Consider the following 72,089-nt stretch of genomic DNA (forward strand, 5'->3'; position numbering starts at 1 on the left):
GCCGCATGAATTGAAACCTATTTCTCACAGACCATTCCTTGAAACACGCTTTCATCTCACTAATCCTATTGACCCTATGCCAATTTGTTGGTGGTTCAGGTAGTAATCCAAACTCTGAAATATTTACCCTAAAGGGTGGGACTGCCTCCTGGAACAAATTCTCCAGGTAAATTTCTTGCTCCCTGATGTATCGCAATGTCTGCAGTTTGGACTCCAGCTCATTACGCCTGCGCCGAAGTTCCTCCAGCTGCAGCCACTTACTGCAGATCTGGTCACCCTGGAACACACTGGTGTCCACCAGCTCCCACATGCTACAGCTGCAACAAATCACCTGCCCTGCTATCTCTATTTTATTTTATTTCATTAATTACGTAAATATCAATCAATTGCCTATTTATAGCTTTCAAACTAGGTAAACTAGGTAATAACCTTAATATGCTTCTTACATCTCTTCCTTTTTCCTCAACCGAGGACTCCCCTCTAAAGTGGTTGACTCGGCCCTTGACTGTGTCCGCTCTAACTCCCGCACTTCAGCCCTCAACCCTGCCCATCCCTCCCAGAACCAAAACAGAGTTCCCCTTGTCCTCACCTTTCACAACACCAGCCTCCACATTCAATGGATCATCCCCCGCCATTTTAGCCACCTCTAGCGTGATCCCACCACCAATTGCATCTTCTCCTCAATGCCACTTTCAGCATTCCATTGGGATCACTCCCTCCGCGACACCCTAGTCGGCCCTTCTATCACAACCAACACCCCTTCCCCTTTGTCCTGCACCTTCCCATGCAAGTGCTGGAGATGCACCACATGCCCTCATACCTCCCCCCTTCCCACTGTCCAGGGCCCCAAACACCCCTTCCAGGTGAAACAGCGATTTACTTTTACATCTTGCAATTTAGTTTTCTATAGTCGCTGCTCAGGATGTTAACTCCTCTACATTGGGTGACCAATCGCAGATAGGGCGGCCGCTTTTTGGAACATCTCCATTCAGTCCGTAAGGGGGACCACGAGCTTCAGATCATCTGTCACTTTAATTCGCCGCTCCACTCCCATCAGACCTCACCATGCTCTCCCTCTTGCATTGTTCCATGGAAGCTTAGCGTAAGCTCGAGGAACAGCACCTCATCTTTCGAGAAGGCACTTTACAGCCTTCCGTACTCAACATAAAGTTCAACAATTTCAGATCATATCCTCAGCTCCTATCATATATATATATATATTATTTCTTTTAACCTCACTCTGTCTTTATTCTACTCCCCCACATGGCAGCTGTCATTCATTATGCCAATGCAATTTACACTTCATCTTGAGGTATTCTTGGTTTCTTAACCTGTCCCATTGCAATCTCGTTTCACCTTGAATATCTCTTGAACTCAGTTAACCTCTTCCGCCATCCGTCCTATCACAAACCTTCCATTTTGATATTTCATCAACTCCCCCCTCTCCCAGCCTCTTCACTTGCTTAAAATCTGTTCCATTTCCTGCATTTTTACAGTTCTGAGGAAAGTTCATCGACCTGAAACGTTAACTCTGTTTCTCTCTTCAGAGATGCTGCCTGACCTGCTGAGTTTCTCCAGCATTTTCTGTTTTTATTTTAGGTAGTAACATGTATTACATTTTTTAAAATAAGTTTAGTTAGTTGTAAGTTTAGTTAGTTATACATTTAGTTATATGTCGTTACTGTACATTTCCCCTCAGTCCAAAGAGAAAAGAAATACTCGCCACCATTCACTTACCTGTTTACCTGTGGCGTCAGACTTTTATTTTTTTGTTGTTGAATTCGGGTCTCGGTGCTCTTCCACATCTGGCTCTGCACTCAGTCCTCCTCACACCACGCAATTTATTCTGCTGCTGTTGCCGCTCCGGGTCCAACCAGGTCCACTAAAAACTAAGGAAAACACATGCAGTAGCAGGTAGTAGCACACGGCCACTCACACTGCAAAACGCTGTCAGTTGCGAATGATTGGAGATGATCCCTTTAAATAGCGTCGCTGGAGCCGGCTTTCTGCTGCTGCTCACCAGCGCAACCTGTCTTTGCTTTCTCGTTGGTAGATCTGGCGTCAAATGGGCGTTGCTTACTCACTGGAGTCATGCTCTCTGTTATTGCCATGTCCCCGGCACTCGAATTAAGTGGCAGGGCTGCCGGCTTGATGGATATGTTGTGCGGTGCTGGAATGAGCACCAGGTGTCGTTGGAGCTCTCAGCTACGTTCTGGCGCCAACTCCTGGCGCTAAGTGTGACACTAAACAAATAAACTGTTCCCCCAATAACATTCAATAACACTGTTTAACAAAATCTGAATTCATGCAAAAATTATTTCCACAAGGTTTTTCTGATATAAACGAGAAATAGTGAAATGTATAAACAAGAATTGGATTGGTCTGTCATAACCCAATTTACCCGGCAAATAGGCCCCGTTTTATGCAGAAATCATGACCTAATTAGGAATGCGATTACCACTTTGTGCTTAAATAGATCGGCGCCTGCGCTATCTAATTCCAACTAGTTCCACCACCGATTGTACCGAAGAGGCGTGACACAAATGAACGTTGAATTATTTTGTTGGCTCCAGAGGAGCAGGAGAGTTACTCCCGGGACACAAACATATTCTAGACTGCTGCCTCCACTGGATCCACCCCCTCCCTCTGCGATTTTATTTCTCTCCAACAATTTGATTTGCTACCGGCAATTGCGGCCTGATTTTGAAGGCTGAATATGAGGAACTGCATCGCTAGGTGATATTTGATGGCAAATTTTAATGAGGATGGGGCCTAAAATACGTGGGGTCTCTTCACGGCTGGTTAGTCTGATCCACCAGTCGGCCACCAAACAGTCATTATCTATTCCAGTCCGTTCAAAACATTCCACATTTTAACCAAACCCGCCACGTTCTTGCTGGGCTGGTAAGGTTAAAACTGGGGCAATGTTGCAAAAGCAAGGCTTGAAAAAGTTTCGAGCCACATTTACATTATCAGCACATCTCAGCTCCGTAAACTCTGTCAGTGATCTGGATACCAGCAGCAATCTTACAGGAGCAGAACAGCCTCTGTGCATTTTCCCAATAAGGTGCCACATCTCACTGATTAGTTGCTCTATTTAGCTGATTTTCAGCTTCAGTTTGAGCCGTAAATGAAAATCATGCACACTTTATAAGGGGCGTTTGAACCACACCATCATTCAAGCCTCCAGCGATGGTGAAAATTTCCCTGCATGTGATTGGAACGGACACTGTTTGAGATATGGCCCAACATGTGGGCTTTTGAGATTGATACTAGGACGTAGGTCCATAAAGCTGTGGAGCCTCGTACAAATAGGATGGTAGCAAATTGAAAATTATGTCACCGCACTGTATTCCTGGCACTCCGGCTGTTGTCATCTAGGGTAGGGTCTGAGAAGTGGGCCAAAGCCACGTCCACCTGTTTCCTGTCAGTCGACAAGGAATGAGCAAATCGGAGTATTATGACCTATGGTCGGCACAGAGTGGTCTTAAACGGATTGCACTGAAACACAGTTTAAAAGTGGGGAATTTGGAGAGAGTTTATGTCTCTGGTAAGGATTGGGTGAGTACTAGCTGCGAAACGTGATATTTTGAATTTAACCTAGAACTTTAAGCACTGTAGTTAACAGAAGCTGCCTGTTAGTGGCAGTGAGCTTTCAGTCAGCTGTAAATATTTGTTTTGAATAGGGGCTAATTACTGTGAGCAGGGAGCTGAGTATTTGGAGTTGAAGGGGGAAATGGTAAATTGGGTGCGGCTCAAAGGCGTATAAAACTAAACAGTATCTGCTGGCGCACAGAGTGGTCTGCACAGCATGGTCGTAAATGGAGAGCACTTAAACAGTGTTAAAGTTGGGAATTTGGAGATAATAGGAATTCAGAGCAAATGGTGAACCAGGCCTCCAATACTGGTCGTGGTTTGTGTTACAGCTAAATATTTAATTGTATATACCTACAACTTAAACTTTAACTTCCCACACAATTCTTTGAGGCACAGATTTAACTCTCTGATCTGCTTGTCCCTATTCCAATTTGCGTGTGGCTCTGGTAACAATCCAGAGATTATTATCTTTGAGGGTCTGTGTTTAATTTGCGCCCTTGCTCCTCAAATACTGACAGCAGAAACTAATTCCGAGATCTGCCTATGTTGTTGGTTTCTACGTGGCCCACGACAACTGGATCTTTCCCTTCCCACTGCAAATCCTTCTGCAACCTCGGATAGATATCCTTAACCCTGGCACCGTGCAGGCAAAATAGCCTCTTAGCTGTGGCTGCACAGAAAGGAATCTATCATAGCATCATTGAGTCATAACAGCACGAAAGAAGGCTATTCGGGCCATCGTGTCGTCGCCGTTTCTCTTTAGAGCAATCCGGTGAGTTGCATTCCCCCGCTCTAACCCCATAGCCCTGCTGGTTTAATTCTCTCAAGTCTCTATCCAGTTGCCCTTCAAAAAAATGATTGTCTCCGCTTCCACCACTTCCGTCGGCAGCGAATTCCAGGATACTTTCACCCTGACTATACAGTCCCCTCGCAGTGCCAGGCAATGAATATCTCCAACAAACTTCAGCCTAACCATCTCCCGTGACAGTCAACGCTATTACCATCGCTGAATCACCCACCATCTGCATCCTGCGGGTCACCATTGACCAGAAAATTAAGTGGACCAGTCAGATAATGACTGTGGCAATAAGAGCAGGTTAGGGGCTGGGTATTCTGCGGCGAGTGACTCACCTCCTGACACCCCAAAGCCATTTCAGCATCTACAAGGCAGAAGTAAAGAGTGTGATGGCATTCTCTCCACTTGCCTGGATGAGTGCAGCTCCAACAACACTCAAGAAGCTCGACACCATCCAGGACAATGCAGCCTGCTGGATTGGCACCCCATCCAACACCTGAAACATTCACTCCCTCCACCACCGGCTTACCACAACTGCAGTTTGTACCATCTACAAGATGAACTGTAACAACTCGCCAAGGCTTCTTCAGCAGCACCTCCCAAACCCGTGACCACCTCCACCTAGAAGGACAAGGGCGTCAGGTGCATGGAAAAACTAGCAACTCCAAGTTCCCCTCCAAGTCACACACCATCCTGGCTTCATCGTCGCTGGGGCAAAATCCTGAAACTCCATCCCTAACAGCACTGTTGAAGTACCTTCACCAAACGCACTGCACTGTTTCAAGAAGGCAGCTCACCAGCACCTTTTCCATGCTATTAGTGAAGGGCAATAAATTCTGGCCTTGCCAGCGATGCACAAATCCCAAATACCAATAACAAATATACAACAATCCTTTTCAGCTTGTATGGCCTACTGTACCACAGTACCGTGATCATTGTTCATCCACCCTGCAGGATTTGCCCTTCTCTACACAGGCAGCAAGAGTCTCGTAAATGTTGGATAAGGGCAAAGGTGGAAGCTCCTCCAGCACTATATCCGGGGTCCCCTTAACTCTCTGAGTCGCAGTCACACCATCTATCCCTGACAACTAACCAGACCTGTACCACTCCCTACACTAAGGAGTGTGACTGCCAACTGGATAAAACTGTCCAGGTAAAACTTCCCCTCCCTGATTCCCCAATCTCTGCACCTCGGACTCCAACTCAACAACTGTGAGATTAAGTTCCTCGAGATGCATACACTGACTGGAGACGTGGCCGTCTCGGTTCACGATCCTCTCCACAAAATGCCACATGCTGCTGTTGCAGCACACCAACTGCACTGCGACTTCTTTACAACCTTGTCTTAGTTTTGTAATTAATTAAAGTTTATATATTAAATTAACTTAGCTCATAGTAAATTTCCTTAAGTTATGATAACCCAACGGGAACAATGGCCTAACAGTGGCAAACCAAAACTTAAAGATCGTATTAGATAAAAAGAAGAGGCTTCAAATGTTGCCAAAAAGAGGAGAAAGCCTGAGGATTTTGCGGATTTAGAATTCAGGAAAGGAGGTCCAATTATTTGATGAAGGCATAGAAAGTTGATTATAGCAGAAAACCAGCAAAAGACATAATAGAGTTTGTGAACGCTTCTAATAGTATTTAAAAAGGGGGGAAATAGCGGAAGTTAACGTTGGCCCTTTACAGGCAGCGGCAGGAGAAATTATAATGGGTAATAAGGAACTGGCAGAGTCATTAAAAATATATTTGATATCTGTCTTCACGGAAGATGACACAAAAAACATTCCGGAAATAATGGGGAACCAAAGGTCTAGTAAGAATGAGGAACTTAAAGATATAAATATTAGTAAAGCAATAGAACCTTGAGAAATAAATGGGATTACAAGCTGACAAAGCCCCTGGACCTGATGGCCTACATCCTCGGGATTTCAAGTGTTGGCAAATCAGACATAGTGGATGTATTGGTTTTATTCTTCCAATATTCCCTTGATTATGGAATGGTGCCCGTGGATTGGAAGGTAGAAAAGTTAACCTTGATTTTCAAAAAAACGGGAAGGAGAAAACATGTTACTTTGGGCCAGTTAGCTTGACAACTGTAATAGGGACAATGGTAGAATCTATTATTAGTGTCTTGTAACAGGGCATTTAAAAATAGTAATATGGTTCAGCAGAGTCGACATGGATATATGAAAGGGAAATCGTGTTTGAAAAATCTAACAGAGTTCTTTGAGGTGATAACTGGCAGGGTAGATAAGGGGACCAGTATATGTAGTGTATTTGAATTTTCAAAAAAACTTTCGTATAAGGGGCCACACAATATATTTTTACACAAAATTAGTGCTCCTGGGTTGAGCGTTAGATTTTAGCATTAATTCACGATTGCTTATCGGAGAGAAAATAGAGACTGGAATGGAGGGTTTAAAAGGGTAATTTTCGGGTTGGCATGCTATAATTAGTGGAGTGCTGCAAGGATCAGTGCTGGGGCCTCAGCTATTCACAATCTATATCAATTACTTAGATGAGGGGACCGAGTGTAATGTACCCAAGATGCTGACAATACAAAGCTAGGTTGGAAAGTAAGTTGTGAGGAGGATGCAATGAGGCTGAAAAGGCGCATAGACAGTGTAAATGAATGGGCAAGTGTATGGCAGTAGGAATATAATGTGGAGTAATGTGAAGTTGTCCACTTTGGTAGGAAAACTAGAAATGCAGCATATTTTTAAATGGGCAGTTTTTAACAAATATTGCTATTCAGAGAACTGTGTTTCCTTATGCACGAATTACAAAAAATTAACATGCAGGTACAACAAGCAATTAGGAAAGAAATGTTCTGTTAGCATTTATTGCAAAATGTCACGTCTATTTGCAACAACAGTTTTTTGACTGGTCCCCTGGAAGGACAAGACAAACAATGCTGTTTATTTGGAATGTGTAATTAGATCCTGCCTGCATAAGTAATCATGTAGTTGCAAATTGTAATACGACCCATTCATTCTGACAGCCAGGCTCCAGACAGAGCTCAGAGAGAAAAGACAGGGCTCACGCTCACGTGTTAGGACCTTCTAACACAACCCAAAAATATTCCTACCCTCCGCAACAAGTTCCTGAACTTCTACCTCTGCCCAACCTCTTAACCTTTCCCTTCGAGGTCCTAACCCCGCCCCCTGATATCCTGACCTCCCCACCATGCCCAAATTCCCCCTGATATCCTGACCTCCCCATCATGCCCAAATTCCGGACAATTCCCGCGGCTTCCTGACCTTCTCCCACAACAAGTACCTGACCGTCCACACTGAGATAAATGCTGCATTGAGTGTGGCTCAAATATTGTGAATAATTTATTGGTTATAAAGTGAATAGTGACAGTGTCCTGACTTCCGGATTTCTACCAGTCCATTAAGTTTAATTGTTGCACATTGCCGGGCTTTCCGAGATATCAGCCAGGTCTGGCGGGGGAGAGGGAAAAAGTGTTGCAGGTGCAAAGGTGTTGGGATTGGAGGAATGTGCTCCGTCTTACAATCTGGATGACGTTCTCACTCTCAGCCCCCTTTAGACCTGGTTCACGTTCTTTCCCCATCCGCACTGTGTTCTCTGTGCTCCTAAATCCCCCCCGATTTCCTGACATTCTCTCCTCCCGATTTGCTGACCTCCTCTCCCAACGCCGAGCTCCATTCCTCTGCCCTCCGATCCGCTGTCTTTCGTTTTGATCGTCTCTCTCCCCCAAAAGATCGCCTCTCATCCACCTCCCTTCGATCTCCTCTCTTTTCCCCTCGGATCTTCTCTCTCTCTAAACGGTTCTTGCTCTCTCTAATCTCCTATCGCACGCTCTAATCTCCTCTCCCTCTCTGCAATCTTTCACCTCTCTGCTCTCTCCTCTGTCTCTCTAATCTCTTTCTCTCGAACTTCGTTTCTAGCTCCATCGCCTGTCTTTCGCCCTGCTCTCTCTCTGATCTCATCTCTCTCCGATGTCCACTCTCATCCCCTTCTCCCTATCGCTGATGTCGTCTCCCTGCCCACTCTAATTTCCTCTCTCTCTCCAATCTCCAGTCTCTCCCCATCCTCTCTCCACTCTCACCGATCTCCTCTCTCTCCTATCCCCTCTCTCTCCGATCTGATTTTCCTACTCCTCTCACTTCGATCTTGTCTCCATCCCCCCTCTGATCTCCGCTCTTGCTCCCATCTCCTCTCTCTCTCCCCCTCCGATCTCCTCTCTCCCATTGCTCTCTCGCCGATCTCTCCACCCCACCTCTGATCTCTTCTCTCTCTGATCATCTCTCTCTCCCCTCCGATCTCCTTTCTCTCTATGATCTCAAATCCATCACCCCTACGTTCTCCGCGTTCGCTCCTATTTCCTTCGTTCCTCTCCAATCTCCTCTCTCTGTCTGTCCTATCTAGTCTCTCTCACCGATCTTTGCTCTCTCCGATCTTCTCTCTCTCCCTTCCGATCTTGTCTCTATATATGATCTCAAAGCCATCACCCCTATGATCTCCACGTTGTCTCCAATCTCCTTTCTCTCTCCTGCAATCTCCTCTCTCGTCTCTCTCTCCGAACTTTTCTCCCTCGGATCTCCTATCCCTCCGATCTCTCTCCCATGACCCCTCTGATCTCCCGTCTTTCTGATCCTTTTACCCCCCGATCACCTCGCTCTCTCCAATTTCCTCTCTCCTCTCCGATCTCATTTCCCCATCCTCTCTTTTTCCCCCCTCCGATTCCCTCTCTTACTCTCCTTCGATCCTCTCCCTCACATTTCGATCTTCGTACTTCCGCCCCCCCAAACCTTGCCGCCAATGGATCCACTGACCTTCTACGCACAGAGCCGAGGAAAGCGTGGCCTATGTGCAGGCAACAACTGGGCACTGCTCATGCACGGCTCAGGTATACAGTGAGCATGCGCGGATAGTCACAAAGGTTTTCATGCATAAAATCACAGCGATTACAAAAACCATTGTAGTATAAGATAAAGAAGACTTGCTGCATTTATATAGGGGCCTGGTGAAACAATGCCGAAGTATTGTGTACAGGTTTGGTCTCCTTACCTAAGGAAGGATTGTTTGCCTTAGAGGGGGCGCAAAGAAGATTCACCAGAATTATTCATGGGATGGGGGATTGTCTTTTGAGGAGATGCTGAGGAGCCTAGGCATGTAATCGCTAGAATTTAGAAGAATGAGAGGTGATCTCATTGAAATATAGAAAATTCATTTAGGGCTTGACAGCGTAGCTGCTCACTGGAAGATTCCTCTGGCTGTGGACTCTAGAAGTGGGGCATCAGATTCACAGAATACGGGTCGTCCATTTAGAACTGAGATGATGAGAAATTTCTTCACTCAAAGGATGGTGAATTATTGCAATTCTCTAACCCAACGATCCTTTACGTGCCCATAGTCAGAGCTCAGTCTTTGCGTAAATTCACAACAGAGATTCATAAGATTTTTGGATCTTCAGGGATTCAAGGGATATGGGGTTAATGCGGGAAGGTGGAATTGAGTTGGAATTTCAGCTATGATCTTATTGATTGGTGGAGCAGGCTGGAAATTCCTAATGGCCTACTGTTGCTCTAATTTATTTTGTTCTTATGTTCTTAAATGAGACTCTTCATCCACTTCAACATCCGCACTGTTCACACAGACCAACACCAGGGTCACAGCAAAAGGATTTGCAATTTATCTTTGGATGACGTTTCAATGAAATCTAAAATTATTTTATTTTGCCTATCCTAAAATAAAAATATCTTATTAGACACAAATCCTTGGAGTAAAAGTGCTTCATTAAATCTGTTTGTTCGGTGGAATGTACCTAATGTCACTGATCACGCTCCCTAGATGCCTTTCTCTGTGGAGGTTGCTTTATGGTATATCAAAGGGCTCCTCTGTTCTTGGCAGTTCCCACATTGCAACATTGGCAGAAAAGCGCTTTGGGACGCCCTGAGGTTGTGAAAGGCGCTCTAGAAATGCAAGTCTTTCTTTCCTATAATTTATTTCATTCTTTCTACCATAGAAATCGATATAAGTTAAAACACATAACCAGGGCATTGGGCCCAATCAATCGGTGCTGGCGTTCATGCCCACAAGAGCAACTGGTTGCGATCACATTTACTCACACTGTTCCGCTAACCCGTCAACCACCTGTCCATCATCCACCTATTGGTTTAATTTTGATTGTTGACGTGGTTCTGGCCTCAAGCACTAACCAGGAAGTGAATTTCACTGCCCCACAACTATCTGTTTAATGAAGTTTCTGCAGCTCTCTGTTCAGAATCGCTGACATTATATTATTGCATCCATAAACTCCCGCTCCTGTCCCCTGAACTACTGAACCAGTCTGCTTCTTTCTATCCGTCCCTTCATTTAATACTTTAAAATCTTCTGATCAGAACTGCCCTAATATGTTGTTTTAATGAAAACAGACCCATGTTATCCGTGCCTTCTGGTGTTCAAGAGAAGGAAGCACTGCCGGCGATCCACTTTCACCTTAAAGGGCCTTGGGCAGACAAACTAATCTTTAGAACTTGAACTTGCATCTCCCCAGGAGCCAGTAAAAGAACAGTTAGTGAATCAGTTAGTCTTTGCTGTGACATGCGGCTTCCCATCAGACAAACCAATGTGGAAGCTGGGTAGAAAAGTATTGCACTGTACATAAAACCAGCTGATTAAACGGTCATCAGTTCATTTTTAGGCCTAGAATTTTGTCTCGGACGCTGGACATAAACGGGCGGTATCGGATCGCCCTTTATGTGCAGTCCAGCCTATCCAATCTTTCCCCATAGCTAACATTCTCTAGTCCTGGCAACATCCTCGTAAATCTCATAGTCCTGAAAATGATTCCCTTCCAGCATTTATCCAATATCCTTTAAAGTATGCTATTGAACCTGCTTCCAATGCCCTTTCAGTCAATGCATTCAAGATCTAAACAACTCCCTGTGTAAAAAATGTCCTTACCTCCCCTTCTGGTGCTTTAGTAAATTATCTTACATCTCTGTAATCTGGTTACAGAACCTTCTGGAAAGAGTTTCTCCATATCGCCTTCATGATTTTGAGCACCTCTAATAAATCTCTCCTTAACCCTCACTGCCTTAAGGAGAACAACCCCAGCTTATGCAGTCTCTCCATATAACTGAAGTCCCCCATCCCTGGTACCATTCCAGTAAATCTCCTCTTCACCCTCTCCCAGCTCTTGGCCTCCTTCCTAAAGTGTGATACCCAGAATTGGACACAATACGCCTGCTGCTGCCTAACCAGTGGTTACTTCCTCACTTTTGTACTCTATGTCTGTGTTGATGACGCCGAGGATCCCGTATGATTTTAAAAAGCTTTATCAACTTGTCCTGTTAACTTCAATGACTTGTGTTGGAGAACCCCACGTCTCTCTGTTCCTTCAGGTCCTCGGAAATTGCCCCGTTTCCTTTATTTTGAGGCGGAAATTTACAGAGCATAGGGCCCACGCAGCTGAATGCACACTGGCCAAAGGTGGGGGGATGGAAATCAGGGATGTGCGAAAAGTCAGAATCATAAGAGCATTAGAAGAGAAGATATAGGAGCAGGAGTAGGCCAATCGGCCCCTCGAGCCTGCTCCGCCATTCAATAAGATCATGGCTGATCTGATCCTAACCGCCAATCTACTATCACTGAACCAGCTCCTGAATCTAACAGAATTAGACACACGAAATAGGAGCAGGATCAGGCTACATGGCCCCTGGGCCGGCTGCGCTACCCACAGGGCCATCACCGATCCGAACCAAGACTCATGTCCAAATTCCTGCCCGTTCCCCATAAACCTTTATTCCCTTTACTTCTAGGAAACTGTCTATTTCTGTTTTAAATTTATGTAATGATGTAGCTTCTACAGCTTTTTGGGGCAGCATATTCCATGGACCTACCACCCTCTGAGTGAAGTAGTTCCTCCTCATCTCAGTTTTGAAAAAGCAACCCCTTATTCTAAGACTATGCCCTCTAGTTCTAGTTTCACCCATCATCGGGAACATCCTCCCCGCATCCACCCGATCCAACTCCTTCACAATCTTATATGTTTCAATCTCATTCTTCTGAACTCCAATGAGTAGAGTCCCAATCTTCTCAACCTCTCCTCATATGTCCATCCCCTCATCCCCGGGATTAACCGAGTGTACCTTCTTTGTACTGACTCGAGATCAAGTATGTCTTTTCTTAAGCATGGACACCAAAACTGTATGCAGTATTCCAGGTGCGGTCTCACCAATACCTTGTACAACTGAAGCAATACATCCCTATTTTTATATTCTATCCCCCTAGCAATGAAAGCCAACATTCCATTGGCCTTCTAAATCACTTGCTGCACCTGCATACTAACCTTTTGAGTTTCGTGCACCAGGATCCCCAGATCCCTTTATACTTCAGTACTTTCCAGTTTCTTGCCATTAAGATAATAACTTGCTCTGCGATTTTTCCTGCCAAAGTGCATAACCTCACACTTTCCAGTATTGTATTCCATCTGCCAAATCTCTGCCCACTTACTTAGCCTGTCTATGTCCCCTTGCAGGTTTTTTATGTCATCCTCACTCACTACTTTCCCTCCCATCTTAGTATCATCTGCAAATTTTGAAATGTTACACTGGGTCCCCTCCTACAAATCGTTAATATAGATTGTAACGTGTCGGGGACCCAGCACTGGCCCCTGTGGAACACCACTAGTTACTGATTGCCAGTCCGAGAATGAACCATTTATCCCAACTCTCTGCTTTCTGGTAGATAGCCAATCCTCTATCCATGCCAGCATATTACCCCCAATCCCATGATTTTTTATCTTAAGCAATAATGTTTTGTGTGGCACCTTGTCAAATGCCTTTTGGAAGTCTAAATACAGTACGTCCACTGGTTCCCCTTTATCCACCCTATATGTTACCTCCTCAAAGAACTCCAGCAAATTTGTCAAACATGACTTCCCCATCATAAAACCATGCTGATTTTGTCCTATTAAATTATGATTATCCAAATGTCCTGTTACTGTCTCCTTAATAATGGACTCCAATATTTTACCTACCACAGATGTTAGGTTAACCAGTCTATAGCTTCCAGCCTTCTGTCTACTGCCCTTTTTAAATAAGGGCATTACATTAGCAGTTTTCCAGTCTGCCAGGACATTTGCTGATTCCAGGGAGTTTTGGAAAATTATTACCAATGCATCCACAATCCCTAACGCCACTTCCCTCAAGACCTTAGGATGTAAGCCATCAGGTCCAGGTGATTTATCCACCTTGAGTCCCATTATTTTACCGAGTACCACTTCCTTAGTGATTTTGATCGTGTTTAGCTCCTCGCCCCCTATACCCCCCTGTTTGTCCAGTATTGGGATATTCTTAGTGTCTTCTACTGTAATGACTGATACTAAATATTCATTCAGTGTCTTTGCCATCTCCATATTTCCCACCATTAATTTCCCGGTCTCATCCTCTAAGGGATCAACATTTACTTCAGTCACCCTTTTTCCTTTTTATATAACGATAAAAACTCTTACTATCTGTTTTTATATTTTTTGCTAATTTACTTTCAGAACCTATCTCCCCTTTCTTAATCAATCGATTTGTTACTTTTTGCTGTCTTTTAAAGTTTTCCCAATCCTCTATCCTCCCACTAGATTTGGCTACCTTATATGCCCTTGTTTTTAGTCGAATACTATCCTCATTTTCTTCACTTTGCCACGGATGGCTGTCTTTTCTTTTACACCCTTTTCTTCTCAGTGGAATATACATTTTTTGGATGTTGTAAAATAACTCCTTAAATGTACACCACTGATCATGTATCGTCTTACCCGTTAATCTATTTTCCCAATCCAATCTACTCAAGTCCGCTCTCATACCTTCATAGTCTCCTTTATTCAAGCTTAGCACGCTTGTTTGAGATCCAAACTTCTCACCCTCTAATTGAATATGGAATTCAACCATGTTATGGTCACTCATTCCAAGGGGATCCGTTACTAGTACATTTTTAATTAATCCTGTCTCATTATACAGGACCAGATCTAAGGTTGCTTGCCCCCTGGTCGGTTCTGTAACATGCTGCTCAAGAAACCCATCCCTAATACACTCAATGAACTCGTCCTCAAGGCAGCCCTGCCCAATTTGATTTGTCCAATTAATATGATAGTTATTTTCCCCCATAATTATAGATGTTCCCTTATTACAAGCCTGAACTATTTACTAATTGATACTCCGTCCAACAGAGTTGCAACTGTTCGGAGGCCTACAGGCTATGCCCAGTAGTGTTTTTTTCCCCTTATCATTCCTTACCTCCACCCAAACTGTTTCATTATCCTGATCCTTTGACCCAATATCATATCTCTGTATTACAGTGATTCCTTCCTTTATTAACTTAGCCACCCCACCTCCCCTTCCTTCCTGTCTGTCCTTCCTGGTCGTTAAATAGCCTGGTATGTTTAATTCCCAGGCATTGTCAGCCTGCAGCCATGTTTCTGTAATGGCCACAATAACATACCCATATGTAGTTATTTGTGCCATTAACTCGTCTATTTTGTTACGAATGCTATGTGCATTCAGATCGAGAACTTTAACATATGTTTTGTGACACTTAGTTCCTGCTTTTGCCCTTTTAATTACTTTACCTTTTACTCCATGCCTTCTGCCCCTTCCTGACACACTCTGGCTTTTAATTTCCCCACTGCTACCTAAGTCTATGACATTCTCTGTTATTATTTTTATTATTTGCTCTCTAGGAACCTCCCCCCCACTAGTTAGTTTAAAGCCCTCTCTACAGCCCTTGTTATATGATCCAGCAGGACTCTAGTCCCAGCACTGGCCAAGTGAAGCCCATCCCAACGGAACAGCTCCCTCCTGCCCCAGTACTGGTGCCATTGTCCCAGGAAGCAAAACCCATTTCTCCCACACCAGTCTTTGAGCCTCGCATTTAACTCTCTCATTTTATTTGTCCTAGCCAAATTCGCTCGTGGCTCAGGTAATAATACAGAGATTATTACCCTTGACGTTCTGTTTTTTAATTTGACCCCTAGCTGCTCGTACTCCTTTAACAGAACCGGCTTCCTAGTCCTATTTACGTCGTTTGTACCAACATGGACCACGACAGCTGGATCCTTCCCCTCCCACTGCAAATTTCTTTCCAGCCCAGAAGAGATGTCCTTAACCCTGGCACCGGGTAGGCAACACAGCCTTCGGCACTCTCGCTCTCGGCTGCAGAGAACTCTATCTATCCCACTAATAATACTATCCCCTACCACTACAACATTTCTATTTACTCACCCCTCTTGAATGGCCCCCCATTCCACGGTGCTGTGGCCAGGTTGCTCATCCTCCCTGCAGTCCCTGCTCCTGTCCCCACAGGGAGTAAGAACCTCGAACTTGTTGGTCAAGAGCAAGGGCTGCGGCTCCTCCAGCTCTACCTCCTGGATCCCCGTACCTGCCTCACTCATAGTCACACCGTCCTGTCCCTGACCATGGGCTACATCTGAATTACTTAACTTCATATGTGTGAACACCTCCTGATACACAGGGTCCAGGTACTTCTCCCCCTCCCTGATGTGTCGCAGTGTCTGAAGCTCAGACTCCAGCTCGTCAACACGAAGCTGGAGTTCCTGTAGCAGCCTATACTTGTCACAGACGTAATCACCGTGAGCCTCAATGGGGTTCAGTGGCTCCCACATCTCATAACAGTAAAACATCAACTGCTCCATTCTATCTAATTAATTAAATTTTTTATTGTTAGTTATGGACACCCTCTGCCCGATTTTAGATGCTAGTATCCCCTTTAATTAATTGGATTTAAATTAAATCAAACCCTCTAGTTACACCAGTTAAATGGTTTACCAACAGTCACTCTGCACCCGAAAGACCTTGGTACACCACAGCAACCTTAAAAACTATAAACCACAGACTTAAAGTTTTAAAATGAGAGAAATACTCCAACCAATCACCTACCTGTTTTGTGGTGACGTCACACCTTGAATATTTTTACCTCTCTCCTTGCCTGAGATTGGAGATTGGTGAGGCCTACGTGAGCCTCTGGGGCCTCTTGTAGTCGCTGTGCCACGCTCCTCCGTCTCCAACTGCTGCCAATGCCGCACTGAGGCCTACGTGAGCCTCTGGGGCCTCTTGTAGTCGCTCTGCCGCGCTGCTCTGCCTCCACCCGCTGCCGATGCCGCACTGAGGCCTACCTGAGCCTCTGGGGCCTCTTGTAGTCGCTCTGCCGCGCTGCTCCGCCTCCACCCGCTGCCGATGCCGCACTGAGGCCTACCTGAGCCTCTGGGGCCTCTTGTAGTCGCTCTGCCGCGCTGCTCCGCCTCCACCCGCTGCCGATGCCGCACTGAGGCCTCCCTGAGCCTCTGGGGCCTCTTGTAGTCGCTCTGCCGCGCTGCTCCGCCTCCACCCGCTGCCGAACCCGCACTGAGGCCTATCTGAGCCTCTGGGGCCTCTTGCAGTCGCTCTGCCGCGCTGCTCCGCCTCCACCCGCTGCCGATGCTGTGTAGTGCAGAGATCTCGGAAGGTAGAAGAACTACAGAACGTTATAGCAATAGGGAGGGGCGATGCCCTGGCGGGCTTTGAACATGAGGATGATAATATTAAACTCCACTGTTTAACGGACCGTGAGCCAGTGTAGGTCAGTGAGCACAGGGGGTGAAGGATGAACATAAGAACATAGGAAATAGGAGCAGTAGTAGGACAATTATCCCCTCGAGGCTGCTCCACCATTCAATAAGCTCGTGGCTGAACTTCCACATCAACTCCACTTTCCTGCTCTATCCCCATATCCATTGATTCTCTTAATATCCACAAATCTAACAACATATGCGTTGAATATATTCAACGAATGAGCATCCATAGACCTCTGTGGCAGAGAATTCCAAAGATTCGCCGCCATCTGGGTGAAGACATTTCTCCTCATCTGATTCCTACGTGGCCCACGCCTTATTCTGTGTCTGTGACCCCTGGTTCTGGACTCGCCAACTAAGGGAAACATAGAAAAACATAGAAGAAACATAGAATATAGGAGCATGAATAGGCCATTCGGCCCCTCGAGCCTGCTCCAACATTTATTGGATTAGGAAAAAAAGGGGGGCTTTTGGTAGATGCAAAGGACTAATGACAGAGGAAGCCCTAGAGGAGTATCAAAAGTGCAGGGGGATACTTAGAAAAGAAATTAGGAGAGCGAGGATAGGCCATGGATTAACACTGGCGAGCAAAAAAAAGGAAAATCCTAATTTGTTTTATAAGTATATTAAGGGCAAGAGGATAAATAGGGAAAGAGTAGGGCCCAGTAGGGACCAAAGTGGCAATCTGTGTGTGGAGCCAAAAGATATAGGTGGGGCTTTAAATGAATTCTTTGCATCTGTCTTCACCATGGAGAAGGACGATGTAGACATAGAAATTGGGCAGGGGGACTGTGATATTCTTGAAAGTATTAGCATCGAAACGGAGGAGGTACTAGCGGTTTTAATAGGCTTAAAAGTGGATAAATCCCCAGGTCCGGACGAAATGTATCCCAGGCTGTGTGAGGCAAAGGAGGAGATTGCAGGGGCTCTGACACAAATTTTCAAAACCTCTCTGGCCACAGGGGATGTGCCAGAGGACTGGAGAACAGCTAACGTAGCACCATTATTCAAGAAGGGTAGTAGGGATAAACCAGGGAATTACAGGCCATTGAGCCTAACATCAGTGGTAGGGAAGTTGTTGAAAAAATTTCTGAGGGACAGAATTAGTCTCCACTTGGAGAGGCAAGGATTAATCGGGGATAGTCAGCATGGCTTTGTCAAGGGAAGATCATGTCTGACCAATTTGATTGAATTTTTCGAGGGGGTGACTAGGTGTGTGAATGAGGGTAATGCAGTGGATGTGGTATACATGGATTTCAGGAAGGTTTTTGATAAAGTCCCGCACAGGAGACTGGTCAAGAAGGTAAGAGCCCATGGGATCCAGGGTGCCTTGGCACATTGGATCCAAAACTGGCTTAGTGGCGGAAGGCAGAGGGTGATGGTCGAAGGTTGTTTTGTGACTGGAAACTTGTGTCCAGTGGGGTAACGCAGGGATCGGTGCTGGGTCCCTTGCTGTTTGTGGTCTACATTAATGATTTGGATGTGAATGTAAAAGGTATGATCATTAAGTTCGCAGGTGACAGGATAATTGTTGGGGTGGTAAATAGCGAGGAGGGTAGCCTCAGTCTGCAGGACGACATAGACGGGTTGGTCAGATGTGCGGAACAGTTGCAAATGGAATGTAACCCTGAGAGAGTGAGGTGATGCATTTTGGAGGGACTAACAAGGCAAGGAAATAAACAAGGAATGGTAAGAGGGACCTTGGTGTGCATGTGCATAGATCCCTGAAGGCTGCAGAACAGGTGGATAAGATGGTTATAAAGGCATATGGGATACTTGCCTTCATTAGACGAGGCATAGGATATAAGAGCAGGGAGGTTATGATGGAGCTGCACAAAACGCTGATTAGGCCAGAGCTGGAATACTGTGTGCAGTTCTGGTCGCCTCACTATAGGAAGGATGTGGTTGCTTTGGAGAGGGTGCAGAGGAGATTCACCAGGATGTTACCTGGGCAGGAGCGCTTCAGCTATGAAGAAAGACTGGACAGGCTGGGGTTGTTTTCCTTGGAGCAGAGAAGGCTGAGAGGTGACCTGATTGAGGTGTACAAAATTATGAGCGGCAAAGATAGGGTAGATAGTAAGTAACCTTCACCTTAGTAGAGGGTCAATAACAAGGGGGCATAGATTCAAGGTAAGGGGCAGGAGGGTTAGAGGGGATTTGAGGAAGAACTTTTTCACCCAGAGGGTGGTTGGAGTCTGGAACTCACTTGAAGAAAGGCTGATAGAGGCAGGAACCCGCACAACATTCAAGAAGCATTTGGAAGAGCACTTGAAATGCCATAGCATACAGGGCTACGGACCAAATGCTGGAGAATGGGATAAGATTAGACAGGGCTTGATGGCCAGCGTGGACGTGATGGGCCAAACGGCCTCTATCTGTGCTTCATAACTCTATGTCTCTATGACTCTATTAATGAGATCACGTCTGATCATCCAAATTCAGTAACCTGACCCTGCCTTCTCCCCATATCTCTTGATCCATTTAGCATTAAGAAATATATCTACCTCCTTCTTGAATATATTTAATAAATAGGTCTCAACTGCCTTGTGTGGTAGAGAATTCCACAGTTTCACCAATCTCTGGGTGAAGAAATTTCTCCACATTTCTTTTCTAAATGGCTTACCCATTATCTTTAGACTGTGACCCCTGGTTCTGGAATCTCTCGCCATAGGGAACATCCTTCCTGCATCTAGCCTGTCGTGTCCTCTTAGACTTTTATATGTTTCAATGAGAGCCCCGCTCATTCTTCTAAACTCCAACGAGTTTAAGCGCAATAGAGCCAATCTCTTCTCATACGTCATTCCTGCCATCCCAGGTATCAATCTGGTGAATCTGCGCTGCACTCCCTCCATGGCAAGAACATCCATCCTCAGATAAGGCGACCAAAACTGCACACAATGCTCAAGGTGTCGTCTCACCAAGGCCCTGTACAACTGCAGCAAGCCATCATTGTTCCGGTACTCGAATCGTCTCACTATGAAGGCCAACATACCATTAGCCTTCTTAAAGGCCTTCTGCACCTGCATGCTTACCTTCAGCCATTGGTGCACAAGGACACCCAGGTCTCGTTGCTCTTCCCCTTCTCCCAATCTATTGCCGTTCAGATAATAATCTGCCTTCCTGTTTTTGCCACCAATGTGGATTACCTCGCATTTATCCACATTATACTGCATCTGCCATGCATCTGCCCAATCACCCAACCTGTCCAAATCATACTGGAGTTTCTTGGCATCCTCCTCACAGCACACACGCCCACCCAGCTTTGTGTCGTCTGCAAACTTGGAGATATTACATCTAGTTCCCTCGTGTAGCTCATGAATATATATTGTGAATAGCTGGGGCATTAGCACCGATCCCTGTGGTACCCCACAAGTCAATGCATGCACTCTGAAACAGACCCGTTTATTCCAACTCTTTGCTTCCTGTCTGCCAACCAATTCTCTATCCAGCTTACCCCCAATCCCATGTTCTTTAATTTAACACGCTAATCTCTTATGCGGGACCATATCAAAAGACTTCTGAAAGTCCAAATACACCACATCCGCTGGTTTTCCATTATCTATTCTACCAGTTACATCCTCCAAAAATTCCAGTAGATTAGTCAAGCACGATTTACCTTTTGTAAATCCATGTTGACTTTGTCTGAACCTGTCACTGCTTTTCAAGTGCTCTGCTATTACATCTTTTATAATGGACTCTAGCATTTTCCCACTACTGATGTCAGGCTTACCGATCTATTATTCCCCGTTTTCTCTCCACCACCTTTTTTGAATAGTGGGGTAACATTAGCTACCTTCCAGTCCATGGGAACATTTCCAGAATCTATAGAATTTTTGAAGATGACCAGCAATGCATCTACTATTTCTAGGGCCACTTCCTTAAGTACCCTAGGATGTAGATGATCAGGCCCTGGGTGTTTATCGGCCTTCAATCCCGTCAATTTTCCTAACACAATTTCCATACAAATACTGATTTCATTCAGTTCCTGCCTCTCATTAGACCCTATGTTCCCCGACATCTCTGGGAGGTTATTTTTGCCCTCCTTTGTGAAGACAGAACCAAAGTATGCATTTAATTGGTCTGCCATTTGTTGTTGCCCATTACAAATTCCCCTGAGTCTGACTGAAAGGGACCTACACTTGTCTGTATACAACGCCCATTAATGCTTTCTGCCCCTTGGTATCATCCTCCCTGCATCTACCCGTTCAGGCCCGGTAAGAATTTTGTATGTTTCAATGAGATCACCTCTCATTCTTCTAAACTCCAGAGAATATAAACAGAATCAACCCCATCACTCCTTAAAGGACAATCCCCTCATCCCAGGAATCATTCTGTTGAACGTTCGTTGCACTCCCTCTTGGGCAATTTTTGTTCTGCTTAGATAAGTAGAACGAAACAGTAGACAATACTCCAGGTTTGGTCTTAACAGGGCACTATATAATTGCAGTAAGACTTCTTTACTCTTATACTCAAATCATCTTTTAATTAAGTCCAACATACCATTTGCTTTGCTAATTGCTTGCTGTACCTGCATGTGAACTTTCAGTGATTCATGCAGAAGAACACCGAGGTCCTTCTGAGCGACAACATTTCCCAATCTCTCACAATTTAAAAAATATTCTGCTTTCCTATTTTTCCTACCAAAGTTAAAAACTTCTCATTTCTCCACATTATATTCCGTTTGCCATGTTCTTGCACAGTCAATTTGCCTGTGTTTAGCCACTTGAATCCACGTTTCAGGATCAATCTCCACAAATAATCTGTGACATGCTCGGGGTTTCCTGCTACTTTCTGTTTCCTTTTCAGTTTTACAACATTTGACTTTTGTGTTTTGTAATTAGGACAGTAAAGTACCCGATTTACTCGCCAAACTCAGCGATTCAGTTTGTTGTTTTGTACTATGAACAACACTTACCTTTGCATAATATGTCGATACAGAGAGGGATCGAAAGTCCAGGTAATGAGTGCGAAGAGTAGCTGATGGAATCAACTCAGCTCGACACGTAGATTAAAGCGGGAGTGTCTGAGAGGCGCCCGTGGAATTGGGGAGCGTGGCTTGTGGAGTGACATCAGGCAAACCCGTGATTCCACTCAGAAAATCAAAGTCTGAAAAGTCCTCATTCCCGCCCACACTGAGAGTATCTGAGGAAATCAGCAAGAGTGGCGCAGGGAGCAGCGCAATCTCACATTCAAGGGCTGGAAACTGGGCAGAAACGGCAGCTGTGGAAGCAGCACTGGGCTGAATGGAAGGGGATACAGTAATTGCACGGGGCATGTTAGCACTTCTGATGGATCAGTAATGGCGAGTGAGCGCTGCCAGGTGGTAAATGTGCATGGTGCATCTCAGCAGCTCCTTTTATTTTTATTTATTCATCCCCGGGATTTCGGCGTTACTGGCAAGGCACGCTTTTGTGGCAAAAGCTTACTTTCCTTTATTCATTTTATAGATGGTACACACTGCAGCCACGGCGGGCTGGGAATGAAGGGACTGAATGAGTAATATAGTAGATGGGTTGCCGATCAAACATTTTTGCATGTCAGCAATATAAGTAATTGCGAATGAGCGCCCCCTGGTAGTTTACTGCACACGGTGCCTGTCACAGGTTCTGCAGTTTAAGTGACGGCTAGTATGCAGCCTCTGGTGGCATAATGTTTACGGTGCATGTCAGCAGTTCTTTAGTGATTAACTTGTACTTCATTCAATTCAGTATCCAGTATTCGCTGCTCAGGATGTGGTCTACTCAACATTGGGGGAACAAACATTAATTGGGTAATCGCTTTGCAGAACTCCTCCATTCCGTTCGCAAGCATGACCCTGAGCTTCTGGTCGCCTGTCATTTTATTTTGCTCAGCCACTCCCATACTGACCTCTCTCTCGTTGGCCAGCTACACTGTTCAAATGGAGCTCAGCGGAAGCTCGAAGAACAGCACGTCATCTTTCGATAAGGCACTGTACAGCCTTCCAGACTCAACGTTGAGTTCAACAATTTCTGATCATATACACTGCTCCAGTTTTTTAGACTGCAGATGTTGTTAATGTTTCTGCTTTTACCATTTACAAATCCGCTAGACATTATTGGTTTATTGTCCCATTCCCCTGGCTCTACTTGCTTAAAACATGTTGCCTCTCAAACTTTTTTCCTAATTTGGTGAAAGGTCATCGACCTGAAATGTTAAATTTGCTTCTCTCGTGACATTCCAGCATTTTCAGTTTTTATTTCAGATTTCCAACATCCGAAAAATTTTGCTTTCGTATTTGCAGAAGTATCAGAAATGTCTAATGTGCACCCCTGGAGGTTGCATGTGCACGGTGCATTTTAGCAGGTCTGCAGTTTAAGTAATGCAAATTTGCACCATCTGCTGATCTAATGTGCGCGGTGCAGGTAACAGGTCTGCAGTGAAGGTAATGGTGAGTGTGCGCCCTCTGCTGGTCCAACGTGCATGGTGCACGTTATCGGTTCTGCAGTTTTATAAACGCGAGTTTGCGACATCTGCTGGTCAAATGTGCAAAGTGCAGTTAACAGTTCTGCAATGTACACACATGTTGAATGTGCGCCCCCGGCTGGTCTAATGTACACGGTACCTGTTAGCAGGTCTGCAGTACAAGTAACGGCGAGTTTGCGCACCCTGCTGGTGGAGGTTAACCGTTCTGGTTGTTTAATGCAGAAAGTGCAATGCATTCAACCGTTAAAGTGCTTGTTCGATATTTAGTTATTTTTTTAATAAAATGTTTATGAAAACATTAAGTTCCTGACACTGAAATAATTCAACTCAGCTGGAAATATTACCAACTGTTCCAGCCAATAACGTATTCTACTGGTGAAAGGAATTCCTAATGGGCTTACCAAGTGTTGCTGAAAACGTTATTAACCTTTCCTTCATTGAACCAAAGGTTAGTGAACTTTTATCTTTTCTCACTTGATAGACTGCATTTTAAGGTTTTATGTTGAAATGTTCAGTGTTTCTGACCCAGAGGTTTGTGTGAGGAGCTGGTGAGTGTAACAGTGTCAGCGCTGAATGCTGGAGTTTATCTGACAGTCTCTCGCTCTCTGATGGGTGGAGTGGTGTGGGCGCGGGAGGGTTGATTGACAGATGAAGTCTGTTTGTGTTCATTAAATGCAGACATTTCCTTGCAGACTTGTTTATGATCGACAGCTGTAAACGACTGCTTTGTCTTAAAGCACATTAAGTTAATTAATCCCGGATCATTCCGTGTCTATTTGAAGGGATTTGTTGTCAGTCCAGGATCATTCTGTACCTGTTTGAATTAGGTTACTGTCGGTCCCGATCGAACTGTCTGTGTTAAAGTGGTTGTATCAGTCCTGGATCATTCTGCATCTGCTTAAAATACGTTTCCTCTCAGTCCTCGATCGTTCAGTCCCGGAATATAAGAACAGAAGAATTATGAGTAGGAATAGTTAATATGGCCCATTTTATAACTTTCCATGAGATCACTTCTAATTATTCTAAACTCCGCAAGTATAGGCCCTTTCTACTCAATCTCTCCTCCTAAGACAGTCGTCTCATCTCTGGAATCAATCTAGCGAAGCTTCTATGCACCCCATCCAATGCAATTATGTCCTTCCTTAGGAAAACAAGCCAAATTGCACACAGTACTCCAGGTGTGATTTTACCAAAGCATAATATATTTGGAGCAAGTCGTCCTTACTCTTGTACTCCAAACCCCTTGTAATAAAGCGTAACATACAATTTACGTTCCAAATTGCTTGCTTTTCCTGCATGTTAACTTTCTGTGATTTGTGTACAACGACTCCAAATCCCTCTGAATAGCAAAACTCACTAGTCCCACATCTTTTTAAGAAATCGACTTTTCCATTCATCATACCAAAGTGCATAATTTCACACTCACGCATTATACTCCATCTGACAACTTTTGCCCAATCACTTTACTGATCTGTATCCGTTTGTAGCCACTTTACGTTCGCCTCACACCTTATTTTCCTACCGAGCTTTGTATCATCAGGAAACTTGGATATATTACACTCGGCCCCTCATCTAAGTAATTGATATAGATTTTAAATAGCTGAGGGTCAAGCACTCATCTTTCAGCACTCCACTCCTTACAACCTGCCATTCCAAATTGACCCGTTTATTCCAGCCCTGTGCTTTCTGTCCGTTAGCCAATCCTCAATACATGCTAATATATTACACCCAAACCCATGAGCACGAATCTTGTGTAACAAACTCTTTTGTGGCACCTTATCGAATGGTTTATGAAAATCCAAATATACTAATCCACTGGATCCCCCCTATCTCTGCTGCTAGTTGCACCAGCAAAAGACGGATTGGTTAAACACGATTTCCCAATTCATAAAACCGTGTTGACTCTGCCTAATCATATTCTGATTTTCCAACTGCCTTGTTACCACGTCCTTAGTAATAGATTCTAGCATTTTCCCAATGCCTGATGTCAGGATAACTGGCTTCTAGTTCCCTATTTTCTCTGTCCATCCTTTCTTGAACAGCGGGGTAACATTTCCTGCCTTCCAATGCATGGGGAACATTCTAGACTCTGGGGCATTCTGGAAGATGCAATCCATCCTCTGCTAACAGTTGCTTTATGCGTCAGCTGTGGCTCAGTTCGCAGCATCCTCGCATCTGAAAGTTATGGATTCATAGTCCCAATCCAGAGACTTGAGGTCAAAAATCTAGGATGACCCTTCGGTGCAATACTGAGGGAGAGCTGCACTGTCGGAAGTGCCGCCTTTCAAATGAGATGTTTAACTGTTGGCCTCGTCTTTTTCTCTCACTTGGATGTAAAATATCCCATCCCACTATTTCGAAGAACGGGTATTATCCCCAGTTTCCTCACCCAACATCACTACAACAGACGATCCAGTCATTGTCACATGGTAGTTTTTGGAAGCTTGCTGTGCGCAAATTGGCTGTTAAGTTTCTTACACGACAAGTGACTACACTTGAAAAGGTATTTCATTGGCTGTAAAGTGCTATTGCATTATATTTGCAGCCACTTCCTTTAAAACCAAAGGATGTAGGCCATCAGGTCCAGGGGATTTATCCTCGTTATGTCCCATTACTTTCTCCATTACGTTTTCTATAATAATATTAATCCCTTTAAGTTCCTCATGCTCATTAGACCTTTGGTTCCCCACAATTTCTGGCGTGTTACTTGTGCCTTCTACTGTGAAGACAGATGCTGAATATTTGTTTAACGTCTCTGCAATTATTTTCCCCACATTATAACTTCTGCTATCTCTGCCTCTCAGGATCCAACGTTTACTTGCGCTAACCGCTTCATTTTTAGATACTTTAATAGCTAAAAATTTATTTTTATTTTTATTTCTAATTGACTCTCATATTCTATTTTCTGCCTCTTTATGAATCTCTTCATCATCCTTTGCTGAATTTTAAATCCCTCCCAATCCATTGGATAACTAGCCTTTTTGGCAACATTTTAAGACTCTTACTTTACTCTATTACTATCCTTAACTTCTCTCGTTAGCCATGTTTGGGCAACGTTTCCAGTGGTGTGTTTTCGGTCCTCTAGGGATTTGACATTAATTGAAAATTTTGAATTGGTCATTTCAATGTTTGCCATTTTTTTACCAGCATATCGTTTAATATAATTTCTCAATCTACGTTAATCAAGTCATCCTTCATATCCCCGTAACTGAACTTGTTTAAATTTTGAACCTACTTTCTGGCTTAACCACTTCACTTTCAAACATAATATGACATTTTATCATATCATGAACAGTCTTGCCCAGATGATCTTTTACTATCAGATTACTAATTAACTCGGTTTCACTACACAATACTAGATCTAACATAGCTTCTTCCCCAGTTGGCTCGACATATTGTTCCAGACAACTATCTCGAAGCATTCCATGAACTCGTCCTCCAAAACCTTTTTCAATTTTTATTGCAGTCTTTATGAAGATTAAAGACCAACTTCATTATTGCATTACGCTTGATATATGATGCACTAATTTCCTGATTTATACACCCTCCAACACAATGACTACAATTAGCGTTCCTATAAACAAGCATTATCTGCTATTTGTTATTTCTTAGTTCCACCCGTACTGGTTCTACATTCTGATTTTCTGGTCTAAGATCTTTTATCACAACTGCCTTCATCACATCCTATTTAATCAGGGCGACCCGCCTCCTTTTCTCTTTTTCCTATCGTTTTTAAGCTTTAAGCACCTGGGAATATTTTGTTCCCAACCTTGGTCACCATGAAGCCACGTCACAGTACTGGCTACTGGATCAAACGTATTTATCTCTATTTGTAACATTAATGTATCTCTCTTGTTATGAAATTTTCGTGCATTCAGATAGAGCGCCTTTAATATTAACTGCTCTACATCCTTGACTTTTCTCTTTGGATTATACAGTTTCCCTTACCTGAACTCACCCTCCCACTTATTAAAGATTGTTTTCCTTGGATGAGAGAAGGTCAAGAGGTGTTCAAAATCATGAAGGTTTTGACAGAGCAAATGAGGAGAAATTGTTTTCAGTGACAGAAGGTTTAGTAAACAGAGGACACAGATTTAAGATGATTGGTAAAACCACCAGAGCCGACATGGGGAAATATGTTTTTAGGATGGCTGTCGGTGTAGGGACCGGGTGCTAGGGTTTGGATGATCAGCCATGATCTCGTTGAATGGCGGAGCAGGCTCGAAGGGAAATGTCCTACTCCTGCTCCTAGTTTCTATGTTTCTATGTTATGTTAATGCGTCGTGGAATCAGAATCAATAGTAACTTTCAAAACAGAATTGGACACTGATGAAGGAAAAATGTAAAGGACTATGTGGTAAGAGCAGAGGAGTTGTACTATCTGGATAGCTCCAACAAAGAGCCGTCACAGGCACTCTCACTCTCTGTCTCAGTGTCCCTCTCTCTTTCTATCTTTCTCTTTCTCTCTCCCTCTTTCTCTCTCTCTCTATCTCTGTCTCCCTCTTTCTCAGTTTCTCATTCTCTCTTTCTCTTTCTGTCGTTCTGTCTCCCTCACTTTATATATTTATCTCTTTCTTTCGCTCTCTTTATCTCTTTGTCTCTCTGTCTCTGTCGCTCGCTATCTCTCCCTCTCTCTCTCTCTCGCTCCCTCTCTCTCTCTTTCTCTCAATCAAACACGGTTTGTGGACCCCGAGTGTCTACAGCGGGTGAACTGCAGTTTAAACAACTAAAGTTCTGCAGCAACTAGCGTAGCGCACGGGTAATCTTGCCCATTCCTTGTCAGGACATGTCACCCCTCCCCATTCGGGAACAAACATGCAGGTTTACCGGGAGTATGGTGGGAAACAGTCGGCAGCTGGATCACCGGTCACTGAGATATACCTCCCTGGAAAATCAGAGTCTAAATTGGATAGAGGCGGAAAGGTATCGAGGGGCACATGGTCACAAATCATTGAAAGTAGCAGCGCAGGTTAACAAGGCTATAAAAAGTGCAAACCAAGCATTGGGGTTCATCTCTCTCCAGGAATGGAATTCAAAAGCAGAAAAAGTTATGTAAACTTTCTATAGAACCACGGGAGAATGCACTTAAGAATACTCCGCAGAGTTCTGGTCTCTACATTATTAAAGAAATAGAGAGAAGAACTGGGGTGAGTAAAGAATGTTGGTGGACCATTATGCTACTAACGGGAGGAGGAGGCTCCATGAATATCTCCATCCTCGATGATGACGGAGCACAGCACGTGAATGCAAATGACAAGGCTGAGGCAGTTGCAATAATCTTCAGCCAGAGGTGATGAGTGGATGATCCATATCGGCCTATACCTGAGGTCCCCACCATAACAGAAGCCAGTATTCAGCCAATTCGATTCACTACACGTGATATCAAGAAACGGCTGAGCTCAATGGGTTCCGAAAATTATATGGGTCCCGACAACATCCAGGCTATCGTGCTGAAGACTTGTGCTCCAGAACCAGGTGTGCCTCTAGCCAAGCTGTTCCAGTACTGGTACAACACGGGTATCTATCCGACAATGTGGAAAACTGCCCAGGTTGCTAGCAAAAGGCACTAACTCACCGAAAAAACTGCCGATCCACGCCCAGTTTAGGATCCGCCAAGACCACTCGGTTGTCGACCTCATTACAGCCTTAGGCCACAAATGGTCAAAGGAACTGAATTCCAGAGGTGAGGTTACGAGTTACTGCCCTTGACATCAAGGCAGCATTTCACCGAGTGTGGCAAACTGAAGTCAATTGGAATTGGGGGGGAATATGCTCCACTGGCTGGAGTCATACCTAACACAATGGAAGATGATTGTGGTGGTTGAAGGTCAATCATCACAGCCCCAGGACATCGCTGCAGCAGTTTCTCAGAGCAGTGTCCTAGCCGCAACCATCTTCAGCTGCTTCATCTATGACCTTCTCTCCAACATAAGATCATAAATGGGGATGTTCGCTGATAACTGCACAGTGATCATCACCATTCACAACTCCTCAGATAATGAAGCAGCAATGCCCGCATGCAACAAGACCTGGACGACGTTGAGGCTTGTGCTGATAAGTGGCAGGTAAAATTCATGACACAGATGTGCCAGGCAATGACTATCTCCAACACGCGAGAGTCTAACCACCGCCCCTTGACATTCAATGGCATTACCATCGCCGAAACCACCACCATCAGCATCCTGGGGTGGTCACCATTGACCAGAAACTTAACTGTAACAGCGATATAAATGCTGTGGCAAAAGGTGCGGGTCAGAGGCTGGGTAATCTGCTGCGAGTGTCTCACCTCCAGACTCCCCAAAACCTTTCCACGATCTCTTGTTCTTAGGTAGTCCCTCGGAACCGAGGATGACTTGTTTCCACATTAAAAATGAACTTGCAGGTGACTGATTAGTCCAATGCGGGACCTACAGTCTCTGTCACAGGTGGGGCAGACGGTGGTTGAAGGGACGGGTGGGTGGGGTGCTTGCTCCCGGCGAAGAGACTCGAGGTGTTCGGCGCCATCCCAGATGCCTCTCCTCCAGTTTGTGCGGTCTTGGGCCAGGGATTCGCAGGTGTCGGTGGGGATGTTACACTTTTTCATGGAGGCTTTGAGGGTGTCCTTGAAGCGTTTCCTCTGTCTACCTGGGGCTCTCTTGCCGTGCCGGACCTCCGAGTAGAGCGCTTGTTTTTGGAGTCTCGTATCAGGCATGCGGACAATGTGAGCTGTCCAGCGGAGCTGATTGAGCGTTGTCAGAGCTTCGATGCTGGGGATGTTGGCCTGAGAAAGTCGCTGACGTTGGTGCGCCTATCCTGCCAATGGATTTGCAGGATCTTGCGGAGGCAGCTTTGCTGGTACCTCTCCAGTGCTTTGAGGTGCCTGCTGTACATGGTCCATGTCTCTGAGGCATACAGCAGGGCAGGGATCACTGCTGCCCTGTAGACCATGAGCTTAGTGCCTTGTTTGAGGTCCTGGTCTTCAAACACTCTCTTCCTCAGGCGACCGAAGGCTGCACTGGCACACTGAAGGCGGGGTTGGACTTTGTCGTCGACGTCTGCCCTTGTTGACATTAGGCTCCCGAGGTATGAAAAGTGGTCCACGTTGTCCAAGGCCTTTTCATGGATTTTGATAATTGGGGGCCAGCACTGTTTGGCGGGGCAGCTTGGTAGAGGACCTTTGCCTTACGGATGTTTAGTGTAACGCCCGTGCTCTCATATGCTTCGGTGAAGGTGTTTACGAAGGTTTGGAGTTCGACCTCGGAGTGAGTGCAGAAGCAAGCATCGTCTGCATATTGTAATTCGACGACAGAGGATGGGACGACCTTGCATCTGGACTGGAGTCGACGGAGTTGGAACAGTTTCCCGTTTGTTCTGTAAATTAGCTCCACTCCAGTGGGGAGCTTACTGAGGGTGTGATTGAGCATTGCAGCAAGGAAGATTGAGAAGAGCGTTGGTGCGATGTCACAGCCTTGCTTGACCCCGGTTCATACGTGAATTGGGTCTGTGGTGGAACCGTTGGTCAGGATCATGATTTGCATGTCGTCGTGAAGCAGGCGGAGGATAGTGACAAACTTTTGAGGGCAGCCGAATTTGAAGAGGACACTCCATAATTCCTCACGGTTGACAGTGTCGAAGGCCTTTGTGAGATCAAAGAAGGCCATGTACAGTGGTTGGTGCTGTTCCCTGCATTTCTCTTGTAATTGACGTGCGGTGAAGATCATGTCGATTTTGCCCCTTAGTGGGCAGAATCTGCATTGCGAGTCTGGGAGGAGCTCTTTGGCTACTGGGAGAAGGCGATTGAGGAGTATTCTTGCGATGACTTTCCCTGTGGAGGATAGCAGGGAAACTCCTCTGTAATTATCGCAACCGGACCGCAATTCCACCATCAACAAGGCACAAGTAAGGAGTATGATGGAAAACCCTCCACTTGCCTGGATGAGTGCAGCTACAACAACACTGAAGAAGCTCTACACCATCCAGGACCAAGCAGCCCGCTTGACTGGCACCCCATCCACCACGTTAAACATTCACTCCCTCCTCCACCGGTTTAGCTTGGCTGCAGTGTGTTCCATTGACAAGATACACTTCAGCAAGTCACCAAGGCTTCTTCGGCACACCTCCCAAACCCGCGACGTCTTGCACCTAGAAGGAGAAGTGCAGCAGGTGTATGGGAATATCACCATCTCCAAAGTCGCCTGCAAGTCACACACCATCCTGACTTAGAAGTATATCACCGATTCTTCATCGTTGCTGGGTCAACATCCTGGAACTCCCCACCTAACAGCTCTGTGGGAGTACTTTCACCTTAGGGGCTGCAGCAGTTCAAGATGGCGCTCACCACAACCTTCTCAAGGGCAATTCGGGATAGGCAATAAATGCTAGCCTTGCCAGCGACGCCCTCATCCCAGAAACGAACTTTAATAAAAAAAGATTGAGAAGGATGAAAGCATAACTGAGATGATATAAATTGTAGGAAAGACTGAATATGCTGGCGTTCTTCTCTTTGGTAAATTGAAGGCTGAGGGATGATTGGAGAGTGATCTCTAAAATTATGAAGGTATTTGATATTTCAAATTAATGAACAGATCCACGTCGAGCAGGGTTCAATCCATCGAGCCTCAATCCCACTGTACTTCGAGACAAACGCAACAATCAATCAGATATCGTAGCTGAAAATATATCTCTTTTAAACAGGCACAGATACAGAATGATCAATCATAGAATCAAAGAGTGGTTAGAGCACAGCCCGCCGAGGACATGTCAGCTCTCTGCAAGAGCACTTCAGCTAGTCCCACTCTCCCGCCCTTTCCCCGTAGCCCTGCAAGTTTTGTTCCTTCAGGTACTTATCCAAATCCCTTTTGAATGCCACGATTGAATCTGCCTCCACCACACAGTCAGGCAGTGCTTTCTAATGCCTGTGTAAAAAAGATTTTTCTCATGTCGCCTTTGGCTCTTCTGCCAATCACCATAAATCCCTGTCCTCTGGTTTTTGAATGTTCCGCCAATGGGAACAGTTTCCCTCGATCTATTCTATCCAGATGCCTTTTGGTTTTGAAAAGGTCCAGGAATGACATGATCCGTATTTAAAACACAGCCATTTTAAACAGGCACAGAGTGATCCGGGACGGACAACGCATCCCTTTTAAACAAACACAGAATGATCCGGGTCTGAGAGCATATACCTTTTAAACAGACATAGAAATATCCGGGACTGACAGCACCTCCCCCATAATCAGACACAGAATTACCCTGGAGGAGCAACACATCCCTTTTACGCAAACACAGAATGATCCTGGACGGACAGTAAATCCCATTTAAACAGACACAGAATGATCCGAGACAGACAGCACATCCCTATTAAACAGACACAGAATGACCCGGGACTGAGAGCACACCCCTTTTAAACAAACGCAGAATGATTCAAATTTGCACCGGGACAAGCAAGTCGTTTGCATTTTTCAATCGAAAAAAACTGTTGTCTGTGAGCTCCAGGTTTTTGATGAACCACAATCAGCCTTCAGTTGTCAATCAAGAGACAGACTTGCTGACATGCAACGTGCACATTCACCCACCGGGACGCACACTCGCCATTACTTACATTGCAGTCCTGTTAACATGCACCGTGCACATTCAACCTCCAGGTGGGGCACTTTCGTCATCACCATTAAATTATAATTAGATTATTGGAGATTTTTTATTAAACAATTGTATTATATTCCCCTAATAACCTTGTCTAGCAACATTCTTTCGATCTCAGATATACAAATATTAATTGATCTAACGTCACCTGCCTTTTGTGGGAGTGAGTTCCACACTCGACCTCTCTTTCTACGAAGACATGTTTTCTAGTTTCTCTCCTGAACGACCTCGCTCCGATTTTAAGATTATGCCCCCTTGTCCTAGACGCCTCTACCAGCGGAAAACGTTTCACTCTGTCTACTAAAGCAATTCCTTTCAAAATCCTAAAAATCTGAATCTGCCCACAAGGCGGACTGGAAAGCCAGGTCCATGGGATCCAAGAGAATGTGCCAAGTAGGAAACAAAACTGGTTCATTGGCACGAAGCAAATCGTAATGGTCGATGGGTGTTTTTGTGACTGGAAGGCTGTTTTCCAGTGGGGATCCGCAGGGCTGAGGACGAGCTCCCTTGCTTTTTGTGGTATATAACGGTGATTTAGACTTCAGTATAGGCTGCATGATTAAGACGTTTGCAGATGTTATAAAAGTGGCCATGTGGTTGATAGTGAGGAAGAAAGTTGTAAACTGCAGCAAGATATTAATAAACTGGTCTGTTGGGCAGAAAAGTTTCACATGGAATTCAATCCGTTGAAGTGTGAGGTAATGCAATTGGAGAGGGCAAACAGGCAAATACATATCTAATAAAGGGTAGGATACTAAGAAGTGTAGAAGGACAGAGGAACATTCGATTGCATCTCCACTGATCCATGAAGGTAGCAGTACAGATAGATAAGGTGTTTAAGAAGACAATAGCAAAAGACTACAATTACTGGAATCTGATTAAAAACGGAAAATGCTGGAAATAATCATCAGGCCATTGTATCAGATTGTCTGCTGAATTTTACCAGCATTACTGTTTTATTTCAGAGGAGCCGCTCAATATTTACAGCAATTTCTGTTTTTATTATTGGTTAAGAAGTCCTGGGGTATACTTTCCTTCAATAGCCACGGCATAGAATGCAGGAACAGGAAGGTGTTGCTTCAGCTGTATAAAACAGTAGTTCGACCACAGCTACAGTACTGCGGACAGATTGGTCACCACATTACAGGAAAGATGTGATTGCATTAGAGAGGGCACAGAGGAGATTTATAAAGATTTTACCAGGACGGGAGAATTTTAGCTATGAGGAAAGATTGGATAGGGTGGTGTTGTTTTCTTTGTAACAGAAGGGGCTGAGAGGAGACAGAATTGAGACGTATAACATTATGAGGGGCCTGGATAGATTGGACAGGAAGGACCTATTTCCCTTCGCAGAGTTGTCAATGATCAGCGGGCATAGATTTAAAGTAACTGGTAAACGGATTAGAGAAGCGTTGAGGAGAACCATTTTCACACAGAGAGTGGTGGGGATCTGGAACACACTGCCCATCATATTTAAGGAAAGCACTACGGATATATGCATGAAGTGCTGTACCTACAGGGCTACGGATCCAGAGCTGGAAAGTGGGATAAGGCAAAACAGTTCTTTATCGTTTGGCAAAGACACGATGGATCGAATGCCTACTTAACTGGCGTAAATTTCTGTATTTCTATGATCCCACCCCTTAATCTTCAATATTCCAGGGAATCAAAGCTGGTTTCTGTAATCTCTCCTCATATTCTAACCCTTGGAGCCCTGGTAAAACACTCGTGAATCTGCACTGCACTCCCTGCAAGGTCAATATATACTTTCTAATGTGCAGTGCCCAGAACTGTACACAGTGATCTAACCAGGCCTCTGGACAGCTGCCACAAAACTTCCTTCCATTTATATGGGCAGGGCAATTGTCTGATATTTTGCACCAGTCCTTCCACTATTGAAGCATTCCCACTGTGTAGCTGCGGTGACTGTGTGGTTAAGGCGTTGTGTTTGTAATCCAGTGGGATTTCCTGCGCAGGGTCGAATGCTGGTCGAACGACTTCGCTGCAAATTCTTCATTTTATTTCATCGGCTCCCTGTGGAGTTCACTGGTCCCGAAACTGATCAGAATTTCCTTCACTACGCTTTATTACACTAATTACCGCAATGCTGTTGTTCCAATTGCAAACACTCATAATTTATCGGCATCAATTAGATATTGTGGATTTGTTGGAAACTATTTGCAAAGATCAGTGAGAAATATACACACAGAACAGCACGAAACAATTACATTTATTAAAGCGCCCTGCAATTTTTGCAAGAAAATGAGTGGAAACGCAGTTTGGTTTTATAAAGTTGAACAAGAATTAAAACGAGAGTAAAGCGACCATGGAAGGCCTGGATCCTGCAATTTTCCGATAACTTCAGAATCCACACCGAAGTCAGGCGCCTAATTCATTAGCCCACGTGGACACGGTCTCCGTCAGGTCTGTCACTATTTCTCAGAAGGCTCTAAAAGAAAGACTTAAATTTATGTAGAATCTTTCATAGAATCATCGAATGGTTACCGCACAGAAGGAGGCCACTCGGCCCGTCGAGCTCCTGCTTTATCTCTGCCAGATCACTTCAGCTGATCCCACCCCCGCCCTTTCCCTGCAGCCCTGCATTGTTTTCCTTCAGGAACTTGACCACTTTCATTTTGAAATCCACTATTGAATCTGCCTCCACCACCCTTTCAGGCAGTACATTCCAGGTACTAACCATAGCATTTGTATTTCTTAATACAAGCGGGGAGATTGCAGTAAAATGAAAAGCAAAATGCAGCAAATGCAGGATCCGGAGTTGTCCATTAAATGCTGGAAAGACTCCACTGGTCCAGTAACATCTGTGGACAGAGAAACACCTGGTTAACCTTTCAGGTCCAGGATCTCGCGGCAGAAATAACTCGAAAGTTTTGCAGAAAAATCTTGCAGGTTCCGTGTGAATTTCCTTCCAATCTTTTTAAGCTGCTGAAAAAGAATAAGAAGAAACTAACCTCCCCACCAAAAATGTCCAATGGCTCATAAGGGGATCGAATCCTCCACCTTGCCGGTATTAACACAGCGCTCTAACCAAGTGAATGGTGGCTACAACTCCCTTTCAAACAAACACAGAACGATTCGGGACTGACAGCACATCCCTTTTAAACAAATGTAAGAAGTCACACAACACCAGGTTATCATCCAACTGTTTTATTTGAAATCACAAGCTTTCGGAGCGCTGCTCCTTTGCCAGGTGAAGTGCAGAGATGCATAAAGATACAGCTTATATAGTCAGAGAATAATAAGAACATAAGAACATAAGAACATAAGAATAAGGAGCAGGAGTAGGCCAATCGACCCCTCGAGCCTGCTCCGCCATTCAATAAGATCATGGCTGATCTGATCCTAACCGCCAATCTACTATCACAGAACCATCTCCTGAAAGTAACAGAATTAGACACACGAAATAGCAGCAGGATCAGGCTACACGGCCCCTGGGCCCGCTCCGCTACCCACAGGGCCATGTCCGATCCGAACCAGGACTCATGTCCAAATTCCTGCCCGCTCCCCTTAACCCTTAATTCCCTTTACTTCTAGGAAACTGTCTATTTCTGTTTTAAATTTATGTAATGATGTAGCTTCTACAGCTTTTTGGGGCAGCATATTCCATGGACCTACGACCCTCTGAGTGAAGAAGTTCCTCCTCATCTCAGTTTTGAAAGAGCAGCCTAAGGGCATCTTAGACTATGCCCCCTAGTTCAATTTTCACCCATCATCGGGAACATCCTCCCCGCATCCACCCGATCCAACCCCTTCACAATCTTATATGTTTCAATAAGATCGGCTCTCGTTCTTCTGAACTCCAATGAGTAGAGTCCCAATCTATTCAACCTCTCCTCATATGTCCATGCCCTCATCCGCGGGATTAACCAAGTGAACCTTCTTTGCACAGACTCGAGAGCAAGTCTGTCTTTTCTTAAGTATGGACACCAAAATTGTACGCCGTATTATCGGTGCGGTCTCACCAATACCTTGTACAACTGAAGCAATACCTCCCTATTTTTATATTCTATCCCTCTAGCAATGAAAGCCAACATTCCATGGCCTTCTTAATCACTTGCTGCACCTGCATACTAAACTTTTGAGTTTCGTGCACCAGGAACCCCAGATCCCTTTGGACTTCAGTACTTTCCAGTTTCTTGCCATTAAGATAATAACTTGCTCTCCGATTTTACCTGCCAAAGTGCATAACCTCACACTTTCCAGTATTGTATTCCATCTGCCAAATCTCTGCCCACTTACTTAGCCTGTCTATGTCCCCTTGCATGTTTTTTATGTCCTCCTCACACACTACTTTCCCTCCCATCTTAGTATCATCTGCAAACTTTGATATGTTACACTCGGTCCCCTCCTTCAAATCGTTAATATAGATTATAAAGAGTTGGGAACCCAGCACTGACCCCTGCGGAACACCACTAGTAACTGATTGCCAGTCTGAGCATGAACCATTTATCCCAACTCTCTGCCTCCTGTTAGATAGCCAACCCTCTATCCATGCCAGAATATTACCCCCAATCCCGTGATTTTTTATCTTAAGCAATAATCTTTTGTGTGGCACCTTGTCAAATGCCTTTTGGAAGTCTAAATACACTACATCGACTGGTTCCCCTTTATCCACCCTATATGTTACTTCCTCAAAGAACTCCAGCAAATTTGTCAAACATGACTTCCCCTTCATAAAACCATGCTGACTTTTCCTATTAAATTATGATTATCCAAATGTCCTGTTACTGTCTCCTTAATAATGGACTCCAAAATTTTACCTACCACAGATGTTAGGCTAACCGATCTATCGTTTCCAGCCTTCTGTCTACTGCCCTTTTTAAATAAGGGTGTTACATTAGCAGTTTTCCAGTCTGCCGGGACCTTTGCTGAGTCCAGGGAGTTTTGGAAAATTATTACCAAGTTATCCACAATCCCTACCGCCACTTCCCTCAAGACCATAGGATGTAAGCCATCAGGTCCAGGTGATTTTTCCGCCTTGAGTCGCATTATTTTACCGAGTACCACTTCCTTAGTGATTTTGATTGTGTTTAGCTCCTCCCCCCGTATGCCCCCTGTTTGTCCAGTGTTGGGATATTCTTAGTGTCCTCTACTATAAAGACTGATACAAAATATTCATTCAGTGTTTTTGCCATCTCCATATTTGCCACCATAAATTTCCCGGTCCCTTCCTCTAAGGGACCAACATTAACTTTAGCCACCCTTTTTCTTTTTATAGAACTATAAAAACTCTTACTATCTGTTTTTATATTTTTTGCTAATTTACTGTCATAATCTATCTTCCCTTTCTTAATCAATCTTTTTGTAATTTTTTGCTTTCTTTTAAAGTTTTCCCAATCCTCTATCCTCCCACTAGATTTGGCTCCCTTATATGCCCCTGCTTTTAGTCGAATACTACCCTTCATTTCTTTACTTAACCACGGATGGCTGTCTTTTCTTTTACAACCTTTTCTTCTCAGTGGAATATATTTTTTTTGAAAGTTGTAAAATAACTCCTTAAATGTACACCACTGATCATGCATCGTCTTACCCTTTAATCTATTTTCCCAATCCACTCTACTCAATTCCGCTCTCATACCTTCATAGTCTACTTTATTCAATGCATTAAAAGAGAAATTAAAGAAGCGTGCAATAAGGGCACAGCAGTCATCATGGGTGACTTTAATCTACATATAGATTGGGCCAACCAAATGAGTAACAATACTGTGGAGGAGGAATTCCTGGATTGTTTACGGGATGGAATCCTGGACCAATATGTCGAGGAACCATCCAGAGATCAGGCCATCTTAGACTGGGTATTATGTAACGAGAAAGGATTAATTCGCAATCTTGTTGCAAGAGGCCCCTTGGGTCGGAGCGATCATAATATGATCGGATTCTTCATTAAGATGGAGAATTAAGTAGTTGACTCGGAGGCTAGCGTCCTCAATTTAAATAAAGGAAACTATGATGGTCTGAGGAGCGAGTTGGGAAGGATTGATTGGGGGATGGCACTCAAAGGGTTGACGGTGGATAGGCAATGGCAAACATTCAAAGACCGAATGGATGAACTACAGGATTTGATCATCCCAGTTTGGCATAAAAATAAAACAAAAAAGGTGACCCAACCGTGGCTAACAAGGGAAATTAGGGATAGCATAAGGTCCAAGGAGAGGGCATATAAATTGGCCAGAAAAAGCAATAATCCTGAGGATTGGGAGCAGTTTAGGATTCAACAAAGGAGGACAAAGGAATTAATTAAGAAAGGGAAAATAGAATATGAGAGTAAGCTTGCAGAGAACATAAAAACTGACTGTAAAAGCTTTTATAGATATGTGAAGAGAAAGAGATTGGTGAAGTCAAGCGTAGGTCCCTTGCAGTCAGAATCGGGGGAATTTATAATGGGGAACAAAGAAATGGCAGACCAACTAAATACATATTTTGGTTCTGTCTTCACAAAGGAGGACACAAATAGCCTCCCAGAGATGCCGGGGAACATAGGTTCTGATGAAAGGGTGGAACTGAAAGAAATCAGTATTTGTAGGGAAATGGTGTTAGAAAAATTGATGGGACTGAAGCCCGATAAATCCCCAGGGCCTGATAATCTACATCCCAGGGTACTTAAGGAAGTGGCCCTAGAAGTATTGATGCATTGCTGGTCATCTTCCAGAACTCGATAGATTCTGAAATGGTACCCATGGATTGGCGAGTAGCTAATGTTACCCCACTATTCAAAAAAGTGGTAGAGAAAAGGCGGGGAATGATAGACCGGTAAGCTTGACATCGGTAGTGGGGAAAATGCTAGAGTCCATTATAAAAGATGCAATAGCAGAGCACTTGGAAAGCAATGACTGGATCGGACAAAGTCAACATGGATTTACAAAAGGTAAATCATGCTTGACTAAACTACTGGAATTTTTTGAGGATGTAACTGGTTAAATAGTTAAGGGAGAACCAGTGGATGTGGTGTATTTGGACTTTCAGAAGGCTTTTGATAAGGTCTGCATAAGAGATTATCGTGCAAAATTAAGGCACATGGAATTGGGAGCAAGTTATTGACTTGGGTAAAGAACTGGTTGGCGGACAGAAAGCAAAGAGTTGGAATAAACAGGTCGTTTTCTGAGTGGCAGGCAGTGACTAGTGGGGTACCACAAGGATCGGTCCTAGGACCCCAGCTGTTCACAATATATATTAGTGATCTGGACGTGGGAATTGGATGTAATATCTCCAAATTTGCAGATGACACAAAGCTGGGGGGGAGGGTATGCTGTGAGGAGGATGACGTGAAACTCCAGCACGATTTAGACAGGTTGGGTGATTGGGCATAAACATGGCAAATGCACTATAATGTGGATAAATGTGAGGTTATCCACTTTGGTGGCAAAAACAGGAAAGCAGATTATTATTTGAATGGTAATAGATTGGGAGAAGGGGAAGTGCAAGGAGACCTGGGTGTTCTTGTGCACCAGTCGCTGAAGGTAAGCATGCAGGTGCAGCAGGCGGTTAAGAAGGCAAATGGTATGTTGGCCTTCGTAGCAAGAGCGTTCGAGTACAAGAACAAGGATGTCTTGCTGCAGTTGTACAGGGCCTTGGTGAGAACACCCCTTGAGCATTGTGTGCAGTTTTGGTCGCCTTACCTGAGTAAGGACGTTCTTGCCATGGAAGGAGTGCAGCGAAGATTCACCAGGCTGATACCTGGAATGGCAGGAATGACATATGAGGAGAGATTGTGTCGATTGGGCTTATACTCACTGGAGTTTAGAAGATTGAGAGGGGATCTCATCGAAAACTATAAAATTCTGTCAGGCCTGGACAGACTAGATGCAGGAAGGATGTTTCTGATGGCCGGGGAATCCAGAACCAGGGGTCATAATCTAAAATATGGGTAAGCCATTTAGGACTGAAATGAGGAGGAATTTCTTCACCCAGAGACTGGTGAACCTGTGGAATTCTCTGCCACAGAGAGCGGTGGAGGCCAGTTCATTAGGTATATTCAAGAAAGAGTTGGATATATTTCTTAAGGCTAAAGGGATCAAGGGATATGGGGAGAAGGCAGGGACCGGGTACTGAATTTGGATGATCAGCCATCATCTCATTGAATGGCGGAGCGGGCTCGAAGGGCCGAATGGCCTACTCCTGCTCCTATCTTCTATGTATCTATGTATCTATGTATCAAGCTTAGCATGCTTGTTTGAGATCCAACCTTTTCACCCTCTAATTGAATATGTAATTCAACCATGTAATGGTCACTCATTCCAAGGGGATCCTTTACTAGGACATTTTTAATTAATCCTGTCTCGTTACACAGGACCAGATCTAAGGTTGCTTGCCCCTGGTCGGTTCAGTTACATACTGCTCAAGAAACCCATCCCTAATACACTCAATGAATTCATCCTCAAGGCAGCCCTGCCCAATTTGATTTGTCCAATTAATATGATAGCTAAAATCCCCCATAATTATAGATGTTCCCTTATTACATGCCTCAACTATTTCCTGATTGATACTCCGTCCAACAGAGTTGCAACTGTTCGGAGGCCTATAGATTATGCCCACTAGTGTTTTTTTCCCCTTATTATTCCTTCCCTCCACCCAAACTGTTTCATTATCCTGATCTGTTGAACCAATATCATTTCTCTGTATTACAGTGATTCCTTCCTTTATTAACATAGCCACCCCACCTCCCCTTCCTTCGTGCCCGTCCTTCCTGATCGTTAAATAACCTGGTATGTTTAATTCCCAGGCATTTTTACCCTGCAGCCATGTTTCTGTAATGGCCACAAGATCATACCCATATGTAGTTATTTGTGCCATTAACCCGTCTATTTTGCTACGAATGCTACGTGCATTCAGATAGAGAACTTTCAAATATGTTTTGTGACACTTAGTTCCTGCTTTTGCCCTTTTATTACTTTACCTTTTACTCCATACCTTCTGCCCCTTCCTCACACGCTCTGGTTTTTAATTTCCCCACTGCTACCTGTGGTAAACCACTGTTTGTATTCCACTGTGTACATGCCTGTACATGTCTCGGCTGACTCCTCCCACGAGTCCAGGTATAAAGGTGACTGCTCCACAGTCCCTCTGTATTCTGGGCTGGTCGACCACTCGAGGCACACCTTCATTCTCTTGTTAATAAAAGCCTGTTAATTCCTCGCTTAATCTCAGTCTTTTGAGTTATTGATAGCGCATCAATTTTATTAACAAGATTTTTATAATGGAGAAGATCCTCACACCAGCATGCCTGGACTTAGATCATCGGGAGGCGGACTCATCCACCAAGTTTACTCACTGGCTTAGGTGTTTTGAAAAATTTCTGATCGCCTCCGCTGAAACGGTCAAATCGGACAAGGACAAACTGGACGTCCTGACCTCCAAAGTGAACCACCGAGTGTACTCGATCATCCAGGATGCAAACTCGTACGCGGATGCTATCAAGCTCCTCAAGGACCAGTACACGAGCCCAGTGAACGAGGTGTACGCTAGGCACCACCTGGGGAGTCGTAAACAACAACCTGGGGAATCGACCGAGGAATACCTTCAGGCACTGTCTGTGCTTGGCCGGGCCTGTGGTTGTAAGGATGTAAAGGCCGCCGTGTACACAGAGGAACTTATCCGGGACGCTTTTGTAGCGGGCCACAGGTCCAATTACACCCGACAGCGACTGTTGGATCAGAGTGACCTCGATCTCAATAAGGCCTCTGAACTCGCACTATCATTGGACGCAGCCTACGGGGGCATGGACGCCTACTCCTCTGCACCGTAGACACCGCGGGGAATGACAGCCTGGGACACGGTAGGACCGTCTCAGAGTGCCGTGCCACCCCAGCCACATCCCAGCAACGGCCCAACTACCGCAGCAGTGTCCAAAAGCCAGACAGCAGTGCCCCAAGGCCAGAAATGCTACTTCTGTGGCTAGGCCAAACACCCCAGAGCACGGTGCCCGGCGAAAAATGCGATCTGCTCGGGCTGCGGGAAGAAAGGACACTACACCACCGTCTGCAGAGCCAAAGCCACCCCGAACCCCAGCAGCACCGCGTGTGGGCCGTGCGGGCCGCCATCTTGGGCCTCCCCAGCCATGTGCGAACCACCGGAACAGCAGCCATTTTGGACGCCTCCAGCCACATGGGGATCATGGACGCCGCCATCTTGGACGACAGCCGGGACGCAGCAGGCCACCAACACCGCCTCATCTGCTACCCGCAGCGACACACCGACCCCTATGCTGGCCTCCGTTATGCTGGACCAAGTGAGACCGCACCAGCTGGCCCGGTCCACAATGGACATTAAGGTAAATGGTCACGAAACAATCTGCCTTTTTTACTCTGCGAGCACGGAGAGCTTCATCCACCCCGACACGGTGCGGCATTGCTCTCTCCCAGTCCTGCCTGCACACCAGCGGATTTCTACGGCCTCTGTGTACCAGTTGGTGGACATTGGCGGCTACTGCATGGTGACACTCGTAGTAGACGGGACTGTGTACGATAATTTTAAACTTCTGGTCCTGCCCCACCTCTGCATTGCCGTTCTACTGGGTTTAGATTTTCAGTGCCACCTTAAAAGTGTTACGATGGCGTACGGTGGACCCCTCCCCCCACTCACAGTCCACAGCCAGCAGCTTCCAAATTGCCCGCCGCGCACCAGGTGCAACCTCTCCACACTCAGTGTCAACCCCCCCACTGTTTGCTAACCTCACCCGCGACTGTAAGCCCATCGCCACAAAGAGCATGCGATACAGTGCCGGGGACAGGGTTTTCATTAAAAACGAAGTGGAGCGGCTCCTGAAGGTGGGGATTATTGAGGGCAGCACCAGCCCCTGGTGAGCCCAGGTTGTGGTCGTTAAGACCGGCGAGAAGCAGCCCCTGGTCATCGACTACAGCCAGACAATAAATCGCTACACCCTGCTGGACGCTTACCCACTCCCCCGTATAGCTGATATGGTCTACCAGATCGCGCAGTACCGCATCTTCTCGACCATTGACCTGAAATCAGCTTACCACCAGCTCCCTATCCGCTCTGAGGACCGCCAGTATACTGCCTTTGAGGCAAACGGCCGCCTCTATCACTTCCTTAGGGTTCCCTTTGGCTTCACCAACGGGGTCTCCGTCTTCCAAAGGGAGATGGACCGGATGGTCGATCATAATGCGTTGCAGGCCACCTTCTCATATCTGGATAATGTGACCATCTGCGGCCATGACTTGCAGGACCATGACGCAAACCTCGAAAAATTCCTCTGCACCGCCAAACTCCTCAACCTGACGTATAGCAAGGAGAAGTGCATATTCCGCATAACCCGCCTCGCCAGCCTTGGCTGTGTTGTGGAACACGGTGTCATCGGTCCCGACCCCGACCGGATGCGTCCCTTTATGGAACTCCCACTGCCCCACTGCCTCAAGGCCCTGAAGAGGTGCCTAGGGTTTATCTCTTATTATGCCCAGTGGGTCCCCTACTATGCGGACAAGTCCCATCCGCTGATCAAGTCCACCTCTTTTCCCGTGACGGCAGAGGCCCGCTTAGCATTCCACCGTATCAAGGAAGACATTGCCAAAGCCACCATGCACGCAGTGGACGAATCCATCCCCTTCCAGGTGGAAAGCGACGCGTCCGACTTTGCCCTGGCCGCTACCCTTAATCAGGCAGGGAGACCCGTGGCCTTCTTTTCACGAACCCTCCAGGGTCCGGAGACCAGACACTCCGCTGTTGAGAAGGAGGCCCAGGCTATTGTGGAGGCTGTGCATCATTGGAGGCACTACCTGGCCGGAAAACGATATACCCTGCTCACTGACCAGCGTTCAGTTGTGTTTATGTTTAACAACAAGCAGAGGCGCAAAATCAAAAACGACAAGATCTGGAGGTGGAGAATCGAACTTTCCACCTACAATTACAAGATCTTGTACCGGCCCGGGAATCTCAATGAACCCCCGGATGCTTTCTCGCATGGCACCTGCGCCAGCCCGCAGATCGATAGACTGCGGGCCCTCCACAATGAACTCTGCCACCCGGGGGTCACCAGGTTCTTCCACTTCATCAAGGCCCGCAACCTGCCTTACTCAATTGAGGAGGTCAGGACCATGACCAGGAACTGCCAAGTCTGCGCTGAGTGCAAACCGCACTTTTATAGACCAGACAGGGCTCGCCTGATATAAGCCACCCCACCCTTCGAACGCCTGAGCGTTGATTTTAAAGGGCCTCTCCCCTCCTCCGACTGCAATGTGTACTTCCTCAACATTATTGATGAGTACTCCCGTTTCCCGTTCGCCATCCCCTGCCCGGACATGACCAGTGCCACGATCATTAAATGTCTGAACGACCTCTTCACCCTGTTTGGTTTCCCCAGCTATATCCATAGCGACCGGGGCTCATCGTTTATGAGCGACGAACTCCATCAGTACCTGCTCGCTAGGGGTATTGCCACAAGCAGGACTACCAGTTACAACCCCCGGGGGAACGGACAGGTGGAAAGAGAGAATGTGACACTTTCGAAGGCCGCCCTGCTAGCCTTAAAGTCTAGTGGCCTTCCGACCTCCCGCTGGCAGGATGTGCTCCCGAATGCGCTCCACTCTATTCGGTCACTGCTCTGCACTGCCACTAACGCCACCCCTCATGAGAAAATGTTTGTCTTCCCAAGGAAGTCCACATCGGGGACATCGCTACCGCCATGGCTGACGTCCCCAGGGCCGGTCATACTGAGAAGACACGTGAGGACCCATAAAACGGACCCCCTGGTCGAAAGGGTCGACCTCCTCCACGCCAACCACCAGTAAGCTTACATTGCGTACGCGGATGGGCGGAAGACACAGTCTCCATACGAGACCTCGCACCCACGGGGGCCGCAGTAACCCACTACCCACTACCACCCCCCCCCACGACCCGATATCCAGCCCCAGCAGACGGCGGGCCTGGGACCTGCGACCCGCTCGACACCTACGAGGACTACACACCAGTGCCCCAGCCTATGCGGGACTCGACGCCGGAAGCTTCACTACCACTGCCGTCACCACGTCGATCACAGCGGCAGACAAGACCTCCGGAGAGTCTCCAATACATTAACTTTTAATACACTTCACACCGCCGTACTCATTTTTAAACAACGGGGTGAATGTGGTAAACCACTGTTTGTATTCCACTGTGTACATGCCTGTACATGTCTCGGCTGACTCCTCCCACGAGTCCAGGTATAAAGGTGACTGCTCCACAGTCCCTCTGTATTCTGGACCGGTCGACCACTCGAGGCACACCTTCATTCTCTTGTTAATAAAAGCCTGTTAATTACTCGCTTAATCTCAGTCTTTTGAGTTATTGATAGCGCATCACTACCTAAGTCTATGACCTTCTCTGTTGTCATTTTTATTATTTGCACTCTTGGAACCTCCCCCCCACTAGTTAGTTTAAAGCCCTCTCTACAGCCCTAGTTATATGATCCGCCAGGACTCCAGTCCCAGCACTGGCCAAGTGAAGCCCGTCCCAACGGAACAGCATCATCCTGCCCCAGTACTGGTGCCAGTGTCCCAGGAACAAAACCCATTTCTCCCACACCAGTCTTTGAGCCACGCATTTAACTCTCTAATTTTATTTATCCTAGCCAAATTCGCTCGTGGCTCAGGTAATAATACAGAGATTATTAGCCTTGAGGTTCTGTTTTTTAATTTGACCCCTAGCTGCTCATACTCCTTTAAAAGAACCGGCTTCCTAATCCTATCTACCTCGTTTGTACCAATAAAGCCAGATGACTACAGGTAACCTTTCTAACTGCCATTTATCACACCTCAGCAGAGAGATAATCACAGCAATCAAAGGTGGTGTCTTCACATGTGATGATGGTATCTGTGTTGATGATCTGGCATGTCTTGCAGAGGTTGCTGTGGCAGGGTCGTGTGCTGTCGTGCTCGCTGTACTCCTGAAAGCTGGGTAATTTGCTGCGAACGATGGTCTGTTTGAGGTTAGGCGGCTGTTTGAAGGCCAGTAATGGAGGCGTGGGGATGGCATTAGCGAGATCTTCATCATCATCGATGACATGTTGAAGGCTGCGAAGAACATGGCATAGTTTCTCTGCTCCAGGGAAGTACTGGACGACGAAGGGTACTCTGTTGGTTGTGTCCCGTGTTTGTCTTCTGAGAAGGTCTATGGGATTTTTTGCTGTGGCCCGTCGGAACTGTCGATCGACGAGTCGAGCTTCATATCCCATTCTTATGAGGGCATCTTTCAGCGTCTGTAGGTGTCCATCGCGTTCCTCCCCGTCTGAGCAGAGCCTGTGTATTCGCAGATGATGATGAACACCTGGCTAAGGCCATCCCCACGCCTCCACTACTCACCTTCAAACAGCCGCCAAACCTCAAACAGACCATCGTTCGCAGACCACGACACCACACAACCCTGCCACGGCAAACTCTGCAAGATATGCCAGATCATCAACATATATACCATCATCACACGTGAGGACACCACCCACCAGGTATATGTTACATACTCATGTGACTTGGCCATCGTTGTCTACATCGTACGTTGCAGGAGAGGATGCCCCGGAGCATGGTACATCGGCGAGACCATGCAGACACTGCGACAATGGATGAACGGATGTCGCACAACAATCGCCAGGCAGGAGTGTTCCCTCTCAGTTGGCGAACATTCAGCTTCTGATCTTCGGGTAAGCATTCTACAAGGCGGTTTTCGAGACACACGACAATGCAAAATCGTAGAGCAGAAGCTGATAGCCAAGTTCTGCACTCATGAGGATGGCCTCAACCGGGATATTGGGTTCATGTCACGCTATATGTAACCCCACCTGACGTAGGGTCATCCAGACTCGAGTCGTCGTTGGCTTGTTCTCTCTACACAGATGCGGCCAAATCTGCTGTGATTTCCAGCAAAAAAAATTTTTTTTGTCTGTTTTTTGTTTTTCATACAGACCCCAGCATCTGCAACATTTGACCCCTTGTGACCCCACCTCATTGTGCTTTGATGTAATGTTTTCCTGACTGACCTGTTTGGACACCATTCACACATTTCATTGCTGTGATTATCACTCTGCTGAGGTGTGATAAATGGCAGTTAGAAAGATTACCTGTAATCATGTGGCATTATTCTCTGACTCTATAGTTTGTGTCTTTATGCATCTCTCCACTTCACCTGACGAAGGAGCAGCGCTCCGAAAGCTTGTGATTTCAAATAAAACTGTTGGACTAAACCTGGTGTTGTGCGATTTCTTACATTTGTCCACCCCAGTCCAACACCGGCATCTCCACACCCTTTTAAACAGGCACAAAATGATCCGGATCTGACAGCACATCCCTTTTCCAGCATCATAACAATTTTGCTTTTGAATTACACTTACATGTAAACGGATCGTCCTCCGCCATTCCGCCACCTCCATCTTGATCCCACCACAAATCACACATTCCCCTCACCTTCCCTTTGAGCATTACGAAGGGACCACTCCCTCTGCAACACCCTGGTCCACTCCTCTATCACCTGCAACACTGCTTCCCCTTCACCCAGCACCTTCTCTTGGAAGCGCATGAAATGCAAGACATGCCCTTGTACCTCCCCCTTCCCACTCTCCAGGGCCATAAACACTCCTTCCAGGTGAAGCAGCGATTTATTTGTACTTCTTGCAATGTAGTATGCTGTATTCGCGACTCGCAATGCGGTCTTCTCTACATTTCGGAGAGCAAATGCAGATTGGGTGACCGCTTTGTGGAACACCTCTGGTCCGTCTTCAAGGCTGACCCTGAGCTTCTGGTTGCTTGTCAGTTTAATTCTCTGCTCCACTCCCACTCAGTCTTCATTGTTCTCAGCCTCCCACACTGTTCAAATGAAGCTCCACGTAAGCTCAAGGAACCGCAAGGCATCTTTCGATTAGGCAAGCTACAGTCTTCTGGACTAAATATAGATTTCAAATTCAGCCCATAACCTCCGCCCTATCGCTTTTTTTTCCCATTTGCTTTAATTTTTAATTTATTTTTTCTCTCTCCCACATGGCAGCTGTCTTTCATTCTGCCAATGCCATTGGCACTTCATCTTGAGCTTTCTTTTGTTTCTTAACTTGTCCCATTGCCTTGTCCATTTGCCTTGCACCATCTCTTAATCTCACTTAATGTCTCTTAATCTCTGCTGTCCAGAGCATTTTTTGCTTCTCAATTTGTCCCATTGGAATCTCACTTTGCCTTGGGCCATCTCTTAATCTCTCAATGTCTCTTAATCTCTCCTGCCTTCCATCCTATCACAGACATTGCATTTGTTCCTTCCTCCCCTCCCGCCTTTCCCTGCCTCTGCACTTGCTCAAAAGTCTGCTCCATCTCAAGCTTTTTCCAGTTCTTACGAATGGTCATCGACCTGAAAGTTTTCCTGTGTTACTCTCTACACAGATGCAGCCTGGCCTGCTGAGTATTTACAACATTGTCTGTTTTTATTTAAGATTTCCAGCCTCTGCTGTATTTTGCCGTTGCATACCTAATGGCCTTTGTGTCGCATTGGCTATTATATTGGCCTTCTAGTTGTAGATAAATCAAGTCATTAAAGGTTGTGTGTTCGAGTCCCACCAGATTCTGATTTTGGTCAGGGTTCGGTATTTCCTATGCTGGACGGACTATTTTGCAGTAAATCGGTAATTCAGAGAAGGGAAACTGCTGCCCCTACACTTCCTATGACTCAAGTGGCTCCACTCCCACCCCACTTTCCCTCTAAATCCTCATAACTCCTGAGTCTGTTACACAGGAACATTCAATTCAATTCAATTCAAAGCCTCGAGCCTCTTACAGAGCAACAGGAGCATACCATTCAGTCCCATGGCCCTTTTACAAAGGAACAGGAGGAGGCCATTCAGACACTTGACCCTTTTACATAGGAACAGGAGGAGGCCATTCAGACATTGGCCTTTTACATAGGAACAGGAGGAGGCCATTCAGTCCCATGATCCTTTTACAAAGGAGCAGGAGGAGACCATTCAGTCCCATGGCCCTTTTACATAGGAACAGGAGGAGGCCATTAAGTCCCATGGCCCTTTTACATAGGAACAGCAAGAGGCCATTCAGTCTCATGGCCATTTTACATAGGAACAGGAGGAGGCCATTCAGTCTCAAGGCCCGTTTACATAGGAACAGGAGGAGGCCATTCAGTCCCATGGCCCTTTTACATAGGAACAGGAGGAGGCCATTCAGTCCTAAGGCCCTTTTACATAGGAACAGGAAGAGGCCATTCACTCTCATGGACATTTTACATAGGAACATGAGGAGGCCATTCAGTTCCATGGACCTTTTACATAGGAACAGGAGGAGGCCATTCAGTCCCATGGCCCTTTTACATAGGAACAGGAAGAGGCCATTCAGTCTCATGGCCATTTTACATAGGAACAGGAGGAGGCCATTCAGTCGCAAGGCCCTTTTACATAGGAACAGGAGGAGGCCATTCAGTCCCATGGCCCTTTTACATAGGAACAGGAGGAGGCCATTCAGTCCTAAGGCCCGTTTACATAGGAATAGGAGGAGGCAATTCAGTCACTTGGCACTTTTACATAGGAAAAGGAGGAGTCCATTCAGCTCCTCAGGCCTATTGCACTGGGACAGAATGAGCTATTCGGAACCTCGAGCCTGTTACACAGGGACAAGAGGAGGCCATTAAACCCTAGAGTTTGTTGCATTCGACAGAAGGAAGACGTTCAGCGATACAATATCTGTACAAGAATAGTGGAACTCCAATCAACTCCTCGAACTCGTTGCATAGGATGGAGAGGAGGCATAACAGACCCGTGATCGTGTTATACAGGAAGAAGAGGAGTCCATTCAGCCACTCAAGCCAGTAGTACAGGAACAGGAGGAGGCCATTCAGCCCATAGCCCATCAAGTCTTTTATACAGGAACAGGAGGAGGCAGTCCAGCCCCGCAAGCCTGTTATACATGAACAGGAGGAGGCCATTCAGCCCCTCCAGCCTGTTACACAGCAAAAGCAGGAGGCAATTCAGCCCCCTGGGCCTGTTATAAAGTAACAGGAGGAGGCCATTCCGCCCCAGGAGTCTGCTAGATAGGTACCGGAGAAGGACACTCAGCCCCTCAAGCCTATTATACGGGAACAAGAGGAGGCCATTCAGCCGCTCGTCCCTATTATACGGGAACAGGTGGAGTGCATTCAATCGCTCGCGCCTTTTATACAGGAACAGGAGGAGGTTATTCAGCCTGTCTAAACTGTTACACAGATTCAAGAGGAGGCCATTAAGCCCCTCAATCCTGTTACTCAGGGTTAAGAGGAGGCCACGCAGCCCCTCGAGCCTGTTATATGGGAACGGGAGACTAACTACCCTGTCAAGATCCTTCAGAATCTTGTATGTTTCAACTAAATTACATTTAATTGTTCAAAAATCCAGAGAGTATTGGCCCATTCTGAACAATCTCTCATCATAGGACAGCCCTCTAATTCCAGGAATCAATCTAGTGATTTTTCATTGCACCGCCTCTAAGGCAAGTATATCCTTCCTTGGATATGGAGACCAAAACTGCGCACAGTACTTCAGCTGTGGTCTCACCAAGGCCCTGTTCAATTGTAATAAGATTTCTTTACTCCTGTGCACCAACCCCTTTAAATAAATGCCAACATGCCATTTGCCTTCCTTATTGCTTGCTGTACCTGCATGCTACCGTTCTGTGTTTCTTGCACGAGGGCACCAAATTATTAATAATAATAATAATAATAATCAACTTTATTGTCATTGTTAGTGCACAAGTGCAGTACAACGAAATGTAGGGTTGCAGCTTCCGAGAGTGTACATTTAGATTAAGACATTTAAATATTCAACATTCATTTGGCTTGTAATAAATTAACATAAACATAACCATAATAAAGTGCATTGGCAGATGTGCAGGCTTTAGAGTTTATTTGTGGGGTTCAGTAGGATGACAGCCCTGGGAAAGAAGCTGTTCCTAAATCTGGTCGGTCGGGTGTGAATGCATCTGTAGCATCTCCCAGATGGCAGGAGGGTGAACAGACTGTGGCTGAGGTGGGTAGGGTTTTTGATGATGGTCCGTCACCTCCGTAAACAGCGTTTCTGGTTTATGTGCTCTATGGTCGGTAGCCGGGTGCCGGTAATGCGTTGGGCAGTTTTGACTACCCGCTGCAGGGCTTTCCGGTCATAGTAGCTACAGCTGCCATACCATACTGTGATACAGTTCATCAGGATGCTCTCTATTGTGCAGCGGTAAAAGTTAGGGAGGATCAGGGGTGACAGGTTACATCCCTTCAGCCTCCTTAGGAAATATAGGCGCTGCTGGGCCTTCTTCACCAGACAGGAGGTATTAAGGGACCAGGAGAGGTCTTCCGTGATGTGGACTCCGAGGAACTTAAAGCTGTTAATCGCTGATGATAATCGCACTGAGCACCAACATTTGCAAGTTTCTTAACATTTAATAAATCTTCAGTTTTTCTATTCTCCCTACCAAAGTGAATAACCTCACATTTTCCTACATGATACTAACCGTGAAACCTTGTTGCCCATTCACTTAGTCTATCTATATCCCTTTGCACACACTTTGTATTCTCCTCGTAGCTTACTGTCGCACCTAGCGTTGTCTCATCCAGAAAACTTGGATGCATTACACTCGATCCCTTCATCTAAGTCATTAATATAAATTGTAAATAGATGAGGCCCCAACACAGTACCCTGCGGCACCACACTTGTTACAGCCTGCCAACCTGTAAAAGGTCAATTTATCCCTACTCTCTGTTATTTGTCAGTTAACCAATCCTCTATCTATGCAACTTTTTTACAGCCAACACCATGAGCTTTAATGCTAGCACAATGGCAATATGCTGAAGATCCGAAATAACAACAGAAAATGCTGGAAAAACTGAGCACGCCAGGCAACATCCGTGGAGAAAAAATAGAGTCGACGATTCGTGTCTAACCCATTTGTTTGAGTCGAATGACTTCCTGTATGACGAGGGAAATAGAGGAGATGATAAACAAATAAAAGGTGTATGATGCATGTCAGATTAATTCTCCAAGGGAAAACAAGACCAAATACAATAAGTTGAGATGGGATTTGATGCTGAAATTAAGATTGGCAAAGAGATAATATGAGAGTAGAATGGCAGTTAACAAAAAAGAGAAACCAAAAATCTTTTGTTAACAGTAAGCGGGTAGTAAGAGATGGGGTGGGGCCTATTAGAGTAAAATAAATAGATATATGCTTAGAGGCACAGGGCGAGGCTAGAATACTTAATGAGAACGTTCTAACCGTGTTTACTAAGGAAGTGGATGCTGACAAAGTATCAGTAGAAATGGAAAAGGGGTGAAACATGATAGAAAGGCTGGCTGGGCTTAGAGAGGATACATCGCCTGGTCCAGATGGCTCGCATCTAAGGTTGCTAAGGGAATTGGGGGAGGAGATAGCGGAAAGGCTTGCCTAATTTTCCAGTCTTCCTTAGATGCGGGGAAGTTTCCTGAGGATTGCAAAATGGCAAATGTGACACCATTGTTCAAGAAACCCCCCTTCTGCCATTGGGAATAAGCAACCCTTTACTCGGACTCTCTGCTTTCAGTCCTGAAGCCAGACAGCAAACCTTTCTGCTACTTATCCCCTGACTCCGCATTCTCTGACCTTGTTCATTAGTCTGTATTGGGTAACTTATAGAAGGCCTTTTGAAAATCAAGATAATTTACATCAACCGCATTACCACTGTATACTCTGTGAGCTGTGGCTCAGTTGGTAGCACTTTCGCCTTTGAGTTAGAAGGTTCTGCGTTCAGGTCCCACTCCAGGGACTTGAGCTCAAAAATCTCCGCTGACACTCCAGTGCAGTGCTGAGGGTGTCATGCACTGTTGGGAGTGCCGTATTTATGATGAGGCATTAAACTCCCCCAGGTGGACCTAAGAAATCCCATTGCACGATTTCGAAGATGAGCAGGGGAGACCTCCCCGGTGTTCTGGCCAATATTTATCCCCCAACCAATATAACAAAAACAGATTAAATGGTCATTATCACACTGCTGTTTGTTGTAGCCTGCTGTGTGCAGATTGGCTACCACATTTCCCAGATTACAACAATGACTGTACTTATAAGTACTTCATTGGCTGTAATCGCTTTGAAATATTCGGTGGTCGTGAGAGGCGCTATATAAATGCAAGTCTTCCTTACACTCAAAATTATTTCTTCAAAAAACTCAACGTGGTTTGTCAAAATAGACTTTCCCTTTTGAAGTCCATGCTGACTATTCATTTTTATATTTTTTGCTTTCTAGATATTCTACTATTTTCTCCTTTAGTAGGGATTTCATTATTGTTCCTACGACCGACGTTAAGCTGACTGGTCAATAAATCCCTGGACATGTTCATTCCCCCTTCTTAAATATCGATATAACGTTAGCTATCCTCTACTCCGCTGGCACAGCACCTTTTTCAAACCAATTATTAAAGATGCGTAATAATGCCTCTGCGACCTCTTCCCCAGATTCTTTTAAAATGCGAGAATTAAATCCATCTGGATCAGGGGTTTTATTCTCTTTTAGTTTGATTAGTTTATTTAATATATCCCTTTTTTGTTTTAAATGCACTTATCTCATTACTAACCTCAAAATCCAATGTCATGTCCACCTGTTCTATCTCCCTGTTAAATACTGAAGCAAAATATGTATTTAATATTTCTGCCATCTCTCTATCGATACCTGTGCTATTATCCTGTCTTTCTCTTAAAGGCCCTATTCTCATCCCAAACTTCCTTATTTATTGACGTGCCTATGAAATATTTTACTATTTTGTTTTATGTTCCTCGTTTATTTAATTTCATAGTTCCTCATTGCCTCCAGAACTGTTCTTTTTACTTCTCTCCTAGGCTTTTTGTATTCTCTCTTGTCGTGTACACCCTTGCTTTCGATGTACTTAATGCATGCCTCTTTCCTTACCCTCAATTGTTCCTTTATGGCTTACTTAATCCATGCAGTCTCATTGCTGTTAAGTTTTTTCTTTCCTGTTAGTGGAATATATTTCTCCTGCACTCTGTTGAACACCAGTTTAAATGTTTCACATTGCTGTTCCAATTAGTTTTTTGCCAATATTGTTAACCATTTTTTCACCCAAGATTTATTCCCAGCTCCTCAAAATCAGCTTTTTCACAATCGTTTAACCTGGTTTTCGTCATACTTATGTCCTTCTTAATTAGCACTTGACAGCTTATTATATTGGCCAAGATTTTCCGATTGCAGGCCTCCCGTGGGCAGAGAGCTGCGATTTGGAAAAATCTGCACTCTTATCTTAGGGCTCACGGGAGGTGCACAGTTCTGATGCCGTGCCTCTCCAAACTGTCGGTGTGCAGGGCCCACATATCCCAGAGGCACAGGTAGTTCGCAGCGTCCCTGTGATCACATAGGTCATGGGGAGCCAATCAGAGAAGGGCATCTCCCTTCATACATTTGTCAGGAAGCGATTTCAAATTTATGAATGGAGGTCACCCCCAAAACATAGTAAAACTTCAAATAAATTTATAAATAACATCACATTTGTAAAATGACTTGAAATTACATAAATTAACTAATTTAAACAAAAATTTAAAACTTTGAAAAAAGTTATTAAAGATTTTAACGTGTCTAAAAATAAACTTACCATTCTTTAAAGTAATTTTAAATGATGAATCAGTGGGAAAATATTTTTTTTACTTTTTTCAACTCTTATCCTGGTAAATGGAGGCCTTGCGCCTGCTTTTACCAGGCACAAGAATAGTAACTGTTTTGTGCGGGTGGAGGGTCTCCAAACAGCGGACCTGACCGCCCGCAGAGGTTGTACTCATGGGCAGCAGCAGAATCTGTCAAGAGCTTTCTTGACAGATCAGAAATTCCTGTTTCCAGCACATGCGCAGTGCATGCCTGAAACTGGCATTTCCGATGCGCGTACCACTCATAGGGATCAGAATATCCGTCAAATTATGTCACTATTGCCTAGGTGTTCCCCTACTTTTACTGCACTTATCTGCCCAGTTTCATTCCCCATTGCTAGATCGAATAGCGAATCCACCCGCATTGGGCGTTTGCATATTGGGTTAGAAAGCAGTCTTGTACACATTGTAGGAATTCCATTCCTTTAATCTGTTTACCTAACTCTTCTGTCTAATTAATATCGTTGGATTTGAAATGCCACGTGATTATTAATTTATGCACTTCACTCACTTCCATCATTTGTTTGCATATTCCTTCCTCCACCTTTCCACTATTAGTTGGTCTGTAGAATCCGCTTATTAGCGTGATTGACCCTTTATTATCTTTTATCACTATCCATAGCATTCACTTTTTGACATGCTTATATCTACGTCACATTTTCTACTGCCATTATGATTTCACTACTTAGTACATCTGCTCCACCCTTCCTTTTTCCCTCCTTATCTTTTCTAATTATGTTATACACAGTAATGTTTTCTTCCCAGTTCTGATTGTTCAGTAGCGATGTCTCAGTATTCCCTACTATGTCAGGTTCCTCGCCCCCTGTTTTAACACAGAAACTTTGTGCGTTGTTATACAGAGATGTTAACTGATTCTTAATAGGATTTCCTCTTATTTATGCTTAATGATCCTTTTATACTTCTGTTCGATAACTCTATTTATTCACTTGACATCAATGTCCTCCCTTACTTTATTTTGACCATTGCTCTCTGTTCCAGTATTGTCTATAATAAGGATGGTTACTTTTATTATGGATCCCTCCCCCACCATTTTACTTGTTTAAAGCGTTTGCCACCTCCCTATTTACCCCTTCTCTAGGACACTTGTGCCATCCCGTTTCAGGTGGAGCACCTCCCATCGGTACAGCTCTTTCCTGTTCAAGAACTGGTGCCAGTGTCCCATGAAAATGAAATCCTCTTTCCCACACGAGACCTTTAGGCACGTGTTAATTGTCCTGACCTGTCTGCTTCTATGCCAATTTGCACCTGGCTCGGGCAATAATCCAAAGCTCATTACCCTCGTGGTGATGATTTTTAATTTAGCTTCTAAATCCTGATAATGTTTCATCCGGATCTCCTCCCTGTTCCTAACTATGCTGTTTGTTCCAACATGCTCCACGACAACTGAATTTACCCCATCCCTTTCCAAGTTCCTTTCCAGCCGCCGTGAAATATTCCTTAGCCTGACACCAGGTAGTCAACACACCCTTCAAGATACTCATTCCTGGGTGCAGAGGATGCTATCTATCGCTCTAAGTATAGACTCACCTATCTCTATCACAATTCTATTCTGCTATTGCTTGGATAGCCTTCTGAGCCACGGTGCCTTGATCTGCATTGTGGCTGTCCTCCCTGCGGTCTTTCTCCTTGTCATCACAGGTAGCGAATACATTGTACCTGTTGGACAGGGCCAATGTCTGCGTGACCTCCTTCTGAACCTTTCTAAATCCCCACTATCCGTCTCCCTAACATTCACCGCCTGCCTTTCCTGAACCTGTGCTTTCCTCTGGGGAGGGACTGTATCTTATATATATAAACGAGTCGATCTGTCTGTCTATCTGTCTGTCTGTCCTCGGGTGTGCGTCTGTCCGGCTATGCGCTCGAAAGTTATAGAGCGGACCTACACGCGCGTTACCTCCGAAGAAAGCTTACGGTTCCAGGACGGTCGTAAGTGTAATTACTTTTCGGTCGGACGGAAATTGTTCGCGCCTTATGCAAAAAACCTTCAAAATTAAACTCATTATCTGCTACTTAGCATTGATTGACTGACGTCAAGGTTCGACCAATCCTGTGCCGTCACGATTGACCTATCCTACAGTACAGTCCCCTGATGGTTGGCCAATCGGTGTGTGTGTGTGGGCGGGACTAATCGTTTTCATCTCAGGGATGAGCCAGCCATTGTTTCACTGCTTCCAGCTCAAACTACTCTGCTCATCCAGCTTTGAAAAAGTTAGTATCTCTTTTAAAAATAACATAAGATTTACCAAAAACGTTTTATAAGTACTTTCACTTCCATCTTTCAAGGTATTAAAAGGTAGAAATGTTGCCCGGCAGCAGATTGAGAGAGGGACACAGACAGGCCCCAAAGCCTGGGACTCCATTTAAACCGCCCGGCCCAAAACAGCCCTGGCAACGCCGGGCTCCCCCCAGCTAGTTGTGGATAAACTGCTGAGAAATTCCTCCCCCTCCTTTATGTGTCGTAGTGTGTCCAACTCGCACTCCAGCTCAATGACGTTGAGCCGGAGAGATTCGACATGGAGACATCTCCTGCAGATATGTTTGCTCGGGAAAGACTCATTGTCCACAAACTCCCACGTACTACATTCCAGACAAAGAACCAGCCCTGCCACATCTTAGTCTAGACTTATTTGATTTATGTAATTACCTAAAGTATTTATTCCACAATCATTTTTAGTTTGTTAATTCCTTTAACTTGTTCAGCTATCATAGAAACATAGAAAACATAGAAGATAGGAGCAGGAGTAGGCCATTCGGCCCCTCAAGCCTGTTACGCCATTTAATGTGATCATGGCTGATCATCCAAATTCAGTACGCTATCCGTGCTTTCTCCCAATATCTATTGAGCCATTTAGCATTAAGAAATATATGTAACTCTTTCTTGAATATATATATCATAAGTTGGCCTCAACTGCCTTAAGTTGTAGAGAATTCCACTGGTTCACCACTCTCTGGGTAAAGAAATTCCTCCTCATCTCAGTTCTAAATGGCTTAACCCTTATCCTTAGTCTGTGACCCCTTGTTCTGGACTCCCCCACCATCACAAACATCCTTCCTGCATCTAGTCTGTATAGTCCTGTTAGAATTTTATAAGTTTCAATGAGATCCCCTCTCATTCTTCTAAACTCCAGCGAATATAAGCCCAATCGACCCAAACTCTCTTCATACGTCAGCCCTGCCATCCCAGGTATCAGTCTGGTGAATCTGTGCTGCACTCCCTCCATAGCAACAACATCCTTCCTCAGATAGGCGACCAGAACTTCACACAACATTCAAGGTATGGTCTCACCAAGGCCCTGTACAACTGCAGCAAGACATCCTTGCTCCTGTACTCGAACCCTCACGCTATGAATGCCAACATACCATTTGCCTTCTTAACCGCCTTCTGCACCTGCATGCTTACCTTCAGCGACTGGTGCACATGGACTGTTCCCATTTTCCCAATCCTTTGCTAGTCAGATACTAATCTGTCTTCCTGTTATTGCCACCAACGCGGAGAACCTCGCATTTATCCACATTATACTGCATCTAGCATGTAAATGCCCAATCATCCAACCAGTCTAAATCATACTGGAGTTTTTCTGCAACTTCATCAGAGCACACACGCCCACCAAGCTTTGTGGCGTCTGCCAACTTGGAGATATTACCATAGTTCCCTCGTATAGATCATTAACATATATTGTGAATAGCTGGGGTCCTAGCACCGATCCCTGCGGTACCCCACTAGTTACTGCCTGCCACTCGGAAAAAGACCCGTTTATTCCAACTCTTTGCTTCCTGTCTGCCAATCAGTTCTCTAATCTAGTCAATACCTTACCCCAATCCCATGTGCTTTAACTTGGCACGCCAATCTCTTATGCGGGACCTTATCGAATGACTTCTGAAAGTCCAAATACACCACATCCACTGGTTCTCCCTTATCTATTCTACCAGTTACATCCTCAGAAAATTCCAGTAGATCATTCAAGCATGATTTACCTTTTGTAAATCCATGTTTATTTTGTCCGATCCTGTCACTTTTTTCCAAGTGCTCTGCTATTACATCTTTTATAATGGATTCTACCATTTTCCCTTACCGGTCTATAATGTCAGCCTTACCGATCTATAATTCACTGTTTTCTCTCTACCACCATCAAATTAACACACTATGTTATAGTATCCCACTCCTTCTTTTACGCACTGTCTTAGTTTAGAAAGAAACATGAACCTTAATTCTCACAAACCAATCACCTACCTGCTGTCCTGTGACATCTCATCTTCTAATTACTGGAAACAATGGAAGGGTCTGCCATCACCGCTGCCTCCGATTAGGTCTGCGCTATTCCTCCGCACATTCCTCTGTGTCTGGCCATCGCCGCTGCCTCATTCAGTATAGAACGAACTTTATTATGTATCTAAGTCCGTGGCGTACCTGCTTTGGGAGTCTTGGCGAGTCCTTTTAGGGGGAGCCTTACGCGTTATCTTGTGCTGCTCCTGCCCTGGGAGTGTTTGATCAGATGATGTAGGGCAGTTTTACTCTGTATATAACCCGTGCTGTACCTGACCTTCGTTGTGTTTGATGGGGCAGTGTAGAGGGAGCTTTACACTGTATCTAAGCATTGCTGGACATGCCGTTGGAGTGCTTGATGAGTACTGTAGAGGGAGTTTTTCTATGTATGTAACCATTGCTGTACTTGCCCTGGGAGTGTTTGATGGGGCAGTGTAGAGCGAGCATTACTCTCTATCTAAGCCGTGCTGTACCTGTCATGGGAGTGATTGATGTGACGATATAGGACAGTTTTACTCTGTGTCTAACCAGTGCTGTACCTGCCGTGGGAGTGATTTATGGGAATGTGTAGAATACATTTACTCTGTATCTAACCCGTGCTGTACCTGCCATGGGAGTGTTTGATGGGCCGATGTGGCACAATTTTACTCTGTATCTAACTCTTGCTGTACCTGGCCTGGGAGTGTTTGATGGGACAAGGAGGCTATTTGTTGTTAACACAGTACCTGGAGATTTATTACAGAGTCCGAACCCTCACTGGGAGTGAAATATATTGTACACAGGAACCCGGATTACAAAATGAAAAACAGATGCATGTCTCATCATTATGTTTAAATCCTGTCCCCACTGACTCCGAAGGCTCTCTCACACACATCCGCTGTCTTACTCGGTCCTGAATTTCTCACGCTCGGTCTCAGCCAATTTTCTCATTCTCTTCCTGTCTCTGTGTCTCTCTCCCTATCTCTTGCAATGTGTTTATCTCTCTCCCCTCTGTTTCTATCTTTCACTCTCCCTGTCTTTCACTCTCCCTATCTCGCAAACCCTCTATCTCTCAACCTGCTTTCTCTCTCACTCTCTGTCTTACCATGCTTTCTCTCTCTCTTTCGTCCCTTCTTCTGATCTGTTACATTTTTTATTATATTTTCTGCTGTTTCTTTCTTTCAATCTCCCAATCTCCCAATCTTTCTCTCTCACTCTCAAAAGAATATATAACAATAGGACATAAGACCAGGAGTAGATCATATGTCCCCTTGATTATTCTACTGCATTCAATTGAATCATGGCTGATCATTCACCTCAACTCCACTTTCTCGCCTGATATCCATATCCCTTGATTCCACTAGAGTCCACAAATCTATCTATCTCAGTCTTGAATTTATTCCAAGACTCAGCATCCACAGCCCACTGGGGACAGAGAATTCCAAAGGTTCACAAACTTCTCTCTCTTTGTGTCAGGTACTATACAGCCCTTATGTGTTTCTCAGTTTCAGCTCCTGTATATGTAGAGCACAGAGCGCGTAAGCTGCCACGATTCACCTCCGCCAGGTACTGCATGGACCGTGCATGTCAGTGCCAGCTCCTATATATGTACAGCACAGAGCTGGTAAAAGGGAACAATACACTCCCGTCTGCTAATGCATGGCCCGTGAGTTTCTGAGCATCAACTCCTGTCTATAATGTGAACATCGGTTCAAAGGTAGAGGACGTGAGAGAGATTCAGGGTAGGAAAAGTCATGAGTGAGCGAGAGAGAGACCTGAGGTATGCCAGGCGAGAGATAGCAAGAGAGAGAGTGGTGAAGTAGGCCAGCGGACAGAGTATGTTAGTGAGATAGAGAGAGGGAGAGAGGTCACGTGAGAGAGAGGCAGGCTAGGTAGCCCAGGAGAAAGAGAACGAGAGGGAGGTGAGGTAGGCCAGGCAAGAGAGTATGCGAGTGACTGCGAGAGAGAGGAATGTGACTGGCCAGGTGATAGAAAGAGAGAGAGAGGGACAGGTGAGGTAAGCCAGGTGAGAGAGTATGTTTGTGATTGAGAGAGAGTGGAGAGAGAGAGAGAGCCAAAGAGAGAGACTGGCCAGATGAGAGTGAGAGGAGAAACGAGAGAATGGGTCAGTGTAAGAGAGGGAGAGGGGAGGCAGGCCAGCTGGGTGTGAGATAATCCTACAGTGTTACTATGAACAATGTGTTTCTGCACGTGTGTTAATATTTATTTCTGATATTTGGGGGAATTTTACTGCCAAAAAAATGACACTAGTAGTGTTCTAATGTGTGCAGGCTTTTCAGTGTTTCCACTAATATATTCATGGGGACTGGTTGTAGATTTAGAGGGGCAAACTGTCCATCTCACGGAGCGAGAGTTGGCGGGAGTCGCGGGCTGAGCGGTGAGCGGTGAGTATAAAAGGCTCCAGAGACCAGGTAGGCTCAGTGCGGAGCGAGATTCGGCGGGAATCACGGGCTGAGCGGTGAGCGGTGAGTATAAAAGGCTCCAGAGACCAGGTAAGGCCTCAGTGTGGAGCGAGAGTCGGCGGGAATCACGGGCTGAGCGGTGAGCGGTGAGTATAAAAGGCTCCAGAGACTAGGTAAGGCGTCAGTGCGGAGCGAGAGTCGGCGGGGATCGCGGGCTGAGCGGTGAACGGCGAGTATAAAAGGCTTCAGAGACCAGGTAAGGCGTACAAGCCTCCAATCTCTGAACACCGAGGGAAGGAGAGAAGTAAGAAGAAATCGAAGTGTGCCGTCACCAGGAAGCAGGTAATGATTGGTTGTTGAGTATTTCTCTCTTTTTAAACCTTAACTCTGTGGTTTATAGTTTCTAAAGTCTCTGTGGTGTAGCGGGGACTGTTTATATAGCAGGGCCCTTATCTTAATCATTTAGCTGTAAGGAAACTTCAGTTCAGCGGTTTATATTATCTAGGGTCTCTGTGGTGTAGCGGGGACTTCTGCCATACAAGCGCCCTAGAGCATACCTTAAGTTGGTGGTATTGAATTAATTTTAATTAATTAAAGGGTAAGTCATGTCAGGACAGCCCAGCTGCATGTAATGCTCCACTGCTCTATGTGTGAATTCAGGGACACTGCCGGAAATGTATCCAGCTGCAGCTTCTAGCAGACCGCATTGAGGCTCTGGACCTGCGGATGGATGAGTTTTGGAGAATTCGCGATGCTGTGAGGGTCATGGATAACACGTTTATTGAGTTGGACACACCGCAGGTAAGGGCTACACAGGCACAGGCACAAAGGAAATGTGTGACCATCAGGTGGAGCAGTAGAAGCAGGCAGGTAGTACAGGGGACCCCTGTGGCCATCCCACTCTCAAACAGGTATACCGATTTGGATACTGTTGAGCGGGATGGCTTACCAGGGGAAGGCTGCAGCAGCCAACTTCCTGGCACCGCGGGTGCTTCTGCTGCTCAGGAAGGGAGGAAAAAGAGTGGGAGAGCATTAGTGGTAGGGGATTCTTTCGTAAGGGGAACAGATAGGCGTTTCTGTGGCCGTAGACGTGACTCCAGGATGGTTTGTTGCCTCCCTGGTGCCAGGGTCAAGGATGTCACTGAACGGCTGCAGGGCATTCTGAAGGGGGAGGCTGAACAGTCAGTGGTCGTGGTTCACATTGGGACAAAGGACATGGGTAGGAAGAGGGATGAGGTCCTGCAGCAAGAACTTAGGGAGCTAGGTAGCAGATTAAAGAGCAGGACCTCAAAGGTTGTAATCTCTGGATTACTCCCGGTGCCACATGCTAGTGAGTATAGGAATAGGAGGAAAGAGCAGATGAATGTATGGCTAAAGATTTGGTGCAGCAGGGAGGGCTTTAGTTTCCTGGATCACTGGGTCTGCTTCTGGGGAAGTTGGGACTTGTACAAGTCGGACGGGTTGCACCTGAACCAGAACGGGACAAATATCCTTGCGGGGAGGTTTGCGAGCACTGTTGGGTGGGGTTTATAATAACTTGGCAGGGGGATGGGATACAGAGTGACGCTATAATAGGGGGTGAAGTACAACCAAATATAGAGGAAAAAACAAGTCAGCTTGGAAGGCAGAGCAAATATGTAATGGTGCAAGGGAGTAGGGCAAGGCTGGATGTCATTTATTTTAATGCAAGGAGTCTTGCGAATAAGGTGGATGAACTGAAGGTATTGCTTAATACATGGGAGTATGATATTGTTGCTATCACAGAGAAATGGTTGAGGGAGGGGCAAGACTGGCAGCTCAATATTCCGGGGTATAGAATCTTCAGTCGAGATGGGGGGGTGGTAAAAGAGGAGGGGTTGTCGCAATATTAATTAAGGAGTCAATTACTGCTGTAACGAGGGATGATATATTAACAGGTTCCTCTAATGAGGCCATATGGGAAGAACTTAAAAACAAAAAGGGGGCAAGCACTTTGCTGGGAGTGTACTATAGACCCCCAAACTTTCAGCGGGAGATAGAGGAACAGATATGTAGGCAAATCTCAGAGAAATGTGCAAATAATAGGGTAATAATAGTGGGGGATTTCAACTTCCCCAATATTAACTGGGATAATCAGTGTCAAAGGCTGAGAGGGAGCAGAATACTTAAAGTGCATCCAGGAGATCTTTTTGAGCCAGCATGTAGAAAGTCCTACAAGATAGGGGGCGGTATTGGATCTAATTCTAGGGAATGTAGCCGGGCAAGTGGTAGAAGTGTTACTGGTGAGCACTTTGGTGACAGTGACCATAATTCGGTGAGGTTTAAGTTAGTCATGGAAAAGGACAGAGATCGACTGGAAATAAAGGTTCTAAATTGGGGGAAGGCCGATTTCAATCTGGCCAAGTTGGACTGGGATCAGCTACATGTCGGAAAATCCACATCGGAGCAAAGGTAGTTTTTCTGAAAGGAAATTGAGAGAGTAGAATGGCAACATGTTCCCGTAAAGATCAAAGGTGGGACCAAAAAGCCCAGGGAACCTTGGATGTCAAGGGATTTACGAGAATAGATTAGGAAAAAAAGCGCAGCTTTTGGCAGGTACTAAGGACTAAAGACAGAGGAAGCCCTAGAGGAGTATAAAAAGTGCAAGGGGATGCTAAAAAAGAATTAGGAGAGCTAGGAGGGGCCATGATATAACACTGGCGAGCAAAATAAAGGAAAACCCTAAGGTGTTTTATAAGTATAATAAGAGCAAGAGGATAACTAGGGAAAGAGTAGGGCCCAGTAGGGACCAAAGCGGCAATCTGTGTGTGGAGCCAGAAGATGTAGGTCGGGTTTTAAATATATTTTTTGCATCTGTTTTCACTATGGAGAAGGACGATGTAGACATAGATGTCGGGCAGGGTCACTGTGATATACTTGAACATATTAGCATCGAGAGGGAGGAGGTACTAGCCGTTTTAGCAGGCTTAAAAGTGGATAAGTCCCCAGGCCCGGATGAGATGTGTCCCAGGCTGCTGTTTGAGACAAAGTAGGAGATTGCAGGGGCTCTGACACAAATTTTCATAACCTCTCTGGCCACAGGGGATGTGCCAGAGGACTGGAGAACAGCTAACGTAGTACCATTATTCAAGAAGGGTAGTAGGGATAATCTAGGGAATTACAGGCCAGTGAGCCTAACATCAGTGGTAGGAAAATTAATGGAAAAAACTCTGAGGGACAGAATTCGTCTCCACTTGGAGAGGCAAGGATTAATCAGGGATAGTCAGCATGGCTTTGTCAAGGGAAGATCATGTCTGGCTACGTTGAATGAATTTTTCGAGGTGGTGACGAGGTGTGTGGATGAGGGCAGTGTAGTGGATGTGGTATACATGGATTTCAGTAAGGCTTTCAATAAAGTCCCACATAGGAGACTGGTCAAGAAGGTAATCGCCCATGGGATCCCTGGTGCCTTAGCACATTGGATCCAAAACTGGCTTAGTGGCAGAATGCAGAGGGTGATGGTCGAAGGTTGTATTTGCGACTGGCCACCTATGTCCAGTGGGGTACCGCAGGGATCGGTGCTAGGTCCCTTGCTGTTTGTGGTCTACATTAATGATTTGGATGTGAATGTAAAAGGTATGATCAGTAAGTTCGCAGATGACACGAAAATTGTTGGGGTAGTGAATAGCGAGGCTGGAAGCCTCAGTCCACAGGACGATATAGATGGGTTGGCCAGATGGGCAGAACAGTGGCAAATGGAATTTAACCCTGAAAAGTGTCAGGTGATACATTTTGGAGGGACTAACAAGGCAAGGGACAACACAATGAATGGTAACACCCTAGGAAAGACAGATGATCAGAGGGACCTTGGTGTGCATGTACATAGTTCCCTGACGGTAGCAGAACAGGTGGATAAGGTGGTTAAAAAGGCATATGGGATACTTGCCTTCATTTGCCGAGGCATAGAATAAAAGAGCAGGGATGTTATGATGGAGCTGGTTAGGCCACAGCTGGTTAGGCCACAGCTGGAATATTGTGTGAAGTTCTGGTCGCCACACTATAGGAAGGATGTTTTTGCTTTGGAGAGGGTGCAGAGGAGATTTACCAGGACGTTACCTGGGCTGGAGCGCTTCAGCTATGAAGAAAGACTGGACAGGCTGGGGTTGTTTTCCTTGGAGCAGAGAATGCTGAGGGGGGACCTGATTGAGATGTACAAAATTATGAGGGGGCATAGATAGGGTAGATAGAAAGGAACTTTTTCACTTAATAGAGGGGTCAATAACAAGGGGGCATAGATTCAAGGTCAGGGGCAGGAGGATTAGAGGGGTTTTCAGGAAGAAATTTTTCACCAGAGTGTGGTTGGAATCCGGAACTCACTGCCAGAAAGAGTGGTAGAGGCAGGAACCCTCACAACATTCAAGAAGCATTTGGATGAGCACTTGAAATGCCATAGCATACAAGGCTACGGACCAAATGCTGGACAAAGGGATTAGATTAGAGAGGGCTTGATGGCCAGTGCGGACGCGATGGGCAAAGGGCCTCTTTCTGTGCTTTATAACTCTATGATTCTATGACTCTATAAATATGAGCTATGGGCCTATGGGAGTGTTTCATTGATTACTTTCAGAACTTGGCAGAATGATTGCATCGGCAGAGTGTCTCAGAGAACTTTGTTAATATTACCCTGTGGCCTCTGTCAGAATGTTAATATTCCCGAGGGTAGTTGGAAGGATTACAGTACACAGGTTGTCTCTGGCGGCTGGTTATGTTGCACACAGTGTGTCCGTGAGTGTGGTAATATTAAGGAATATCACTGACCCCGTGGCTTGGATAGAATAAGTGGTGGGATTTAGTTCTGATGCTGGAAAGTTCTTTTCATCATTTAATGAATTTTACAATTAGAGAAAAGGGATATGTCACACATTCTTCAACTGCTCTCTGAACTTAGTCTGGGTCACGGCATAAATGCAAGTGTTTGTGCATCATCTAGGGTGCGGAAGCATGAATCCAATTTATTTTACATAAATAGGTATATATGCAGACGGATACCCCAATTTCTGCATCCGGTTACATACAGAATTATATACCTATCAATTTATCCAATGAAAAGCAACGAGTTAAGAAAGTAACTATAGGTTTTTATTGGCTAAATAACAGAGCCCACCCTCGTGGGTGATCGGATCCAACAAGGAGGAATACCTGCCAGTCGACCACCTTTATACCTGGGCAGGTAGGTGGAGCCGTGGGCGGAGTCAGCAGTGGTCAGCCCAGGTGTAACAGTGTGACAAGAGGCGACCTCGTATACTGATACAACAGTGTGAACAGTGATAACCATAGAGTAACGATATAACACTGATAACTATAGTGTAACGATAGTGAACGATAAAAGTGGTTTACCACATTCACCACTTGTTTAGATTTGAGTCCGGCGGGGTGAAGTGTACTACCAGTTCTGATATGTCAGTCTGTCCAGAGGCCTCGTAAGCCTTTCTGATCGTCGCAGCGGCGGTGTTGCATTATCCGGTGTTAATGCTGGTGTCTGCGTGGTCGGCAAAGGCTCGTGGGGTTCCAGCATGCCGTCTACCTCGGCTGGCATTGGGGGGGTGGTGGGGGAGGTAACGGTGGTGTCTCAGGAGTGCCCGAGGGTGCGAGGTCTCATAAGGAGACTGTGTCCTCCCGCCCGTCTGGGTATGCCACATAGGCATACTGGGGTTTGGCGTGCAGGAGATTCACCCTCTCGACCAGGGAGTCCGTTTTATGGGCCCTCACGTGCTTTTGCAGCAGGACGGGCCCCGGAGAGGTCAGCCAGGTTGGTAGCGTGGTTCCTGTAGTCGACTTCCTGGGGAAAACAAACATTCGCTCATGGGGGGTGGCGTTAATGGCAGTGCACAGTAGTGACCGGATGGAATGCAGCGCTGCCGGGAGGACTTCCTGCCAGCGGGAAGTTGGGAGGCCCTTAGATTTTAAGGCTAAGAGGACAGCCTTCCATACCGTCGCGTTCTCTCTTTCCACCTGCCCGTTCCCTCGGGGGTTGTAGCTGGTGGTCCTGCTTGCAGCGATACCTCTCGCTAATAGGAACTGACGGAGTTCCTCGCTCATGAAGGAGGAGCCCCGGTCACTATGTATATAGTTTGGGAACCCGAACAAGGCGAAGAGGTCGTTCAGGCATTTAATGACCGTGGTATTGGTCATGTCTGGGCAGGGGAAGGCAAAGGGGAAACGAGAGTACTCATCAACAATGTTGAGGAAGTACACATTGCGGTCAGAGGACGGGAGAGGCCCCTTAAATCGATGCTCAGGCGCTCGACGGGGCGGGTGGCCTTGATCAGGCTTGCGCTGTCCGGCCTAAAGAAGTGCGGTTTGCACTCGGCACAGGCCTGGCAGTTCCTAGTCATGGTCCTGACCTCCTCGATGGAGTAGGGCAGGTTGCGGGCCTTAATGAAGTGGTAAAGTCTGGTGACTCTGGGTTCGCAGAGGTCGTTGTGGAGGGTCTGAAGTCTATCAGTTTGCGCGCTGGTGCATGTAATTCGTGAAAGAGCATCAGGGGGTTCGTTCAGCTTACCTGGCCGGTACAAGATATCATAATCATAGGTGGAGAGCTCGATTCTCCACCTCAAGATCTTGTCATTCTTGATTTTGCCCCTCAGCTTGTTATTAAACATAAAAGCGACCGAACGCTGGTCGGTGAGGAGGGTAAATCGTTTGCCTGCCAGGCAATGCCTCCAGCATTGTACCGCCTCCACAATCGCCTGGGCCTCCTTCTCGACCGACGAGTGTCGGATCTCAGGGCCCTGTAGGGTCCTTGAGAAGAAGGCGACCGGTCTCCCCTCCTGGTTAAGGGTAGCGGCTAGGGCGAAGTCGGATGCATCGCTCTCCACTTGGAAGGGATGGACTCATCCACTGCGTGCATTGTGGCCTTGGCAATGTCTCCCTTAATGAGGGAGAAGGCTGCGCACGCTTCCTCCGTAAGGGGGAAGGATGTGGACTTCATGAGGGGTCTGGCTTTGTCCGCATAATTGGGCACCCATTGGGCATAGTAGGCGAAGAGCCCCAGGGTTCTCTTCAGTGCCTTTGGACAGTGGGGGAAGGGTAGCTCCAAGAGGGGGCGCATTCTTTCGGGGTCGGGGCCGATGACTCCGTTCTCTACTACACAGCCGAGGAGGGCAAGGAGCGAGGTGTTAAACACACATTTCTCCTTATTGTTGGTGAGGTTCAGCCGTTGGGCCGTACGGAGGAATCTCTCCAGATTAACATCATGGTCCTGCCGGTCACGGCCGCAGATGGTAACGTTATCTAGGTAGTGGAACGTGGCGTGCAGCCCGTTCTGGTCAACCATCCGGTCCATCTCCCTTTGGAAGACCGAAACCCCGTTGGTGACGCCGAAGGGAACCCTAAGGAAGTGGTAGAGGCGGCCATTCGCCTCGAAGGTGGTATACTGGCGGTCCTCAGGGCGGATAGGGAGTTGGTGGTAGGCCGACTTAAGGTCGATGGTCGAGAATACTCGGTATTGTGCGATCTGATTGACCATATCAGATATGCGGGGAAGGGGGTATGCGTCCAGCTGGGTGTACCTGTTTATGGTCTGGCTGTAGTCGATGACCAGGCGGTTTATATTGCCGGTCTTAACGACCATGACCTGGGCACGCCAGGGGCTGGTGCTCCCCTCGATGATGCCCTCCTTCAGGAGATGCTGCACCTCGGAGCTAATGAAAGCTCTGTCCCCGGTGCTGTACAGCCTGCTCTTGGTAGCGATGGGTTTGCAGTCGGGGGTGAGGTAAGCGAACAGGGAAGGTGGCGGCACATTGAGGGTGGATAGGCCGCAGGTGTTACGCGAAGTGCGGTTTAAAATCTGTTGGTTGTCGACTGTGAGTGGGGGAGGGGTCCGCCGTATGCTAGCGTGACGCTTTGGAGGTGGGATTGGAAGTCTAGACCAAGTAGGGCGGCAGCGCATAGCTGGGGCAGGACGAGGAGTTTAAAATTTTTATACTCCGTGCCCTTAACCGACAGGGTCACAACACAGTAGCCGCTGATGTCTTTGGCGTGGGACCTCGATGCCATCGAGATCCGGTTGCGCATTGGCCGGACAGTGAGGGAGTAGTGGCTCACTGTGTCTGGGTGGATGAAACTCTCCGTGCTTCCGCTGTCGAACAGGCAGGTCGTGGCGTGGCCGTTTACTTTGATGTCAATCATGGACTTGGACAGGTGGTGCGGGCGGGCTTGGTCCAGTGTGACGGAGGCTAGTGTATAGCTGAGCGAGTTGCTGTCATCTGCGGGTGAGGCGGTGGTCGGGTCTGGAGGCACGGTGGCGGTAGAGCATGGTGGGTGAAATGGCGGTGCCCACGAGGTTGGACAAAATGGCGGAGAAGATGGCTGCCCCCACAACTCACATGAGGCACTGCTGGTGTCGGTTGCCTGGATCAAAGATGGCCACCCCCATGACTCACATGTGGGGATGCTGGCCTCTGTGGCCTTGATGGAAGATGGCCGCCCCCACAGCTCGCATGAGGCACTGCTGGCCTCTGTTGATCTCCCTCTGCAGGCCTTTGCAAAGTCACCTTTCTTCAGGCAGCTCGAGCAGGTCACGTTTCTGGCTGGGCAGCGCGCCCCCGGGTGTTTCGCCTGGCCGCAGAAGAAGCAGCCGGCGGCCCGATCGCGGGGGTCCGATGTCGCAGCCGGTACCAGGGGTGGCGGTCCCGATCGGGTCCGGGACGCTGACGCTGAGGTAGGTCCCAGGGGGGGTGCGGCGTGGGGTATTGCGGTCGGGGTCGGTCCCGAGTCCCAGGGCCGCAAATTACAGTACCTGGAATATGCCTCCAGGTCCCGATGGGCCACTTCTCGGGAGCAAGCGAGGGCTGCAGCTTTGTCCAGGTCGATGTCCTTTGCTTCAAGCAGTCTTTGCCGTGAGTAGTCGGACCGCAGGCCCTTCACGAAGGCATCGCGGACATTGTCTTCAGTATTTTCTGCTGCCGTTACCGCTTTAAAGTTACAGTCCCTGCCGAGTGCTTGTAGCGCCTGTAAAAATTCATCTACAGACTCTCCTGGCTGTTGTGGGCGGGATCTTAGGAGGTGTCTGCCATACATGGAAATTACCGGGCACTGGTACTGTCGTTTCAGCCGGTTGAAGGCGTCCTCATATGTTTTAAGGTCCCGAATGAGTGCGAATACTTTAGGGCTCACTTGGGCGGTCAGAACTCTTAGCTTGGATTTCTGAGGCGCGCCGGATTCTCCCAGGTAGGACTCGAAACAGCTCAGCTAGTGTTCGAAGTCGAGGGCTGAGTTTGCTGCCTGTGGGTTTAGATCCAGGTACGGTGGTCGGAGGGCTCGCAGCCAAGCCGGCTGCTGTGGCTGTTGTAGCTGGGCGCCTGGCTGGTCGTTTGGCTGCTCGTCTGGCTGCTCGTTTGGCTGCTCAAGTAACGACATTTTAAAATTTAGCCAATAAAATTGATATACCTATCAATTTACCCAATGAAAAGCGACGAGTTAAGAAAGTAACTATAGGTTTTTATTGGCTAAATAACAGAGCCCACACTCGTGGGTGATCGGATCCAACAAGGAGGAATACCAGCCAGTCGACCACCTTTATACCTGGGCAGGTAGGTGGAGCCGTGGGCGGAGTCAGCAGTGGTCAGCCCAGGTGTAACAGTGTGACAAGAAGCGACCTCGTATAGTGATGCAACAGTGTGAACAGTGATAACCATAGAGTAACGATATAACAGTGATAACTATAGTGTAACGATAGTGAACGACAAAAGTGGTTTACCACACAGAA

This window comes from Somniosus microcephalus, unplaced genomic scaffold (assembly GCF_052327205.1).
Source record: "Somniosus microcephalus isolate GS21.2 unplaced genomic scaffold, FLI_Smic_1.0 unresolved_chr8, whole genome shotgun sequence".
In the NCBI taxonomy this organism is placed as follows: Eukaryota; Metazoa; Chordata; class Chondrichthyes; order Squaliformes; family Somniosidae; genus Somniosus; species Somniosus microcephalus.